Source organism: Canis lupus, chromosome 15 (genome assembly GCF_048164855.1).
Source record: "Canis lupus baileyi chromosome 15, mCanLup2.hap1, whole genome shotgun sequence".
Taxonomy (NCBI): Eukaryota; Metazoa; Chordata; class Mammalia; order Carnivora; family Canidae; genus Canis; species Canis lupus.
The window spans coordinates 30,988,357-31,060,445 of NC_132852.1; the positions used below are offsets into that span (position 1 = coordinate 30,988,357).

The 72,089-nt window shown below is 39.7% G+C and overlaps 1 long non-coding RNA gene across 2 annotated transcripts; it reads left to right on the forward strand.

The window, feature by feature from the left end:
* The first annotated feature begins 9,385 nt into the window (after positions 1-9,385).
* Positions 9,386-42,666, forward strand: LOC140605510 (uncharacterized). 2 transcript variants are annotated; one of them, XR_012008161.1, is made up of 5 exons: positions 9,386-9,722; positions 38,384-38,481; positions 38,858-39,066; positions 41,125-41,265; positions 42,377-42,666. It is a non-coding gene; the product is annotated as an uncharacterized lncRNA (long non-coding RNA). The 2 variants fall into 2 exon arrangements; XR_012008162.1 differs by having other exon boundaries at positions 38,904-39,066.
* Positions 42,667-72,089: the final 29,423 nt, after the last annotated feature.

The following is a 72,089-nucleotide window of genomic DNA, read 5'->3' on the forward strand; positions in this document are numbered from 1 at the left end:
TATCTCTTTTGGACATGGTGCACACGTCTATGAACAAGAGGCATTTGCATTTCCATCAATATTCTATAATTTAAAGTTTTAAAAGAACTCAAAGACAATAATTAAGGAGGAGATAACCTGCCAGGGGATGCTAGACAGACTCCCTGATTTTTTTTCTTTTTCTATTTCAAAGCCTTTCACTGTTTTTCCTGACAGCTCACTCCTGGCTTATCTGGACCATGCACAAATGGACTATTTTCATAGTATCTAAATTGCCCATCAATTACACAGTTTAGCTAAACAAAGATCTGTTCTTTCTTTCCAGAGCAATGTTGCTGCCTTTTTGTTTCTCTTTTTCTACTACATAAATAAAATAGGTGGTGCATTGCAAACATTCAGGAAATGCTACTTCCCCCACTGCCTTTCCTAATGTGTTCCCAGCTCAGGCACTATGTCTGTTATGTGCTTAAGTGGTCCCTGCAATGGGAGTATTTTTCTCTGAATATCTACGGATTGGTACTGTTTCTGCTCCATCACAAAGAGTGTAAGTGTCATAAGAGATAAAGGTGTCTGCAGTTACATGTGTGACTTCTTTCAGTGTCTCTAAGTGTCACTGATTGTGTCACAGAGCCATGAACTGACTGTGTGCAAAGTTGGATCTACTCAAGGAAGTGAACTAGAGAGTGAGGAGGCAAAATTGTGGCATTAGGTGTGTTTATCTTTTGAACATCCCTAAATCACCATGTAGTGCTAGAATATGGTCTTGAAAAAAATTAGGCATGATGATCATGAACAGGGGACCTGATGGAATGAGCACTGAGTGTTATATAAGACTAATGAATCACTGTTCTCTTCCTTGGAAACCAATAATATATTGTATGTTGATTAATTGAATTTAAATAAAAATTTTTTTAAAAATTGAGTTAAAAAAATTAGGCACGAGTCAGTGGCACGGAATCTGAAAGGAAGCAGATGAAATAGGAGTGGAAGTCCTTTGAAATCTTTCCAATTATAGGTTTCACTAAGATGACAAAAATTACTTTCATTCAGTTTAGAAGGTAAAGCAGGGGGAAGTGATTGAATTGTCTTTTATAAAATGAAAGAAGAATCTTATTGTCTCTTAACCCATTTGTCAGTATTATAATCAGTCATGTGTTTCTCAAAGTGGGTTCCATGATCTAACCTCATTAGAATAATCCATGGATCCATGGGCATGTTAAAAATAAATTTTAGGGGCACCTGGGTGGCTCGGTGAGTTAAACATCTGTCTTTGGCTCAGGTCATGATCTCAGGGTCCTGGGATCAAACCCTGCATTGGGCTCCCTGCTCAGCGGTGAGTCTGCTTCTCCCTCTCTCTCTGCCTCTATGATCTCTCTCACTGTCACTTTCAATCTCTCTCAAATAAATAAAAATCTTGAAAGAGAGAAAAAAATTAATAAAAAATAGATTTTAAATTAGTCTTGTTTTGGCATCACTCATATGTCAGAATTTCTGAGGGTGACGTCTATATCTGAATTTTATTAAAGATCTTCAATGATTCTTATGACCACTGAAGTATGGAAACTAGGGCTATAGAAAATATATTTTTATATATGATGGAGAACTCCCACTAATATGCCCAGCATCAGTGAAATCCAGTGGAAAGAACAATGCTGAAGCTTTCAGAAGACCTAGCGTCTGACCCTGACCATGAACTGACAGGTCACCTGCATGAGCCTCTAAACCCCACTGGCTGCCAAGTGTTTCAGAGAAAGATCAGAAATAATCTTCTTCAGAGAAAGAAGAGAAACAATCTCTTTCTCTTCCAATCCTAAAGTTTGGTTTATTCTTGTCATAAGTAAGCATTAAGTAACGTTGTTCTTCTGATAACAATACATTCAAGGAGTACTATGTATTTTCTTTGGGCCTCAGAAACATTAATCCAACTGCCTGATAACAGATTGCTACAGAGCAAGGCATCATGCAGGGTTCACTAATATCATTTCATGAACCATTAGTTATCTTGGTTCTATTCATGTGATTGATTTTTTTGGTGTGTGTTTCTTTTCTTTTGTGCAGGTTTATGTAGCACTCTTTTCTCTTGAGTTCAGAAGTGTGTCTCTTCTGAACTTCCTCCTGTGGGGGGTACAGTGCACTTGAAGCATAAGAAAGAGTCAAATAAGAATACAGGCACTCGGCGTTATGGGAATCAGAGCCCCATTGTTCTTTCAGAAATTGACTGAATGGCAGTGTTCACTACCCTTTCTACTAGAGCCCAATTAATTTGGTTAGAGTAATTTTTCTTCCCTTATTAACTGTCCTCTGAGCTTAATGGGACCAAATACAAGATGGGAAGATAAAGTGTTCAGGCATCTGTATAGGACTAATTTTAGCATCAAGGAAAGTTGTGAGGGGCTGGGAACCAGGTGCGTTTCAGTCTTAATGAGGTGGCACCTCCCTGATGCTTTTGACCTCGTCCATTGTAAGTGGGAATTTGTAGAAACCATTTAGACAGCTTAAAGTACAGTTGACAGAACTGTCTGCACTGTTCATCCTTATCCATTTGAGCGCTGCAAGAGCAGGCCAAATGTTATTTTCTGTAAATAGAAAGTAACATACATTTATCCAGTCATAGAGCAGACATAAACGTGAGTTGACACCTCCTCTTGGCTCTGTTGCCCAACCTGAAATCAGCATTAATAAATAAATCCCAAATGGTCCTTACTTTGCTTAGAAGCACACCCAAATTAACAAATTTCTTAGGGTACCACCAAACCTGTGGCCAATACAGGACAGTAAAATCTGTAGAGTAAAACTTATTTAAAGAAGCTCTATGTCCAGGGTGGTTACCTCCAGTGTACATCTCTGATGACTCCCGCCAGAACTACCTGCTAGCCCATACCCCACCCAAAATCTGAAGAATCAGAAACACAGATGGTGTCATTTCTACATGTAAACCAATTTATTGACTTTTGTGACATACAATAAGGATTATTTTAAAGTATTTTATGAGAAGAAAAATGATAGATACCTTTGATCTTTACTAATGCTTGATCAGTTTTCCTCTTAAGTGCTCTTGAGATGCATTTAACTAAGATGATTACAGTTTACCACAGTCCTATGCTATCTTATCTTTCTTTCTTTCTTTCTTTCTTTCTTTCTTTCTTTCTTTCTTTCTTTCTTTCTTTCCTTCCTTCCTTCCTTCCTTCCTTCCTTCCTTCCTTTCTTTCTTTCTTTCTTTCTTTCTTTCTTTCTTTCTTTCTTTCTTTCTTTCTTTCTCTTTTTTCTTTCTTCTTTCTTTTCTTTCTTTCTTTCTTTCTTTCTTTCTTTCTTTCTTTCTTTCTTTCTTTTTTCTTTCTTCTTTCTTTCTTTCCTTTCTTTCTTTTCTTTCTTTCTCTCTTTTTCTTTCTTTCTTCTTTCTTTCTTTCATCTATTTCTCCCTAAGCTGTATCTCTTTACCGCTCATACCTTTTCAGTGAGAGCATCATTGTAAGAATGCAAAAACTGTAAAACAAACAAATGAAACTTTTCTCCACTGCCATTCTCTTCCTCTTACTAAGAAATTGCCTTGAAAGAAAATAGTAGATAATTGGTACAGCCACTTCAACAGAAAAGCTCTTCAAGAGCTCAGGCTGTATGTGTGATAAGTTCTCTTGAGATGAACATGAGATAGGTTGAATAATGTTGTGGTTTCATGGCTGTTGGGCTTAGTAGTAAGTCACTGATACAACAGTGATGTTAAAGACTTGTTAGCTTTGCTCAAAACATTTCATTAATGTCTACGTTTCCTGAGGAAGAAAAAAAAATCTTTCCTTTCCTTTGGTTATAAATAGAAAATGTTAGAGTGGGAAGACAGGTGACTAGGGACAGAGTAAGAACTGGAGTCCAGGAATGCCATAGCCTATTTTTGGCTCATCCACATAGTCCAGCTTCATCAGTTCTCAAGATGTCAGGAAGCTACCACTTGTAAAATGCTTATACTGTTGGACTAAGTGTGTACACTATGTTTACTTGAGGTGGAATAGGAATCACATTCTTTTATTTACTTATGTATCTTTTGGAAGCTTTAAATTCACTTCCCTAATGTGACGATCTATTCCAGAGTTTTGGGACCACAATCCTTCCATTAGTTTCTCTGTTTATTGATATTTCGCTATTTGCTCTTCACAATTTCTTCACATTCACACGTACCCAACCACATTCCTAAAACCTAAGAAATGCATGTATGTGTGTGTGTGTGTGTGTGTGTGTGTGTGTGTGTGCGCGCAGAAGGGCGCAGTGATTGCTAGCACCAGTGATCGCATGCTGTTGTCAGAATGACAGTGAGGTCAGAATCAGGACTGAGTTTCTTGGTTCTATTGACTATATGACCACTTATATTTAAAATATCCTGAGTTCAGTATCCTTATCTGAAAAAGATATAGTAGCACCTATTCTAATCAGTATGGAGGATGGATATAAATATCAAATATGCTAATATACTTGAAAATGCAACTGTAGATTATTTTAGAGTTAAAATGAAAAAAAAACAAGGATTTTTTTTTTGGTCCCATGAAAGGAGCAATTTGAGCATAATACAGAATTTACATATTGATGAAAGGCTTATAAACCACATGCACAAAGAGGACTTTTTCCTCCCTGAGAAAATAGGAGCTTTCACAATGTGCCTTTCCCACAAGTCATTCCTTCCTACCCTAAATTACATCATAAACATGTTGGGGACCTGAGGATCAACCAAAGTGGAGTGATCATTGAAACCCAAGGATCTGTCTCCATAGACCAATGAGGGGGATGGACAGACTGTAGACTAACCCTTGCTCCTGGCCATTCAGTTATGGTGGCCAATAGGACTGCAATAGGACTGCAAAGAATTTTCTGCTTCTTAAGGCTACAGTGAGCACTCTGAGTGAAACACAGGTTGGGATGCCATTATAGATGTTGGAGCACTAGAAAACCGAGCCAAGCACAGAATAATGCTGCATGCCAACTGTATCAGTAAAAATTTACTGCATCAGTAAAAATTAATGTGGTGGTCTTCTACACGGACTGTTCTTTCCTGCAACAATGTAATAGAAGGCATGGAAGTGCAGTAGCAAACAGAGAGGGGTAAAAAAAGAAAAGAATTAGAGTAGCAGCAATAGCAGTAGAAAGAAAAGCAGCAAGTCTTAAATAATACCACGTGGACTTAAATTCAGTGAGAGTCCTCAATGACCTTTTGGGTAGAGTTTGAGAAATATAAGAGCTGTATAAAAAAAATAAATTAGTTGGGATAATGATGATATCTTGGTGTATCTATAGATAGATTCCACCTGGGGCCATGACCAAAGCTATGATAAAGATTGGGAATTATAGCAGAATTATATACAAATCTACATTTTATGTCATTCTAACAAGGTAATGCATGCCCTTACCTTTCACTTCTTTTTAATTAAATTGTTTGCTTTTATTGTCTTGATGTTAAAATTTTCTAGAAGAGAAATGACAATCTGAATGGCTCCAAGTAAGCTTATAGACAAGATTTTGGTGCTAATGGATATTAACCTTGGAAGAGCCCACAAAACCTATTAGGAACAATCTGTGAATGTGCCAGAAAAGGGTCACACAAAAAAATGTTGGAAAACCTAAAATGGGACAATGTGCAAGGTTTTATTGCTAAAAATAATTCCTTACCACAAACACAGCAAGTGTCTCCAGAGCTGGGTCAATAAGCTGCTAATTGCTGGGGTGCCTGGGTGGCACAGTCGGTTAAGGGTTGGATTCTTGATTTTGGCTCAGGTCCTGATCTCAGGTTTGTGAGACTGATCCCTGCCTCAGGCTTTGCACTCAGCACAGTGTCTGTGATTCTCTCTTCCTCATGTGCGCTCTCTCTAAAATAAGTAAATAAATCTTTTTCTTAAAAAAAGCTGCCAACTGCTTCTTTTGCACCCACTCACTATGCTTCTCCTCTTACTGGGAATCTCCTGAAATAAAGGAGGTTAGATTTATTCAGAAGTATACAGGAGTAAACACATGATGAGGATTATCATTATAGCTATTATCTAAAATAGTCGTTGCCTACTAATTCTTCCTTACCAATATAATCTTTTTTGTTGCTTTACTAGTTTGTTAGTTCCTCACCTGTGTTCACTCTTCTTCATCCAATAACCACCACTTTCCTAACATGTGCAAAGTGCTGTTTACAGATCCCCAATCATGAGCAAAACAGACAAATTCCCCATGCCTCATGAAACTAATAGCACAGTGAGGCAGCTGAAATTACATGCATAAAATTAGGTGGCTGTGGTGAAGACTACATGTGTTGCTATGAGCTGTGATAAGTGTGAAAATGTGCAGGGTCCATGAGAGGATGTAAGTATCTTGTTTAGATTGGGGAGATCAGAGAATGCCTCTTGGAGGAAGTGTCATTTAATCTGTGACCCAAAAGATGGGTAGAAATGGGATAATACAAGTGTGGGAACAAGGGTATTTCAAGCACAGAGAATAATATGCACAAAGACAGAGGGTGAGACAGATTTGGCACATTTGAAAAACCAAGAGAAAGCCAATGCGACCCCAAGGCCAGTTTATAAGAGAGGGTGGCATGGCTAGAGGAGAGGCTGGGTTGAGAAGCTGGGGTTGCTTATGGGGCAGCAGAATTAGCACTTGGGTTTTATCTCCTGTGGGATTCCCAAGTTCCTTGATGTTCATTTCATGAACATGTTCTCCATGTCATCCCTTAACCTGTCCCCCGTTCTCTTTGTGATCATTTCTGAATTCCTCATGCCTAGATTTTCCAAACAGTTCTATCTTCAGTTCACTGCCAGTTTCCGCTTGTTTTTTCTTAGTATTTCATCCAAAGGTATCTGTGAAAAAACAACCATGGATGAAACAGCACCATAATAATAATTTTAAAATGACACCAAAGTAGCAACTAGAGCCAACACTGCACAGAAAATGACATGTGTGTATTCAGCAAGGAGCACTAGGTGGTGGGCTAGTGAACCCATATGCATGAGCTGGAGGTGGAGTCTTAGAGCACCAGAGAGTCAGCCTTAGCACCAGGGTGCTCACTTTCCAAGTGCTCACAGGCAAGATGGGCTAGCAGGAGAGAGAAGGACACCTATTTTACTTCTAGCAGTAATACAGGTTGTCCTCAACTCATTACTCACACATTAGTCTGTCATACAAGCATATGACAGAGGATTCTGAAGCACAACTTGTCTCTGGTGGTACTTGGTGTATGCAAGGTTGTTCTTCCCTGGCCGGAATTCTTTGATTCTGTGCACCTGTGTCTGGGCCCTGCTCAGTGTCTCATGAGACTTCAGCTGAAGCCTCTATCAGCTCCATCTCCATCAACTCCATCTCTCCATCTCTATTATTTTTCCTGGTGGGATTGCTCTTAATCTTTTAAATTCTCTCCCTCCCCCATCACCTTCCCCAGTCAGCCCCTCCCATATAAAGAGATGGAGTCCTGTTGGTGAATAAGTGGGGAAGGTGGAGAGATGTCAACAGAGAAAGAGCTAGGAAGGAGGGGAAAAAAACCCCACTTTTTCTTTAAGGAAATTTTCAGGGGAGACTTCTGTATTTTAAATCTATGTCCTTAAAAATATCCATTCTGAAAAAATTAATCTGTTCCCCATTATTACCAATTTTGGAAATTTTGAAAATGTTTAAATAAGTAAGTACTCAAAATTTAGACTATAGGGATGCAAAAGCAGTCATGAGGTGTTTAAATAATTTTAATCTTAAAAGAATTTGCCTGAAAACAATAATCAACTAATTACTAATATTATTTTGTTACTATCACTTTTTTCCTTTAGGAAAATATAACTGTGGCTGTCTCAGCAATTTCTATAGTTTTTATCGTGACTGTATCTGAACTAATTTCCTTTCTTTTGCCTGTCATTCGGTTATTTATATCTAAGGTGGGAATAATAGTTGTAGATCCCATAGGGCACTGAACAGTAGAAACTATCCTCTAGATTTAAATATGTGAGTTTAAATACAGCTTCAGGTGAGACCCCTGGGGGTTTTGCAGTGAGGAGAATGTGTAGTCACCCCTCATATTCCTTTTTTGCATATTCCACATTACTGTCTTCCAGATATAACCTGGGTTTCCCTAAAGAAACTCATAGGAATAAAAGGAGAACTAATAAAAATAATGCTTAGTAATATTACTTTTTGGCAGTACTTTTCTCTAAACTCACAAGTCCACACCAAAAACTAATCGCAAGCAGCAGGAGTCAGTCCCTGTGTAAGGAGAAATCAGCTGCTAACCAGAATCCCTGGGAAGCGATCTTGCTGGGCTGCAAATGTACAGAATTGGTCTGGTTAAATGGTCATTCTATGTTTCATTTAAAAAGATTTTTTTTCTTTTCAAATCAGGGGTAATATCATTGGCTTTTGCTTTCCTAGTGAGTAGTTAACCACAGGAGCAGAACACTGATGAGAAACACAGAGTAAGTGAGCGTGTGGTTGGGTCTTGGGATTGGTTTTTAGACTTACCTTGGAAAATAAGATTGTCATGAAATGTGGATACTGTAAAAACTGAGGAGACAGGTAGCTTTCAGTTCTTGCAGCTACTTGTCTTGCTTTGCCTTTTGCCTTCCCTCTCCACCCTTACTTCTTTCTTGACAGAAGTGATCCTGGGGATGGGCAGTACTACTTCACAAAATATTGGTCTAGAAAAGAATTGCTCTCCTTCTCTGATGAAGTTTACTGTCTTTTTTTCTTTTTTAAGATTTTATTTATTCATGAGAGACACACAGAAAAAGGCAGAGACTCAGGCAAAGGGAGAAGCACGCTTTCTGCAGGAACCTGACATGGAACTCGATGCCAGGACCCCAGGATCACGCCCTGAGCCAAAGACACTCTCAACCACTGAACCACCGAGGTGTTCCAGTTTCCTGTCCTATGGATATGCTTTTAGATACTTGGATTTCTAAGATCACCATGTCTGTTCGCAAAGCTAATATTCTCAAAGATTTATTCCTTGAAATAGATGACTATGTTTCAAAGACCCCAAAATAGACATTTTGTTGGAATTTAAAAAATGAGGGTAATCACATCAGATTTTTTATTTTGAAATACTCCAGCAGACATGTGAAGGATATTTGTGAAGAGGTGTGGCTAGGTGACACAGGAACCCCATTTAGGAAGTTTTGTAAAAATGTGAGTAATTACAAATAAGAGAGTGGCAGATAGAATAGAAAGAAGGAAACTTATTTAAGGGATATTCAAGAGGAGAACAACCAGGGCTTACTGACTGTCTCAATACAAAAAATTAAAGAAAGGAAAGTGCTAGTGTTGCTTGGTTAGTTAAGTAAGTTCCATCAGCTAGAAAATGTGTACCAGTCAGAGAAGGTAGGGTCATTATGTGCTAACAAATAAGCTCCAGATCACAAAGGCCAAAAGCAACAAATGTCTATTTCTTGCTCAGGCAGTCTGGCAACAGGATTCGTCTCTCCTAATTACTCAGGGATCCAGACTGAGTGAAGTTGCTATGATGCTACTCTTTCAAGATTCCCTCCATGTACTAAGTTAGAGGAACAGAACATAGAGAATAATGCAGCAGCTCTTGAGTCCGTTTGTATGGAAGTGATAGACACACATTCATCTGCTCATATCTTTGTAGCACGGCCATCCTTTTCACTAGTAGTAGGGAAATGTGACCTTCCATGTACATGGAACAGCAAAAACACTCAATACTGATGACTCTGGGTGTTGTCCACTGCCATAGGAAGAACAGGAGAAGCAGAAAGATGGAATGATGACCACAGTGACAGGTGAGCTCTTAGAGGCTGGTGTGCAGAGTTTGGGGCAGCATGCAAAGGTGAGAAGTACCTTGCACACGGTGGATTGGGGGTTTACTTGAGTCAGAATAAGTATACATCATCCAGGTAAGAAAGAAGGTACTGTTATATAGCTCAGGAGAGGAGATCTGACAGGTTGGGGGTGGGTGGGCAGGGGTTGCAATTTCTAGACATCAGATACTGTGGTACTTAAAGTCATGAGAATATATGGAAACTCACAGGAAGAGTATATCAAGGGAGAAAGGATGAACAGAGAACATGACTTTGGAAAACTCTAATATTTAAGGTACAGCTAAAAAAGAGCCAGAAAAAGACTGATGTTTATAATTAATAGCAAAATGGAATATATGAAACATATGCCAAATTAAAAAAAAACATAGATGTATGAGTGTTTTTCATATTTACTTGGATAAAAATGAGGACCTAGACCATAATTCTCCCTCATCTGATTTCCAGTGAGCATGTTGCATATGGGTATATACGGTCCCTTAGAAGTAACCTTGAAATAACTCCATCTGCCAATCAGTCAGCTGCAGAACAGAGCTAAAAAGAATTAAATAGCTCACACAGTGAGGGAAGCAATCTTGTTAAGTTGGGTTTTTAAGTGACCCCTGACTGACATACCTCAAACTTGGGAAGTCTTTGGCTTTCATGATGTGGAGGCTGAAATCTAAAGAGCAGCTTGTCTTTTCGGTATAATGATTACAAAAACTACAAGAAAAGTGAACTTTCAAAGTTAGGCTTGAGACAACCTCCAGAAGTGATCCTTGCTGCTATCAAAAGCCAGTCACTCTGTTGGGCTGAGGGCTAGGCACTAGAAGAGGTCATATGATCCAGCAGGCAAAAACCAAAAGGTCTGTGATTTAAATGAAGATGGAAATTGTCAGAGCTGGAAAGCCTAGAAAAATTGGATAATGAGATAAACCTGTTATGTTTGTGATTCCTAGGCAGAGACTGTTATTTTGAAGAGGTTATTAATTATGCAATGGGAAAACCCGAAGGATCCTTGGAGGGCCAATCCGAGGAGACATACTCTGGAGATCCCACCCATAACTCCCTCTCTGAAGCTGGGGAGGTGATCTTCTGTTTGGTTTGTTGGGAAGGACACCGCTGTTTTTGTAGATGTAGTTCTAATATAAAAGAAGAAGCATGGAGCTGAAGTAAAACACTAGTCAGGAGGCAGGATCTAAAAGCTGCCTGTGAGTCGTGAGTTTTCACAAAGAGCCTGGGAAGTGGGTGGTAAACAGAGCTGGGTTGACACCATTGACTTTTTACTGCGATTGCTGGTAATCAGTCATCTGTGCTCCATGAAGGTCATCCCCACACCAGGAATAGGAGCAAAAAAGAGATGCTCTGAAATGAGAAGAGAGGGTGATTTTCTTCAAGTCTTTGGCCTTCTGAACATGTTGGCCTGAGGCAAACAGCAGTGGGAGGGCAAATATTGTCCTGCAACAAAACCGTGTAGGTGGTAGTGAGATTCACTTTAGATGGGAAATTGAAACTGAAGGTGGAGAAGGCAGACTTTCCAAGACAGGGCAGATCTTTTTTTTAAAGATTTTATTTATTCATAAGAGACACACTGAGAGAGGCAGAGACATAGGCCAAGGAAGAAGCAGGCTCCTTGTGGGGAGCCAGATATGGGACTGGATCCCAGGATCCCGGGATCACAACCTGAGCCAAAGGCAGATGCTCAACTAGTGAGCCACCCAGGTGTCCCAAGACAGGGCGGATCTTAAGAACAGACTGTGACTGAGTTAAGTGAAAGAGAAATGACAGCCACCACCTTGTCTTCTGAATCTGCTTTCCCCAGGTCCTCATAGATGAGTCTATGATTTGTCCATGTCTACGGGTTAAATCCTACCCTGGTTTCATACCCAAGTTCTCCAGAGACAGGGAGTGTAGCAGTGAGCTTCGGCACCTTTCTCACATATTCCTGGGTACCTTTCTCACATGTTCCTGCTCAACACATACGCAGGAGCACAGAACAAAGCCTGGGCCCTGGTGTCCAGTTATGATTGCCAACCTCTCATCTTCCTTTTGGAAATTTGTTGATGCCAAGAAAATGAGCCATCTGGTGTCCCTAGGAATAAATCCAGGGGCACAGGGCCTCCCCTAATTCACTGTGCTCCCCATTTCTGGACCAGATGGGTCTATATACTGGCTCTCTCTATCTCTCAGGATGGATTAGGTTATGTTCAAGTAACAAACCACCCCTAAATCTTAGGAGTTTCATAAATATATATTTCTCATTACTATTAAAGCCTGTTTCAGTTGCTGGGAGCTCTGCTCCCTCATCTTCCTCATTCAGAGATGAATACCAAGGAGGCTTATACCATCTGGAATGTCACCAGTCACTGTGACAAAGGAGAAGAGATATGGTGAATGAGGCACTGGCATTTGTGGGCTTCTTCCTAGAAACCAAATGTGTCTCCTCTGTTTACATTGCTTTCCTAGGCCCAAACAGTACCCAAGGCCAGGATAACTTCAAGTCTAGAGGGGCAGTAGAACCCTAGCCTGCACTCAGAAGGAGCTGAGCTAGAAGTGTTGGTATACACCATAACTATTGCCTCAGCTACTGCTTTAGATTTCAACCAAACCTTTTCCCATAGGACAGAAGCTGTGCCCTGACATCCAGAAAAGTGAACAGAACAGGGAAAGGTGGTTCAGTCAACACGGTAGACAAAGTGCTTTAAGAGAAACTCTTCAAAACAAAACAAAACAAAAACCCTTAACTAATTGATGGATGCCATTTGCATTTGTAGTAATGCCAACACTTTATGATCAAAGTTTGAGTAGCTGGTCTATTCAGCCTAGAGCAGTGGTTCTCAGAGTATGCTCTCTGGACCAACATTATCAGTGGTCTGATCTAAGGACATATTAAAATGCAAATTCCTAGACTCCTCCTCAGACCTGCTGAATCAGGAACTCTGGGGATGAGGTCCAGACATCTGCATTTTAACAACCTCTCTAGATGAGTTGACGCATGTTAAACTCTGAGAATAGGCAAAGGAAGGAAAGGAAACTGAGCCTGGAAGAAACATAAAGGAAAGATTGACCAAGTCTGCAGTTTCTTAACCACATCCTCATAAATGAAGGAAAAATTTTTCTACCCACCCAATATGTTGGGAAAGAGGTTGGAGAAACATGCCTAGAGAAACAAGATGTGAAAGGTAAGAGTGAGGAATGGCTAGGGATACTATCATTTCCTACCGGAAAATGTCCTTCCTTCCTGAACTTCTTTGCAAAACATCCTGGCTTTCCATACACTTTGAAAAGCCCAAGAGAGAAGTTGCACTGGAACTTTAAGGTTGGTGTGTTGGATATTCTTTTTCTTCTGTCTACAATTTCTTGGCCCACCTCTTTGGTCATGGCTGCAGGAAGCAGTAGCTACAAATGCAGATGGCCAGGATCTCATCTCTGAAGCAATGCCTACCGTTTGCTTTTTTACCCTGGGGATTCTTTGCCATCACCATGTCCAACACCTGTAGGGGTCCCACTGGGCCATTCTGATGCATGCACAGACCTGGAAGTGTAAGAATACCAACTCCCATTCAGACAACATTTGACAAAGAGAACCTAGGAATTTAAAGGCAGATACTCCCTTGGTTTCTGTCTCAGGTAGATACTTTTGGGAGAGCTATATGTTTCTCTGGGAGTCCTTGCTGGAATCAAGTCTCTTGACCATGATCTAATATTCTGTTTCAGGATCCTATCCAGGATATCGCATTATACCTAGTAGTCATGCTGCCTTAGGCTCTTTTTTCAGATTTCACCGCTATAAAGGTATTCTCTTCTCCACTTTCCATATTTTATTCTTTGAAAGGAAGTCATTTTGTGCAGCCCACACAGGAGGAATAGGGAATTATGCTCTTGGTAGTTGAGGGCAGAGTATCTAGATTATTATTATTTTTAAAGATTTTATTTTATTTATTCACAACACACACACACACAGACAGAGAGAGAGACAGAGAGAGAGAGAGAGAGAGAGAGAGAGAGAGAGAGAGAGAGGAGAGAGAGAGAGAGAGGCAGAGGGAGAAGCAGGCTCCATGCAGGGAGCCCGACGTGGGACTTGATCCCAGGACTCCAGGATCACGCCCTGGGCCAAAGGCAGGTGCTAAACCGCTGAGCCACCCAGGGATCCCCAGAGTATCTAGATTAAATTATTTGGAATTCTTCCTCACCGTAGATTTGTCTATTCTGCCTTATATTATTTCATTTTATTTTATCATTTATATCACCAAGACTTCATGGATATTATTATCTTTTGGGTCATAATATAATACTACTTCATTTTCTTGTATGATTTCTTCTTTGACCATTGGAAATTCTTTCAGTTGCTTCCTGTGTACTTTTGACATAACTCATCATTGGGTGTTGTATCACACGTTATCTTACAAGATGCTCCAGGGTCAATCATGTAAGCTTTCTGCTGCAGTCTTAAAATTCACTGTTTCTCCAAAGTGTCCTGGTTCTTTTTATTGGGAAGTAGAGTTAGAAAACAAGATGTGGATGTTAGGTGTTCTCTGAAAAGACTTTTATTTTTTTAAGATATATATATATATATATATATATATATATATATATATATATATATATATATTAATTTGAGAGAGCAGAGGGGAGAGAGAGAAGAAGCTGAACAGGGAGCCTGATGTGGGGCTCGATCCCAGGACCCTGAGATCATGACTTGAGCTGAAGGCAGATGCTTAATTGACTGAGCCACCCAGGTGCTCCTGAAAAGGCTTTAAAAAAAAAAAAAAAGATTTATTTATTTATTTATTCATGAGAGACACACACAAAGAGAGAGAGAGGCAGAGACATAGGCAGAGGGAGAAGTAGGCTCCTCACAGGGAGCCCAATGTGGGACTTGATCCTGGTTCCTGGATCCTGGATAACAACCCAAGCCAAAGGCAGACGCCTAACTGCTGAGCCACCCAGGCATCCCCTGAAAAGGCTTTTTAAAATCTCTTTTTTATTCTTTTATTTCAATCCTCAAACAAAAGCTCCTTTGTTATTTGCCTTTCCTGAGTCTATTACATCATTTATACTTAAGAGATATATTATCTATTCCAGCTGATTATCTAAGGATCACTCAGGCCCTCTATTATACTCAACCTAGCCACATTTAATTTTCCTAGGAGTATGCTTTTCCATCTTTTCTTCAGTTCCAGAAATGTTCATGACCATGGAAATCACTCGTCTTACTATATTCCATCTTGCACAGAATTAACTGGCCTAATGGAATGGTGAAATGACCTATTAAAAAGACAGTTAAGGTGACAGCTTGGGTACAAACCCTGTGGATTTGGAGTGCTCTCCTTCAGGAATCTATATATATGTACTGAACCAATAGCTGATACATGAGACTATGTCTCCGGTAGTTAGAAACATGGGACAAGGAGTTAGAGGTTGAAAGTTGGATTGGTCCCTCTCACTGTCATTTCCAGTGACCCATTTGTAAAATTTGTCTATTCTATCCATGCATTCTTATACATCATTGGTTTGGAGGTACTGGTTCCTACAAAGAAAATATTTACACAGGGGGATGAGTAAGGTTCCCATTGTAATTGACCCTGATTATCAAAAGAACCTAGATTCGTTACTATGTATAGTGCAGGGTTGTATTCTGTGAAACTCATTGGTTTACTGGGACTTCTTTGGTGTTTCCATGCCTAGTTTGATGATGATGAGTGGACAATTGTGGCAAATATGGCCTGTTAGATATAAGGCAACCAAGGACTGAAATTTTTCAGGAATAAAGGTTTGTGTTACCCTAATAAGGAAAACCCTTATATTAATGAAGTTCTGGCTGAGTGTAAGGAATATTTAGAATGGATGGGGAGATAGGAGATGATAAATGTAAGTTTTAGATTTGGGACTGGCTGCAGCAATGAAGACTAGCTTATTCTGATAACCAACTAATTTTGAATCTTTAGTGAAGATTGGACTTACTACCATCCTGAAGGATCTATGATGGCACAACTTTAGGGCATGAGTGGGAGCCTAGTGATTCAAGGGATGGACTGTGTTAGAATTCTTTGAAAGACTTCTTTCTTAGATGGCCTCAGTGAGCTTTAACTGCACTACAGATTTCTGGCTTTTACCCCCAGGACTTTCCTAGGACAGTTAGAATGTTAGAAGAGCCCCCTCAGCCTTTCTGGTACATGTAAAATGTGGACTTGTACTCTGAATTGAAATCTCTTGGGACATTTTTTTTTTTTAAGATTTTATTTATTCATGAGAGACACACACACAGAGAGACAGAGAGGCAGAGACACAGGCAGAGGGAAAAGCAGGCTCCATGCAGGGAGCCCGATATGGGACTTGATTCTGGAGTCTCGGGATCATGCCCTGAGCTAAAGCAAATGCTCAACCGCTGAGCCACCCAGGCATCTTGGGACAATCATTAACAAAAGGGCAGGGGAGCACCATGGTGTCTCTAGTTGATAATTCTGACAATTGCATGTTCCTCAGAAAGTCCCAGCAAAATCAAGTTCCCATTGCCCACATGAATGACCTCAGTGTATCATCCTTGTACTAGCTTTGCCTTTTTATCTGTTTCATGCTCCTCAGATTCTTGCTCCAACTCTCTTGACTTACCAGGTAAACTATTTGCTTATTCAAACATCCTTGCATCAGGCTCTATTTTTGTGGTAATACAAATCAAAACAGATGAATGGATTTGCAGTAGCCTGAGGGAGGAGGACAAAAAATTCATGAGTATAGGAGTTTGAAATTACATGAAAAAATCTCATTGTAACTCAGGCACTAGATTAAAATATTTTTTTTCTCAAATTCTGTAGCTTAGTTAGATTTTTTTTCCCTCTTTGCTTTCTTCCCTCCACAAATTTCCATGAAGTCCCAATGAGAAGTCAGGAAATATATGACAAGATCTGGGAAATACTGAGTCATGATCTTAATGACATTATGAGATCTTGGTACAATGAAGAGTGTATGGAATACTATGTGTATGCTTGTGTGTATGTGCACGCACCCATGTGCACTGATAATTTGGTGAGGGAGACAGGGAAGACAGGAATCATATTAAAAATGACTTTCAGGTCTTTTCCCATCTGATCTTGGGTTTATACTAAAGGGCCAGGTATGAGCATAGGGCAGCAATGTGACAAAAAGAATCACTTGGCTGTTGCTAAATTGCTCTCTCTAGAGAGATGGAACCACAGACACACATATGATTGGTGTGTTTGCTGTTCTCTTTGATGAGACACCTGAGACCTAACAATTCTCTCTGCCTTCCAAGTAGGCTCCCTGCAATATACTGCCCTTGCCTAGATCACTTAGGCTCATTATCCTCCAAAATGTGACCATGATGCACAATCATCAGTTGCTCTAAAATAAACTAACAAGGAAATTACTCTCAGTATTCTTCAGAGTCAGCAACTGACTTATAATCAATCAACAACATTAGTAACTAGGGTCAGAAGCACTGATGTTTACCAAGTGGGAAAAATCATATGATCAACTGAAGGCATTTCCCTGTGGCACTGTGCCCATGCCAGAGCAGGTGAATATGAAGGTCTGTGTCACATGTCTACAAACACATGTATGCACACATGTACACACATACACACACACACTCCCTCTGTTTTAATGGGAGAAAGCATAGGGACAACTAAGTGACTTCGGGGATGATATTAAATAATTCACTGGGTATTTTAAAGATTATTATGTATTTCTACAGGACGCATAATAGAAGTTGGTAAGTGATAAATGTTATTAAAATAACTGAATTAAAATGTATTTTGTATGCTAGAAAATCTTATGAAAAGACAGACGTAGAGAGAAAAATGGGATCTTGACAGAACACAACTTACAGAAGATGAAACAATCCCAAAGAAATAACAGGTCTAGGGGAGAATCTCATCCAGCACTGGGAGCCAGGAAACCTAATTTTGTTTCATTTATCCTTTTTCTACACTATTTCAATTGACAGTATCTTTTGCATAATCTCAGGGTTTCCAATTTTCCTAAGAATGGAGAACCTGTCTCTGCCTTTGCTTTGCTTTTCTCCTTTTTCTTTTTCTTCTATGATTTGTTTACTGGAATTCTATATTTCTTAGAGTGCTGGTTCAAATAACCTGTTCTCTGCAAAATCTGTCCTGACCTGTGGCCCTGAGTTCACTTCCTCTGTGAGGTCCTGTAGCATTTATGGCCTGCATCACCATCCAGGGAGCCATAATCTGCCGTGCTTAGGGCACACACATAAAGAAGGTGTTTCCAGCTGGGCTGTTGGCATCTGAAGAGCTAGATCTTATTCATCTCTGCTTCTCTTATGCTAAGTATCATCCTTCACATATAATGGGAGCCCATAAATGATATATTTTGCTATTGATGATGGTGATATCTCCCAGAGATATTATGCCATTAATAATCCCCTTTGAAATCTTCCCAATGTGCATCTCCATGGAGATGAGTAGAGGGCACATCCACATTATTGTCTGCAATTGATGTAATAAAATTTCTGACTTTGGTATGGTACTTAATATGATTTATCTCATGTCACATAGTATCTGTAACAAAAATACTAATAATAGGATCCTCAAACACCTCTGTGAGGTAGAAAAGAGTTATATTATTCCTACTGGACAGATAATAATAACTAACATTTAATGAGGGTTTGCTGTATTCCAGGCATCATTTTAAATGTTTTTCATATGAGAATTCATTCAATCTTTCTGATCATCTTATGAAGTGGGAACTATTCTTATCACTTTTATTTGGTAGATTATTTTGTACACAGTTATTCACCTCTTCCCATGTAAGAGGATCATACATCCCTGTCCATTGCTATCTGACTTGCTCATCCTTCCTATGGTAGGAATATACTTCTTTGCACATGGATATAGGGAGTTAAGTCAACAAAATATGAGTGGAAGAGACACAGTAGACCTGTTTCAATAATTTGCTTAAAGAGCCATCTCATGGCTGGCCTTTTGCTTTCTTATAATCTGCCATGAGACAAAGACACAGACTATCTCAGTGGATACCCCTCAATAAAGAAGACATGTAGAGTGGAGCCACAGAGCTCTGGGGCTTCCCTTGATCCACACCCATAACACAACATGAGTGAGGAATAAATCTTTAATGTGGCAAGCCACTGAGATTTTGGGGGCTAATGGGAGGGGGCATTTGTATAGCACAAGCAAATACTATGAGATGCATAAGACAGAAATTTTAAGTGAGTTGCCCATGGTTATCAAATGGAAAAACTCAGATTCAAAATGAAGCAACCTGGCTTACAAAGCCACCTATTTAACCACCACACAATCATGTTTCCTGAGAGTAAAGATACTGAGGTCTGGAGATGTCATCATCTCAGCTTGCCTAAATCATACATGACATATTTTACAGAGTTTGGACTAAATCTCCAAGTCCTGAGCTCTACCCATGACGTTGTCAAGATTTTGACTTGAAGAAGTATTGCTGCACTGCCTGGCAGGCAGTGCTTTGTTCCTATCACACTAGAAAAGTTTGGAATTCATTCTTATTCTTTATGGCCCAGCTGCAGGATGATCCAAAGTCAGCAGCACCACCTCGTCAGCATTCAGGCTCTGTCTCTGCAGCCGTCCTCCTTCTTGGGGATTATTTATGAGGGATGAAGGAAGAGGGGGCTGTGCAGAGTTATTTGTTTTCTGTGAAGCTAGGGGATTGGAAATGTTTTAGAAACATAACTGGTTGACACAAAGGATAAAAAGTTAAACATACAGAACCCAACATGTCCTCTCCCGGGACCCCTGTCTAGCTAACAGCAGGATTCACTCCGACAGTGTACTGCAGACTGTTCAAACAAAGGCTTGAATACAATGGTTCTGAAGGCCTCATACTGAGTTCTGCGAGAGTGTTCAAGAGAAAATGCAGCTTGAGTGCTAGTTTGGGTCTAATGCAGTGACAGTATCTGCTGGTGTGGGGTCAGAACACTTGAGAACTGAATTCAGGGATTTCTTGCTTGGTTGATGTATGTGTATGAGCAGTACTTGGAGTTAGAGAGGAATCCACATTGAGAAATAACGCACCTCTTTCTCTTTGCCCCCACCAGCATGCATTTCGGGGCAATATAACAGAAATTATCAGTGCAACCAATTATTCTAAAGCCTTATTTTCCCCTGTTTTTACCTTTTTTTGTGAGGCTGAACAAAATGGGAAGATTTTGATAATATTAGGTGATCAATTTACTTTTGCTTCATAGGTTGCTGAATCAGAAAATGGGAAGGTTCCTTTGGTATCCCACCTTTAATAGTGGAAATTTTGAACAGATGATATTTGTGGCCTGGATACATTCAGTGGACTTGCCTGGGACTGTAGTTTCAAATAAACAGTAAGTTGGGACCAGTGTGCAGGTTCCCAGGACTATGAACTTTTTATGTATATCTTCTGAGAAAGCAAAACTGGCACCCTACTGGAGAGATCATCACATCACATATCACAGGTAGAAAGAAAACTACTTTGTAGTCTAAGATAAACTCAGAAAGCAAGAGCACACTGACTTAAACTAGTCCTCCCCTTACTTCCCCGAATCCATGTAGCCCTGGGCTCTAGTTTCGATGCTATTCTGTAACGAAAACTGCTCTGTCCCTGACTTTTGCAATCCTGACTTCTGTAATTATAGGACGAGCCTTGCATTTAGGATATTCACGTGAAGGAGCTGATGTTTTCCCACTGACAACAGACCTGTGGTACCTCCATAAGTTAGTTCAAGTCTTTCAAGCAGTAGATGCAAAGACTGGATTAGAAGTACAAGAAGAGCTTTCTTCTGGGAAATCTCTGTGAAGGATTAAGGTTGAGGGAACAGAAGGAATCACAGAGAGCCGTCAGACTACAAAACAGGTGTGACACCTACAGAAACAGTGACAGGGGTAGGTGGGAAGAAGGGGTGGGAACAAAGCCTCAGACGCAGTGCAGTCCTGTGAAAATCTTGGCCCACATCTGTAGGGAGTCCTGAGCTAAAGTTGCCAGCAGAAGGATTTTCTATTGGGAAGGGATTCTCCACTTCAAATCCATCATGATGCTCGGGGGCTGGTAAGGAGCAACCCAGGGGAAGCATGGCCTGGTGTAGACACTGCAGTGGATTCAAAGATGTGGTGTCTAACCAGTGTCAACCATCTATGTTCCCTGCTGTAGGTTCTTCAGAAGGAAGGTTGGGCCTTCAGTCTTTGGTAACCTAATGATTCTTTTCCCCTTAAACTTGTTGTAACCTTTATTTGGGCATCTAGTCCTTCAAAGGCTAGAATTCTTTGTGAAGCATTGCAAGGAAGAGTTAACATCTTTTATGCTTCATTCTCTCAAATTTAAAAATAATTCATAAGAGGCTTATCAGGAGCCGACAGTTGTAGATACTGGGTAAAGCAGCGATAAAGCATAAAATGCCTGCCCTCATGCAATACATGTTCTCCACGTGGGAGAAAGCAGGCCACAAATTTGGATGTCATTTTGAAGTGGTTTGTGACTATCCTGGCATGAAATAACCCAGGTTGGTAAGGGGTGTCAATGGGGTAGATTACAATAATAAATAGAATGTTTGAGGTAGGTCTCTCTGAGATGTTGATATTTGGATAGAGATTCAAAGGAAAAGGAAAAAGGAGCCATGTCTTAGGAGAAAATTCTACATATTTCCAAACATCTTGGACTATCTTTTCAAGGACAAGAGTAAAGAAAGCCTTGGAAGCTAGAAATAGCATGTCCCACTGAGTTGGATGGATCCATTTCTCTATCCTCATGATAAAGATGGACAATATCTTCCTTCCCTGGGGAATTTCTAGAATACTAAAGTCTTCTTCCTCTCTCCAGAGATTTGCTTATATCCCAGGGTAATAATATGGTAATATCTCTTTCTGGAGGGGAGGGTGAGTGATTTTTATAGCAATCCCCTGATAAGACCAGGGGTCCTAAATGGAGTATGCCTCGACTGTGACACAGCCAGGTGTGCACTGCACCAGCCCGAGGCTGTTCTTATGGCCCTCGTGGGACTTGGATGAGCAAGGGAACTAATGCCAGCATCACATGTATACTGTCTGCTATGTGCTATGAGTAATGAACTGTCTAAACCCATTTGGGCTTGTTTTTTTACTGACCAAATTTATGGGAGTCAGCCCAGCATTTCAGCTGCTGCTTAGGGATTGCTTGACCACTTGGCACCATGTGGATATTTAAGGAAAAAGCATTCTAGGCAGAGGAAATTGCTAGTGCAAAACCCTTGAGGAGGAAGTGTGCCTGGTTTATTTGATGAATGGCAAGAAAGGATGGAGTGAAATGAGTTGGGGAAAAGTAAAAAGAGAATCCAGAGAGGAATGGAGATGGGGCAGATTATGTAGGGTCTTATAGGGCAGTGATTTTAAGGACTTTGATTTTCCAACCCTGGCAAAACAGAAGTCCATTGGAGGTGTGGAAAGGAAACATCTGACATCTTCTAGAAAGTTCTGTGATAAGGATGAAGTATAGGAGGGCAAGGTAAGAAAAAAGAAACCAGTTAGGTGGTGATGGCAATAATGACGAGGGCTTTGACCAGGTTGATATCAGTGGGTACAGTGATACAGGGACAGACTGAGGCATCTTTTGAAGACAGAGTAAACATTTGCAGATGGATTGGTATGGATTTTCTATAAGGAAAAGATAAGATAGAAAATAATTTGACCAACAATTAGAATTCCCAGACATTAAAATGGGATAACTGTGAGTGGAACATATTTGAGAAAGGACATCAGTATTTCGATTTGAACAGTTTAAATTAAGGCATCCATTAGACATCCACATGCAGATGTTGAGTAAGGAGATAGGCAAGTGACCCTGCCATTTAAGCAACAAGTATCAATCATAGTTAGAAATTTGCAAGTTATCATCATAATGATATTACTTTGAGACAAGGTAACATTTTTTATTAACAATTCTGAGGCACAATTCACATACAATAAGCCACACATACTTAAATGTACAACTTAATACATTTCTAAATATGTATATACCCTCATGAAATCATTGTCACCATCAACAGAATGGACATATGTATCCATCACCCGCAAACATTTCATTCCCTTTTATATTTCTCTCATCTGCCCCATTCCTACTCCCAGATCAGTAACCACTGACATTATGGATATATAATGGGTACATAAATGGGATTGTGCAATATGTTCTTTTTCTGTGTGGCTTCTGTAACTCAGCACAATTATTTTAGGATGCACCCATGTCATCCCCATGCAGCATGAGTTTATTCCTTTTTATTGCTGAGTAATTTCCTAATGCATAAAAATAACAGTGTGTTTATCAGTTCACCTTTTGGTGGTTATTTGGCTTGTTTCCAGTTTGAGAATATTATAAATGGGATGCTATGAAGACTTATGTATAAGTCTTAACACCTATTTTCTAATTGGATTTTTTTTAACTGTATGTTCTAGATATAAGATCCTTGACAGATACATAGTTTGTGAATATTTTTCCAAATATATAGTTTGCTTTTCATCTTCTTAACAAGATCTTTCATGGAATTAAAGTTTTTTTTTTTATTTCAATAAAGTCCAATTCATCATTTATTTTTCTTTTATGGATCATGTTTTTGGTGTCATGTCTAAAAATGCTTTGCCCAATTCTGGGTTCCAAAGGTTTTGCCCTATGCTTTCTTATTAAAGTTTAATAGTTTCACACTTTACATTTAAATCCATGATCCATTTTAAATTATCTGTTGTACACGGTGTGATGTCTAGATTAAGATTCATCTTTTTGTCTATGAATGTCAAGTGTTGCAGCAGCATTTGTTGAAAAGACTGTCTTTCCCACATTGAATTACTTTTGAGGTGTTTGTCAAAAATCAGGTGGGCATGTTTGTGCTGGTTTTGATTACATAGCTATATAATAAGTCTTAGCATTGGGTAGAATGATTCTTTCACAAAATAATTATAACTATTCTAGTTCCTTTGCCTTTCCATATAAACTTTAGAATAACTTGTCTATATCTATAAAAATCTTGTTGACATTTTGTTGAATTTTCTTCTTTCTTATTGGCTTTAAGCAATTTGTGATATACTTTTGCAGTTTTGTGCATGTTTCTTGTTTTTGGGCTTCCTGCATGGAGCATGCTTCTCTATCTGCGTCTCTGCCTCTCTCTCTCTGTGTCTCTCATGAATAAATAAATAAAATCTTTTAAAAAAAGTAAAATAAGATAAAGCTTAAAAAAAAAAAGAAAGCCTAAAAATGAGAGAATTACTTTTATGAATGATACTATCTTATTCACATTCTCTGTCCTCTAGGGTTTTCTAGGCTACCTACATGAATAGAAGAAGGTAGCTTCATAGTAAGATTATGGGACTTTTTCTTATCTCAGAGCTGAACAAATACAAAGATCACACAATTTTCTAAAGAAGTATCAGAAAGATAGGTAGTATTCTATCTTTGGGGGATTTTCTCAGTCACTGGCAGTTTATAAGAATTTTTCTTACTTTGACTGCAAAGCTTGTCCATTGGACATCCATATTTGCATGTTCAATAATAGCATAGTCAAAACTGAATTCTCATTCTCTACAGAGTGTCTTCAGAGTGTCCGCATTCATTTCATACAGTCTGCTTTCTCCAGTCTTGAAACGTCACCTGTCTTATTTTTTGCTTATACTTCAAAGTCTATTTATTCATTCACATTGTCTTGTTTTTCTTGTCTTGAAATACACACTGAATTCTCCCATTGGTGCATTCTCATTGTTTCAAAATCATTTCCTTTCCTCTAATTCTTAACAAAGACTCCTGGTTAATCTCTGTGCTTCTCAAGTCCTCAGCCATAATCCATTTGTAGGCAGAATTGATATATCAGACTTCCCTACTTTCCACTTTAATCATGCCACTGGCTTTTCTTAGCATTCAGCTCCCACCAAATATGACTCAACTTTCATTAGTTTTTGTGCCAACTCCTACCACTCTGTTTTATTAATGAAGTCCTTTATTTATTTATCAATTCAACAAATATTTATCAAGTAGCCTATCTGAGCACAGTACTGGGTTTATAGGCACAAATGATATTCCCTACACTCATGGTCTTTGTATTCTACTTGGGAGCCAAAAACAACGACATTCATTTAATGTGAATTTTTTTAAAAAGATATATAACAAGCCATTATGTGTTTAAATTCAAAGGCTAGTATAGAAAACAAATATTCAGTAATGATTCAGTAATTTGTTAGGAGGGCTCATTCTGAACTGGGGAGGAAGGGGCTGGAGACCTAATTGAGGATGTTAGTGACAAGAAAAGTGTCTTGAAGAATAAATAGCATTTGTTCTGGTGGGAAGAACTATGAGGAGAAGAGATCTCATTTATGGTAAATAGTATAAGCAGAAGGAATAAGGTAGACATGCTTAGTTTATGTATTAAAGTCATCCAAAAACTATAGATTGAAGTTATCTCTCGAGAGATTTTGAATATTCTACTCAATCTTATAAAAAGAAGAATAATCTTTATAAGAGTTGCTAGTTATAAAGCTCTTATTTTGTGCTGTGGTTTCACATATTATCTCATTTAAATCCTAACTATTTCTCGATTGGTAGTATTATTCCCAGTTTAGAGATGAGAATGGAAAAAATCTCACAGATTTTAAAGGACATATAATGATGTAGGGCTGAGATTAGAACTCAGTTCTTCATGATTTGAGGCTAAGGCAGGTGCTTTTTCTGTTCTAGCTCACTGTCTTCCTCTGAATATATCACAGGTGATGAGTTTCTGGTGAAAGTCAGACAGTCAGAGAAAGGCTCTGGTGGGAGAAAAAGGAAGTCTGGGAGAAAGGAGGGAGGCCAGTTAAAGTGTATTTCAGAGAGAATGAGGACTGTAGCCAGAACAATATGGGAGAGAGGAAATATGTGAGAAATCTAGAGGTTAAGATATAGAAATACCTGATAGAAATACCAAGGTGAGGGAAACTCTTGTAGAGACTGAGATGTTAAGGTTGATTTTACACCAGTAATTTAGAAATAGCTCTTGGAAGGCTGGATGAAAATGTCCAAAGACATTTGGGAGAATGTGATTTGTGTTTGAGAAAAAGGTTAGATTGGCAATGTGTAGGCAATGATCTGGCACAGATTCCATGGACCTGGGATCAAAATAGTTCCCTACCAGAGAGAGGGGATAAAAATGAATACAGTTCTGGAACGTAACTCTTGAGAATGCCTTCATTTTGGAGACATAAGAAGAAACAATATCTATGAAAACAAATAAGAAACAATAATAACAACAGATGCTGTGCTTTGGGATTCAGAATAGTTTACTTTCAAGGAGGAGGCTTTAGCCTAAGAATGACTCCATTGCTTTTCTATGTGTTCATGGGCTCCAATAGTGAAAACATAATTTCTTCCTCTTTGGAAGTGCTACAATATAATTATTGGTTTCAAACACATTAGTGCTTGCTTATTTTCTGCCTTGCATTGTTCTCTACTAATTTTTTTTTTCTGTATGACTCTTGTCTCTGTAGACTCAGGACCAGAGAACATGTCTTCTGCTTTTTATATTTGCTATAGTATTTGACAATGCTGAGTGCATAATATGCACTTAGTAGATATTCAGGTTTATATATAGGATGTAACTGAGTAGAAAGGTCTATATTGGTGTAGCAATCTCAAGTTTTACTTAGCTGAGTCCTGAGCGTAGACAATAAATATAAATCATATTATTCTTCATTTACAAGTGATATAAATAAAGTGAAAAATCAGTGGCAGAATCAGTGCTATTATTTGGTGTTGTTTAGTTAAATCAGATATCTATTAAACTCCTAAAATATCAAGCAGTAGGAAGAATAAAAGACATCTCTCCAAAACTACTCTAGTAGGAAGAAGATGTTAAGATTTACTTTAACATGTAAATTTAGAAATCATTCTTGGAAGATTGAATAAAAATGTCCAGAAGACTCTTGGAAAAATATGATTGGAGTTGAAGAAAGAGATTAGATTGGCAATTAAACAATCTGAAGATGGGGACTAGAAGACCCACGACATATATAATTCTTTGTATTATAGTTATTTTTTATGCACATATGATATAGTGAAGTATATAATTATTTGAAGACATTGATTTATAAGACATCAATTATTTGAAGACATTGATTTATGGTGATTTTGAGAATTTAAAAGATTTCCTTTGGAACTTGAGAATACTTTTAGAATATCTACAGTCTTCAAGAAATTTGATCCCATTTGATTTATAGGTCTAAGAACTTGAGTTAAAGTATCAGTAGTAAATGGTGTGTGTGATTATGAGGAATCATAATATTGCATATTGAATCTAATACTCAGGAGAAAATGGTCATCTGTCTGGTATATGTTACTTAACAAACATTTATTGTTTTATGTTACAAGTATTGTGTTAGGTATTAGAACTCCAAAAGAACAAACATCCTCAACCACCAAGTTGCTGATAATCTAGAAGAGAGACAAATAAGTAAATATTCACAGTACAAAGACTTCTGATATAGGAGAATTCAAGAGACACCAGGACTTTGCCTCGAGGCAGATATGAGTGTGATATCTGGTTTTGCCTCTTTCTGAGTTGTATAAATTCGATCAACATAGTTCACTTCTCTGGGCTCAAATTCTTGATCTGTAAAACCAGGAGAATTTAGGGCACTGTGCAGAGTTCTTGGGAGCATCAGAGATGTTGCATTAGCTTTTATAACATGCTGCCTACTATAGAGTGGATAGATCAAGTGAAGATTGTCATCCTGCAAGTGGCAACAATGATGATAGTAGTAGGTCTTATGATAAAGCAGCACAGAAGAGATTAGGGAGGGCTTCATGGAGGAGGTGAGGATTAGTTGCCACAGTCAGACAGGCCCAAAGAAATATATCAGCATGAATGCAAATAAATTCAAAGTGGCAGAAATGAAGTTAACTCTAGGATAAGGATTATTTTGTTATTTTAAAAGCAGGCTTCTAAAGGGGCTTCCTCATATATAAGGTCAATCTTTTTTCTTCCTCAAATAATTGAAAAATTGTGTTGGATGAAGTATCAACAAGAAATTATTTAGAACTCAGAAAGACCTTAGAAATCCTCTAGCCCCACCTCCTTATTTTTTTAACAAAAATATTAAGGTCTGGAGTGGGCAAGGGTCTTGTTGTAGGGTCATATCAGCTTGTGGTGGCACAGCAGGAATCCAGAAAGGAGAATCTTGGCTTAGCCTGGTGTTATTTCTACCATACCAGTCTGCCTGGATAATGAGAAAGCAGTGCCCATGAGCACACTTTGATTGTTATTGTAACAGCGCATCAAATCACTTTACATTTCTTTGACATTTCTGAGCTTTTTGAAAAACTTTCATATTTGCTGTCTAATTTGATTTTCACAATAGCTTGTGAAGTATTTATAAAGTAGTTTCATTTGAGAAATAAAACAAAGATAACAACCACAAATTAAGGCAAGCCCTAAAGTAAAAAGAAAAGTTCTTGGTTCTTCAGTGCTGTCTCACATAGGCCAGAGATGGGGGAAAATATGATAGCTTTGTGGATAAAGTCTTTGAACATTTTAGATTTCTTGAAAAAGTCACAATTTCTAGTGTGAAATATATCGAGAGTTACAAATTTTTACATAGTGTACATACCTTCTTTATTTGGCCTGTTCAGGTCTTATCCTGATACCACACTCCTGGTTAATGAGGACAAAAATTAATTTGATTCAATCCTATGTAATATTGGTCCATATTAATGATTTAAATCTACCCTTTGAGTATTGTCAATTCTCTCCAGAAAGTAAATATTTTCTCCCTTAGTTCCCTTACCCTGAGAATGTATCTAAGGATATGGGGGAGAAATGTGGCTTACAGAGACTTGGGGTAGAATAGAGACTTGGATCCTTAGAGACATGCCTTTAGGCTTTAGTGAAACACGGATTCATGATCTTTTCTATTTGGTGTTGTTTGCTCTGCTGGAATTCATGTTCACTGGTGTGAACTGCAGTTTGGTTGGTTACACTTGGCTTGGAGAAGGGAACTTCTGGATGCTCAGGCCTCAACTTGGCTTTCACTGGCATTACAAGTCCCTTGAAATATGGTTATAATTGTCATTCAGCTCCAGCCCAAGCAGGCTAAAAAGCATCTGGAGTAGATTGTAATGATAGCTTCTATTCCTCACCCTTCCCATTATCTAGGCCCTTTGCCATTGGCTTTGTACATGCTGACACAAAAGGGGTGGACTCTATTCCCCATGCCTCCTTACCTCTGCTCCCAATCTGATCTAATTTTATGACTTGTGTTGAATCGTTGTTTTAAATACAGGTTCTTTTCTTCATTTCAAAATGAGTCAGGATGATGTTGTGTCAGTTCTGAGCCTAGGCCCTCAAGAGGCTGGGTGTGTTTCCTCTTGCTCTGTTGGGTCTCTGCCACTACTATGATAATATGCCAGGGCTGACCTGCTGGAAGATGAGAGACACATGGAGCAGAGCCAAGGGAACTAATCAGCCCAGCCTAGCTTAGATCAGCCATAAGTCATCTTACCCCAGAAATCTTACCAAGTGCAGCCCAAATCAGCGACCGGAGCACTGTATCCATAAGTTAATAAGTACTTATTGCCTTGTGTTATTGAGGTTTTTTGTTGCTGCTATTTTTGTTATGCAGCAAAAGCTAACTGATAAACCATTTCACCCCCAATATGGCAACTCTCTCAGGGAAGCTTCCCAGTCTCTTTACCTACTATTAATGTCTATTGGCTAGATGCCAGGAGGAACACACTTGTAGATGAACTTTCTCATGGTGAGGAAACTATAGAGTGTCTCATTTAAAGAGTACTTGAAATAACCTGTTATAGAACTTATTCCATTGGTTAATTTGGTAAAGAGTTCAAGGAAGCAGAGGCTCCTTTTAGATTGGATATTGTCAAAAAGCAAAGGTAATTTCATGATGGGGTATTTCAAGAAATCTTATCTGTAGGGAAGAGACTACAGTGAGAATAAAGCTATAATTCTAGAGAAGTAGCAGTTGTTCATTTAGCGTAGGGGCATGTTAGGTGCTTTGTGTTGCACAGTCACCTTCATCTTGTTTTATCATCATCGCAGAGCTCTCTCCCTTGGAGTAGTATTCTGGGAGGTCATTTGTATCCAAAAGTAGAACCAACTGGCCTGTGAGCATCAGTCAGTTATTACAAGTCAGCTTGTAATAACATTGAGGTCTGGGTGTGAATATCTGATCAGTTCTGGAAACCAGCGCTGGTCTTTTCTCATTACCTTAGAAATCCTTATAGAGGCCACACAGGGATTTCTGAATTCTACTAACACCATATGTGGGTGAACAGAGAATCTGGGGATTTAGATTCACATCCTTTCTCTTTTCCCAGCTCTATTTTACAGTAACTTTTACCCAGTGAAGACACTCCTGGATAGATGTGTGTGGAGGCTTTGAGGTAATGGTTGACAAGAAACTGAAATGGCAGTAGGGAAAGACCCTTCCTCTGCTCTGCTATACAATCTTCTCTTAGTGTTTCCTCCTATTCTAGATCACAGCAGGAAAATCGGGGCACCTTTCTCTCAACTTTTATCTGCTTGTGTCTTGCTCTTCCTCAACTCTTGGGCTACAAAGGGTGTTTATTTTTATTTTCACTTTAGAGAGGCAAAATATTACAGTGTTTTGAACTGCTAAGAATTCCTAGCTCTGCCACATACTAATCAGATCTTGGACAGAAAAAGAAATCATTTTTTTTCCAAAATAGTATACCCATTATAAATATTAGTGATTTTTCTCTTTCTCATGGTGACTGTTTTATTCATTCTTCCTGTCAGCTATTTCCCTGAGTGTGCCAGGGGGACAGTGAGGTAGGAGGCATTAGCTCCAGTTTAGTGAATATGGTAGTAAGTGGCCACCCAAAAGTGTCTGTTTCTCTGAGCTGATGCTAGTATTTCAATTGATTCTTTAAAATCTATCATATCTCTCGACTAGGAGGATTAGGAGAAGTGGTTTCCTCCTGAAACCCTCTCTTTATGATCTATTGAAAAGTGATATTTCTCCTAGTACCATATCTTTGACTCTGTGTGGGTCAAATAGACCCAGAGTGAGGGCAGTGTGTTGTAGCCATTAGAATGTAGAGCACAAGCTCTGGAGTCGAGTGGCCTGTGCTCCACTTGTGACTTCACCAAGAACCTGAGCATGAAATATTTAGTAACCTTTCTACATCTATATAGAATGTATATGTATGAAATCAAAACCTACCTTGTATGTTCATTGTGATGATCATGTGACCAATCTGACAAAAGCATTTAGGACAAAATCTGATATCTAATTAATAAAAATAATACAGCATCTTAGAGCAGTGCTATTATATGACACAATATAGATATTTACAGTGGCTATTAGTAATATTTTTACTTGTAAACTATGACTCTGGTTCTATTACGCCAAAGTTTCCTGCTCCTTTCCTGAGCTGTATCATAAATATTCCTTGACCTAGAGCCTTCTTCCTAGGGTAGGGAGTAGAGAATGGGTGGGTCCATTTTTCTATCTCCTAGAGCTTTGTTTTCTGTGGTGACTAGCCCCTATAGGGTACTTGTATGTGATGTATGCCTAAAATTGTTTCTTGAATGAATGAGTAAGTATTCTATAGTTTTTTGACTTCCTCTCCCTTTATTCAGGGCTTAGAACTATTTAGCTTTTAAAATATTACATGAAACTGTTTTTTCAACATTGAGAATACCATCGGAGATTAATTTCCAAACTCCTGAAAGGCAGTGGCAGGAAGGTGGCTGGTAACAAGTTTATTATACAAGCTCTGTCCTTTGGAGAGCATAGGAGAAATGTCAAGTGGATTTGAATTCACTTAAACCACAAAGTTTATTTGTGCATCCTGTCCATTTCTTCCTTCTTTATCCATGCCTGAAAATATTAAGTATTTCTTCATATTTAGGTAGAGCAGAGCAACTCACTGATGGATACTTTTTCTATATCTGAGTGAGAATTAATCTAATTCTTCATCATTTCATGAAAAGTCAATACCGGAGAGCATTGGGATGCTAAGAGTATAGTAGGAAGCCAAGAACAAAGTGAAACATGAAGAGACGCCTCAACAGCCCCAGGGCTTACTATGCCTGAAGTGGGAGAGGCCAAGGGGACCTCAGTTGTCTCTCAGTCACTGCTCTGTCTCTGTTGTCATAGCACAACACACATTTTTTAGAATACTCTAATGTTCCTGGCTAGGAAGAAGATAGGATAATCCAGAGATGAAAGAAAAGAAAGAGAGAGGAAGAGAGAGAGAGAGTGAGAGAATTTCTAGTTTGCTTTAGAAGGTATAGCATCCTAAGCCACCCTCTTAATTATACCCTTCAAAGGCACATGTACATTATCCTGGGCTCAAGGGAGATGCAAAGGCACTAGTCTGTCCATAGCAGACCTGGATTTCCATTCTCCAGGGCAGAATGAACATGCATCAATGCTTTTTGGGTGGAGGCAAAGTTCAGCAGCACCGCAGGGTGAGTGAGGACATCTGGTAATGGCAAAGCTGCTCTGTAGAGCTGGTGGTTTCCAGCCCACCTGGCAGGAGTGAGAGGGATGGCTGCATGCCTCTCCCAGGTGCTGGCAGCACAGTGCCACCTGTGGAAACACAAAAGGTCTGAAGCAGACTAGAGCAGTAGTCTCTGCAGCAGTTGCTCCTGCTCATCGGCCTGCATACATGAATATATGAATATTCTCCTTATAGTTAATTTTTAATTCGATTAAAATATATAAATATGAAAATATATACATATTGGTGGTATATACTCAAAAAAAGTAGTATGTCCTGGGATTTTATACAAATAATTTTCTCTCTCTCTCTCGGTCTCTCTCTCTCTTTTTTAAAGATTTTCTTTATTTATTCATAAGAGAGAGGGGGAGAGAGAGAACAAGAGAGGCAGAGACACAGGCAGAGGGAGAAGCAGGCTCCATGCAGGGAGCCCAACGTGGGACTCGATTCCGGGTCTCCAGGATCACACCCTGGGCTGAAGGCAGCGCTAAACTACTGAGCCACCCGGGCTGCCCTCTCTCTTTCTTTTAAAGATTTATTTACTTTTTTTTAGAGAGAGAGCACAAGAGGGAAGAGCAGTGGGAGAGGTTGAGAAAATTCTCAAGCAGACTCCATGCTGAGTGTGGAGCCTGACGCTGGACTCAGTCTCACGACCCTGAGATCATGAACATAGCCAAAACCGAGAGTCAGAGGCTTAACTGTGCCACCTGGGTGCTTCCAAATCATTTTCTCTTAGGGTAGAAAAGGATTTCTAGTGTTGTTCATCTTGTGCAATGCTGTCTAGCCCAGTTCTGGTTGGGTAGTTATGGTGGTATATCAAACGCCCCCAATACTCAGTGACTTAAAACAGTAAATGTTTGCTATTGTATGTGAATCTATGGGTCCATTAGTTCTGCTGATCGAGGTAGAGCTCTGCTGATTTCAGTGAGTCTTTTTATACCCTGTGTTCAGCTGGCTGGCTGAGGATGACCTCACTGGCAAGTCTTAAGGTTGGATGACAATGAGCTGGTATGATGGGGGATGATTATCACTCATCATCCACCAGGATGATCCAAGTTTTTACTCATGATAGCTGGTGAGGGTGGTAAGAGAACAGGCTTCTTGAAGAATAGGCTCAGAACTGACACAGGTTACATCAACCATATCCTATTGGCCAAAGTAAGTCACAAAATCAGTCCAGATTCAAGGAGGTGGGAAGGGGGAAGACCACTTTTTGATGGGAATAGATGTGAAGTTGTAGGGCAAAAGGCAAGACAAGGGGGATAGTTGAGACTATCTTTGTAATTAGCATAAAATAGATGTTGCTTCTGAATACATTTTTGCCAGATGAATTGGTGACCTTAAAGGACACCTAATTGTCCCCACTGTGCATTTCAGTGCTCTTTACTATGTCTTCACCAAATGGTTACTCACCCTTGACTTAAACACCAGCTGTGATAGGAAACTCTACCTTCAATTGTAGCTCTCTTCTTCTGAAGTCAGTAAACTGAATTAAACTGCATGAAAACTCAGGGCAGTTTGGGTGGTTCAGTTGGTTAAGCATCTGCCTTCGGTTTGGGCCCTGATCCCAGGGTCCTGGGATGGAGCCCTGCATCTTGCGCCCTGCTCAACAGGGAGTCTTCTTCTCCCTCTCCCTCCGCCCCCTCCCCTGCTCATGCTCTCTCTCTTGTGTGTGTTTTCTATCTCTCTTACATAAATAAATAAAATCTTAACAAAAAATAAACTGAAAAAAATTTACCTGTTTGGAGCTCTGTTTCTCTGTGAAATATTGGGAAGATCTTCAAAATCCCTAATAGATTTAACAATGTAATTTTTTTTTTAGGACATTCTGTGTGGCTTGTGAAATAGGACCCCCTTTCCTCATCTCTCCACCTTTCCCTTCCATTTAGTATAAAGGAATCATGTATTTTTGAGGATAGGTACCCTATGAAAACATCTACTCAGTTTTTGTCAAAGACCCAGAGGTCAGAAATTGATGAGCTTCAGACAGTGTACTTTCTATATCACTTTCATGATGGTATCTGCTATAGAACACTTCTTGCTGCATAAAAAGAGGTAGTTCCAAAGAAGTCATTTGGCATTTCCAAAGGGCTTTGCAGACATTCTGAGTTTCCCCTGTGGCAATTCTGTGAGGTCAGTGAAGGGTTTTCATTCTTCTTAACTTATAGATAAAGGTTTAGATGCAGGTGGTATGGCCTAGTTCACAGGATATGTCAATGGTTGAACTTGGATAAAAGCTTGTGGCCTGGGGCTCTGTCAGGAAGCTGACCTGTATTTATATTGGTGGGTGAAAGCAGATTGAGTCCTTGGGCTTGAATTCAACCCTGCAGTTCTCACATAGCTGAGAGTCAGAGCCTTGGCCTGTATAGCAAAAAGGGATTTCAGAGGTCTTCTGCTCTAGGGCTAGGTTCTGATCTGGTTGTGAAATCAATTTAGTGGATTGTAGGTTAAAATTCTAAAAAGTGATATAAAAGATAATAAAAGAATAAAATAGAAAATAGATTGAATTCATATAGTAAATGTTAATAGAAATGTTTTTATTCTGTATAAATAAATGTGTATCTGTGCATATGCATCTATATGTATAGAAATATAGAGTGTTGCCATTTAATGTATTATTTCTTGCTATGGTTCATTTTAAAAAAATTTAAAGCCATTGGTGTAGTTTAGCCTCCCTTAGTTTAGAACCCAGGCAACTGAGCTCTCAGGAACCTGAAGTGACTTGACCCAGGTCATCCAGAAGGTTGGTGGCCAAAGATAGGTTTAAAATTTGGGTTCTTTCTTTCTTTCTTTCTTTCTTTCTTTCTTTCTTTCTTTCTTTCTTTTCTTTCTTTTTTTTTTTAAGATTTTATTTATTTATTTATTTATTTATTTGAGAGAGAGAGAGAGAAAGAGGGAGAGGAGCCGGGGTTGTGGAGGCCAAGAAAATGAAGGCCATTCCACTTTAAGGTCAGCGTTAGCACAAGTACAGCCATCCCAGCCTGAAATTTACATTACTTCAGTTACAGAAAAAATAGTTTACAGCTTAATGTCCTAGAAAGCCCCATATTAGAATAAAAACAGAGCCCAAGCCAAGAGCAGGAAGCTCCTATTAGAATGAGAACAGAGCCCAAGCCAGGGGCAGGAGGCCTCATATTAGAATAAGAACAGAGCTCAATGCCCTTGAAGGCCCCATATCCAAATGTAAACAGAACTTGAGGAATTGCTCCACCCCTTCTGGAGTTCCCCTAGACCAGCCCTTAAAACTAAGCTAAAACCCACCTCGGGGTCCAAGTCCCTGCTCCGCTGTATCGGGTATACTTGGACCCAAGCTGGAGCTTGTAAATAAACCCTCCTGTGTTTGCATCGGTGTTGGCTCCTCGGTGGTTTCTCGGATTCGCGATCTTGGGTACAACAGAGGGAGAGGGAGAGAGAGAATCCCAATGAAGATCATGGCCTGAGCTGAAACCATGAGTCTGATGCTTAACCAACTGAGCCACCCAGGCATGCCTAGAATTTATATTCCCTCATTCCCTTTGGAGGCAGCATAACATAGTGGAAAGGGCAGCGGATTTTGGTTCAAATAGAAGTTTGGTTCAAACCTTTGCCCCATTATATACTGGTTGTATAACAATAGACAAATAGCTTATCTTTATTTTACAAATGAGAAAGCTGAGACTGAGGGAGGTTAATACTTACACTTTAGGATTTAAGGTGGGGGTTAAATTCAGTAGGTGGGGGTTAAATTTGATAAGATGATATGGATGAAATAATTAAGACCTGGGTCACTTGGTAAATAATTTTTTCTTCCAGGCATCCCAAAGACCATTATTACCCCACTTCTAAATGTAATTCATAAATATATATATATATATATATATATATATATATATATATATATTCATATATATTTTAATACTTATGCTAAGGTTTAATGATTTTTATATATAATTTTATATGCAAAATATAGATGATTTTATATATATAAACACCTTGGCATAATTAGTGATATAAGCAAACACCTGAATAATTCTAAATTGAGTTTTATGCACAAATATGTGCTAGGACTTCTTTTTGTTTGTTTTTAAAGATTTATTTATTTATTCATGAGAGACACAGACTGAGAGACAGAGGCAGAGACATAGGCAGAAGGAGAAGCAAGCTCCTCGCAGGGAGCCTGATGCAGGACTTGATCCTGGATCCTGGGATCATGCCCGAGCTGAAGGCAGGCGCCCAACCGCTGAGCCACCCAGGGGTCTCTGTGCTAAGACTTCTAAAGATTATAAGGAAATGTAGAGTTCATCTAGTAGACAAAAATGAATCATATACATATGAAAAGTTACTTTGCAAAAAAAAACAGAACTTGATAATTATAATAGTATTATATGAATGGCCCCTCAAATAAATGTTGTATCTCTGATGAGGGAGAAATCATTGTGAAGTAAAGGAATCAAGGAGGGCTGCCTGGAGGGTTTTCAGGATTGGTAGAATTTAGAAAGTCATGGGCAGAAGATAACATCATGGGAAAGAGGGAAGGTACAAATAAAAGGTGCAGAAGTGGGAAATATAATGATGTAAGACAAATTCAGTCTGGGCAAATGAAGGGTACAGGTAAAGGAGCAGGAGTGAGGAAGCCTGAGATCAAATTCTAGAGGGCCTGGTTTGCCAGGCTCAGGACTTGACATCTTGTTCTGCAGGAAATGGGATCCTATGAGAGGTTTTATCTGAGTAGTGGTATGAGAATAGAGTATTTAAACACAGTTAATTCCCAGTTTATTAGGAGGGCATAGTTTCTTGGAGATGAAATGTCTTGTTCAATTTTAATCATGGGAGGTTAAAAGATCACCGGTCACTTTAACCACACAGAACTTAAAAAAAGAAAAAAAAGACAAAGGTAATTGATTCAATTTGAATAATTTAAGTTTGAAGCCAGGCTGACTAACAACATACCTCATAGATCTTGGGTAAAGCAGGTTTGGAGAAATTTTTTGAAAGCATTAACAAGAAGTGGATAAGATGCTAAGTTCTGGAGATCAGTCAAGGAAGGAGGAACAATCCAAGTCCTGACTGGGGGCAAGAAAAATGGCTGGGATGAAGGGATGCCCAGTACTCAAATTTCATGCAAATACTAAAGGAGGTTTATAGAAATGGTCCCATCAGAAATGACTGATGTTACTTAGAAACCTAAGAAAATGATGATTTGGAGCCCAGCATGGGCATTGCAGTTGACAGTCCAGGAAGTAGATGACCTGAGGTTCTCACACTGAACCCAAGAACACAGATGTCACTTCCTGTGAACTCAGCGTGAAGCCAGTAATTTCTGTTTTTTTATTCTTGAGGTGATGGTTTTTTTGCTGTTCCCATATTCCAGACCAATCCTTTCTCCTTTGATATCCAAGTTTCAGCTCTTCTGCTCAAACTAGGAGTGTTGTAAAAACAAAACAAAACAAAAATATATATACAGGATATAAATATTCTTTGTACCTCTCATACACAATCTGTGTGCAAAACAATCATATTATTTAATTATTGTTGCTGCTATTCTTATTATTCGTGTTTTTCTTTTTATTACTTTACAATTTTTATCTTCTTTCTGGAAATATCAATATATGTTGTCAGAGGTAACTGATAGAAAGCAATAGTAAAAATTTTATTAGCATCTCTGAATGAGAAACACACTTTGTTGATAGTATTTGTACTTCTTCCAGCTCTATTGAGGAATAATTGGCAAATAAAAATTGTGTAAATTTAAGGTACACAATGTGATGTTTTGATAGATATATACGTGTGTGTACATATGTGTGTATGTGTATATATATATATCTCATATATATATGATGGCCATATTCAACCATCACCTCAAAGTGGAACTCATAAAAGCAGGGAGTAGAATGGTTGGTGGCTGCCAGGGGATGAAAGTTGGGAAATGGAGAGATGCTGGTCAAAGGATACAAAGTTTCAATTTTGATCCTATTTGTACTTAATTAGCCAGTCTTCAAATTCATATTTCCAGACTTCTCAGTTGGATTTCAAAATGACCCTGCAATATAACAGTTAATAGAGAATTTAGGGATCACTAATTCCCCCTCCCTTTCCTCCTTCTTGGCACATAATCACAAGTTTCCCAGATTCTTCCTCATTATGTTTATCTTTATCTTTTTATATTCTTGTCTGATGTTACTTGTTCCCTTTATATTTAGGACAATAAGAACTGAATACAGTGCTTCATCTATGGTTTGACTTTAATGAGTCACAGAAGGATGATCATGGAATTTGTCCAGGACAAGAATTTCTACTGGTATGGATAAATATATTAGATTTGTGACATCAGGGGATTCCTGGGTGGCTCAGAGGTTTAGCGCCACCTTCAGCCCAGGGCGTGATCCTGGAGTCCCGGGATCGAGTCCTACATCGGGCTCCCATCATGGAGCCTGCTTCTCCCTCTGCCACCACCGCCCCCCGCCGTGTCTCTCATGAATAAATAAATAAAATCTTAAAAAAAAAAAAATTTTGTGACATCAAGATAGCAGTACAAGTGGCATCATACCCAAGTTACACATCTTTCCAATTTCACTTGGCCCACTTGCTCCTTGGTTCCCTCTGCCACTTGCTCTCTTGAGTCCTAATGTAACTGACTCCTCTCATGACATTTCTAGCTATCTCTGCTTCCCCAGTGTAGGCTGGTGTCCAGCATTGCCTCTGTTGTTCCCATTATGGCAGAAGTCTCAGCCCAGTACTACCAGACTCAACCCATCTGGAGCAACAGAGACTTGGATGCAGTTCAACTCACCTCTTCAGGACTCAGATGAAGTGCCATGGGCAAGAGATCTGGCTTCTCCAGTGGCTGCTCAGAGGGCCAGGAGGGACAGACAGATAAATGAAGGTATTCATGCCCCCCTAGACAAAGTTTGATCAATGATAAATGGGAGATAGAAGGGAGTCAGTAGATTTTTTTTCCCTTTCTCCTAATGGATCGTTCTTAGGTATAATCAGTCAAAAATGCATAGTGACATTTGGGGTGAATAAAAAACCAGCTAAGTTTCCTTGTGAAGTTATGGACATCATGATATGCATAAGCTTTCATTTGCTTTCTCCCTTCATGCTGGCCTAGCATTGCTGTGAAAGGAACAGCACATATACCATGTCTGTAGCTCTGTCTTCTAGAAAACTTGAACTAAGCCACATGCTGATTCTGTAATCATTTATTCTACAAACATTTACTAATGCTTTCCATGAATTCCAGATAATGTGCTGAAAGCTGTCTCCCTCGCTTGGAAGGTTGCTCATGGTGTAGTAGAGGGAGTCAATTATTTATGTGTTACTTATAAATCTTTGTCGAATCACAATTTTTCTCAATGTTATTGGTACAGTTGATGTTTGGTAGAGATTAATGTGAAATTTGGCCTAGGATTTAAATAACATTTTATCACAGCATTTTCTCATGTCATTTAACATATTTCGAAGCACTGGGTTTGTGGTCATAAAGTTCCACTAAACGAATGTCTAATAATTAATTAACCATTTTCCTAAATTTGAATGTTTGTTTTCTTCTTTCACATCATTCTCTCTCCCATCTCTCTCCCTGACCATGCTCTTCCTTTCTTCACTGTCTTTAGTCCCAGCTCCCCTCCCCTTCCACACTGACCCCTTCTGTCTCCTCCTCCTCCTCCTTCTCTTGACTTACACATTTAATACTAGGATGAACACCTTAGCATGCAAATCTTAGCCATTATGAAAGATAAAGAACCTAAACATGTTATCTCAGTCCCCCTTTTCAGAAATACTATGATGTGTATTAATGAACAAGTAAAGCATGAAAGCAGAGGGCGCCCATGCTCTTTTCCAGGAATTATCATCCCTTTACATTATCCTTAGGAATGTTGATATCTTTAGGAAAGATTTCTAGAAGTGGATAATGTGTCAAAGGATAAGAGTAGAGTGCCTCAAGGCAATGGAGGAGATAGCTAAATTTCTTTATGTTAAGTTTATCCCTAAAGTTAGACACCAAAATTCCCTTGAAATTTGTTATTTTAATTGATGGATATAGTATGTTATGGTTTTCAGATTTTGTTGGTGTGGTTGAACATATTTCTTTAAGAAGTTTAGCAACCTTGTTTTCTTTCCCTTTTTTTTTTTTTTAAAGATTTAAAAAAAACTTATTCATAAGAGACAGAGAGAAAGAGGCAGAGGAACAGGCAGAGGGAGAAGCAGGCTTCCTGTGAGGAGATTGATGTGGGACTCAATCCCAGGTCCACAGGATCACGACCTGAGCCAAAGGCAGTTGCTCAACTGCTGAGCCACCCAGGGGCCCTCTCATTTTAAATAATTTTATTTATTTGAGAGAGAGAGTATGAGCAGGGGGTGGGGCAGAGAGGGAAGGAGAAGTAGACTTCCTGGTGAGCTGGATCATGCTGGGCATGATCCCAGGACCCCAGGACCACGACCTGAGCCGAAGGCAGATACTCAATGACTGAGCCACCCGGGTCCACAACCCTGTTTTCTTTTGTGGATTGCATGTTTACATCTATTGGAGTTGTAGGGTTTTTGGTTTTTGATTTTTGGGTTTTTTTTTTTTTTTTGTGAGTAGCCTTTACAGATTAGGAATATCCTCTAGTGTCCTGTGGTATTTCTCATAAATATTTTTCTTAATAATGATTTTTTAATTCATGATTTTACTTTACAAACAGGGCAGACATTTTCCAATCTAGTTTTTCCATATTTTTTATTAGTTTGATATTCAACCTTGTCTCATCTGCAAATCAGACGAAAGAAACCATTTTCAAAGTGATTGATTTTTTAAAAAAAAATAGCATGAAACAAAAAACATTGAACCCAATAAGACAAAGGTCAGAAGCAGGCCATATGGGCTGACATTTGTCTGCTAATAATTTTAACTTAGTGATTCATCATTCAGAGATGCCTTTCTCTCTTCTCCATGAAGTCACTGTGAGAGGCTCTGTCCTCTTAACCTCAGCATGGTGTTTGTGCCCGTGTGCAGCATCTTTACCACTACTCTCCAAGAGCTCCAGTACCACCATGCAAAAGGGAAGGCCAGACGTGGATGGTTGGATTTACGAAACAGGTAATAATTCCTGGAAAATTGCAAAGCTCCCTCTGTTCTCATACTTCACTTGCTCATTAATACAAACCATAGTATTTCTGGAATTGGGTTGGTGAAATAACATCACTAGGTTCTTAATTTTTCCTGCTGAGAACTGGGGCAAAACTTACGGGAGTAATCATGCAACATGGGACTATACAAAATTCATCATCGACAGAGTCAACCCACAGCATTTCTGTGACCCCGTCTAAATCCTGGGAGCTTCCCCTGGACATACCAACTTACATCATGTTAGGAGGCATCATTCTAGCTTGGGGTATAATTCCTTCTCAGTTTTGTTTTCCTTCCACACCCTCTCTAGTTTTTAAACAGTTAACCTTGATAGAAATGGTAGAAACCAATTAAGAGTAGTTCTGTCTTTTCTCTGTTGACATGCAATAGTGTGTTGAATCCCTGGTAATTATGGTTTCTGTTGCTCTTGTTACTCTGGTTTCTTTTTCATTTTTTTTTTTTTTAAAGATTTGTTTATTTATTTGAGAGAGAGGGAGTACATGAGCAGGGGATTGGTGGTAGGTAGAGAGAGAGAGAGAGGGAGGGGGGAACAGACTCCCTGCTGAGCACAGAGCCAGAGGTGGGGAGATTGACTTGAGTCTAAACTAAGAGATGGTTGCTTAAACTACCGACCGAGTCACCCAGGAGCCCAAGTTTCTTCTTCATTCTTGTTCCCTCTTTAGACCTGTAAAAACAAAGCCAACTAGTGTGAAATCAGAATGCACTACATGTGGGGGCGACTACAGGGTGGAGCTGTCTGAGGCTTCTGACCACTGTCAGAGCTGAGCACACGCACAGAACTCTACTGGCTTGGCTCCCTCCTGACCTTGCCCAAGGTCATCCTGTCAGTCACCTAGCGTTTTGAGCTGTGGGCCAACATTCTTATTCTTCAGGGGCAATCTGTGAACTCCAAACCCATATTTGTTTATGCAGCAGCGTAGATCTAGTTGTGTCTGATGTCTCCCAACTGATAAGTATTACCTTGCTTCTCAGTTTCTTCTTACAGAAAGAGAAGGAGACAATGAAAGTTGTAAGATCATGCTTCTATCTAGGCATCCCTTTCTACTTTCTTCCTCCCCAGAGAACACCCTGGAAAGATACCTTCACCTTGCTTTGCACATGGTTTCCTTGGATGTCATCAGAAGTCTGAGTAAAGGAGACAGAAGAGTCCAGTTTGGACAAGAATGTCTCCGGTGCTATTTAACTTTCTGGACTATGAATGTTCCTGGAGCACAGCTGCAGGGATGGATAACACATACGTTCAGCTCGAACTGCAAGCTGTTGAGGACAAAGAGCGTAGGAAATTCAATTCCAAGCTCTAGTTGTTCCTGATCAGACTTGACGTGTGTGCCTGGACAATAAGATTTGTGACCTCAGCAGAATAAATGTAAACCTAATCCCAATTAGCATGTATAAATAGTCTTGTTCCAAGTACTCGGTCTCTACTTCAGACCCTCCAAATACAGGAGAGGGATGGGGTGCGGGCTGTGGAGCCTAGTAGATCTGGGTTTGAGTAGATCAGATTTTCTCCCATCTCCTGGCAGGTCCCTGTGGGCCCATTACCTCCCCTTTGCAAAACTTCAATTTCTCTCCTTGTTGTGACTATTATAAAAGCGAGGCATTCACTGAGTTGGGTACAGTTTTATTTTTGTGAGTTTTTGAAATTTTTTAGATTTTAATTCTTTAGATTTTAATGATAAAACTATAATAATTTTATGACTACAAGTAAATATAATACGGTAATACATTCTATCTCTACCCCTGGGCCTTTCATAATAAGAATATTAATAATAAATATTTTTATCATTATCATCAATATCAAGAGCCAAGAAAAGAGATGTAATGCGTCATTACCCATTTCCAAGGACCTAAAAGCAATGGACAGACATGATGAAATCCTTCTGACTCTATGTGATATTTTTCCTTTGTCTTTTCTCAGGACAAAGGCATACAGTGTGTATCCTATCTTGTTTGTATGATAACATGAAATTTATTCTCCTTTTCACCCACATATGCCCCTAAACTAGATTATAAGCCACTCCAGCCCAGAGAGTGCCTAATGTATGGTTATATATGAAGTAGATATGGGAAAGGCACAAGCTAGGTTGAGCTCATTTTCAGAAATCAGAGTGAGTGTTCTTGTTGCTATTTTGAAAAGGAGTTCAGAGATTTCCTAGGGGAGGCAACTCTCTGAAAAATGACTCAAATTGTTTTTAGACTCAGAAATAAAACCTTAGGATTCCATTTAAAATCTTTATTCTTAGTCCTCTCATTCAACACACACACACACACACACACACACACACACACACACACACAATTAAAAACAAAACAAAAAACAAAAAACCAGAAAATCATTTATTCTAATGGGAGGAAGGAGCTATGGATTTTCCCATAGGTAGGGACCTGCATGTGTTAGGGGTTAATCAGAGATCACAGAGCTTTCAGGTTAGTTCTAATTTGATATCAAACCTATAGCCACTTGTAAATAATCAATAACAGAAGTAGTAATTAGTGACAGTAGTAATACTAGTAAGGGAAACCTAACTAGTGATAATATATAATTTCTTAAGGATTTGACATGCTAAATACTATACAAAACACTCATTCTTTATCATACTTAGGCTTTATAAGGAACTTATTATGTAAACAATTTTCATATTATTATTCTCATTTTACGTATGTAAAAAACAAAATTCAGAGATTAAGTAAATACTCAAGGTCATTTTAATTCTCAGAAGAATACTCGTGGAGTACTAGGTACTGCCCTGGGAATTGGGAATATCGCAGTGAACATAGTAGTCAGAAATTTCTGTTTCTTAGAGCTTCTGTTCCAGTAGGAGAGGCTACAGATTAACAAAATAAATAAAATGCATAGCCTGATAGAGGTAATAAGTGTTGAGGAGAGAAATGATGCAGAGACAAGCATTAAGAAGTGTCGGAGGGGGCAGCCTTGGTGGCTCAGCAGTTTAGCGCTGCCTTCAGCCCAGGGCCTGATCCTGGAGACCTGGGATTGAGTCCCACATCAGGCTCCCTGCATGGAGCCTGCTTCTCCCTCTGCCTGTGTCTTTGGCCCTCTCTCTCTCTCTCTGTCTTTCATGAATAAATAAATAAAATCTTTATAAAAAAAAGGAAGTGTCGGAGGGAGATATAAATTTTGGAGGGAGATGGTCAGGGGAAGCCCTAACAAAATGATATTGGAAAAGGGACCTAAAGAAATGGTGGGAACCAACCACACATCTGGAGAAAGGGCACCTCAGGAAGTGGAAAAAATAAATGCACAGACCTTAGATGAGGAACATGTCATGTTGGAGGAATAATTAGGGGAGAGTGTGATGAGAATGAACTCCTGAGGTCGGAGAGGTGATCATGGGCCAGGTCATGCAGTCAGGAAGGTAAGAAGCCTTTCAGGAGTTTTGAGTAGAGGAATGAAATGATCTGACTGACTTCTCTCTCTCTTTTTTTTTTTTTTTTTTTTTTTGCTGGTTAATATATTTTTAAAATTTTGGAATTATTTTAAACTTAGAGAAAGATGGCAAAGATAGTGCACAGTGTTGCCATGTATCATTTACCTCATTTCCACTAATTGTAACATCTCAGCTAATGATGGTACATGTGTCTTAATTAATACATTAACATTGGTACATCACTGCTCCCTGAATTAGAGGCTTTAGCCAGATTTCACCAGTTTGCCCACTAATGTTCTTTTTTTCTGTTCCAGGATCCCAGGTTGCATTTAGTCATCCTGTTTCAGTCTTTCCCCAACTCTCACAATTTCTTAGTCTTGTCTTGTACCTCCTGACTTTGAGACTTTGAAGAGTCCTGGGCATGTATTTTGTAGAATGTCGCTCTACTTGGGGTTGTCCAGTGTTTTCTCAGTTTGACTAGGCTTATGGTTTTGATGAAGAATGCCACAGAGATAAAGTCTCTTTCTCATCACAGTATATCAGAGAATGGGTGACATCCACCAGACTTATCATGATGATGGGAGCATGGATACTTGGTTAAGGTGGCATCTACCTGGTTTCTCCACTTTGAAGTGATGGTTTGTCCCTTTCTCTTCCTTAATCTTTGGAAGTGAGTCATTCAGGCCAGCTCACACTCAGAAGGGGGTGAATGAATTTACAGCTCCCCAATCTTGATTTTAATGGTTTACTAGGTCTCTCTGGGAGAGAGATCAATTTGGAAACCACTGCACAAATCTAGCAAGAGATGCTGGTGGCTTGGCCTAGGGTAACAGCTGTGGAGGTGGTGGGAGATAGTTGGGTTGGGTTCCGGGTATATTTTGTAGGTCAAATTCAATAAGATATAATAGATCATGGGATGTAAAGAGAGGAGTCAAGGAGGGAAGAATAAGGTGCCGTTTGCTGAGATGAGGAAGAAGGCCAGTCCAGAAGGTCATAATGCTAGCAAGTGTAGGGCAGGGAGGGTGTAAACTATTTCTATAGTTTGGGCTCCAAAGCCCAAACTCTTAAATATTGAGCTACTCAGATTCTATATATCACCTGCATCATCTAGGAAACATCTACTGGCAGGAATTATAATAAAAGTTCAAAGTATTCTTATTACGAGTTTACTCCTATCCCTTTATAGCTGATCCTTTCTCTAGGTGTCCAGCGGAGGTGTGTTTCTTCTTGCTGAGCAGTTCCATGGCAGCCTGCCGACAGCAATACTCAGAATTGGAAGCACTTGGGGACAGCCATCTCCTGTTACGGTCATCAAGGACTTTTATTGGATTCCTTTATTATCTCCCTGCAAATGTTGGCTTCTTCCCTGCTAATTAAACAGCAACTTTTTAAAAATTATCATTGACAAAATTATCCAATAACATACCCCAAAGCCATCCAAATTGGTCTAGGTTAGGGGAATGCTCTATGATACTCAACACTGGAAAATGATGTTGTTTTAGGAACCTTTGGCCATGTTGGATGAGCCGATTGAATAGGGTAATTGGAAAATGATGCAGAAAGAGATGTTCATTCATACCTCTCACCACCTCCCCCTTTTTTAAGCTTCTTGTTGATTTCAGCAGGAGTTCTGTGGCAGAGAAGAAGTCAGAACTATATGATGGGGGTCCCCTGAGCCTGGCTATGCACACACGTATCTGAGTGTGTGCACACACATATCTTTTTTTTTTTTTCTATTCCAGGATCCCAGGTTGCATTTAGTGTGCAACTAATGGTGGGTGTGTGCTGGTGATTATGTACCTGCTAAAATAGTTTCTCATTATTTTTAGAATATCATTCAAACTCCTTAGAATGGCAAACAAGCTCCTGCCTCCCTCTCCATTGTCATGTTGTCCTCGTGAGAGAATCCTTCCTGCTGGACACCCTAAGTCTTTTTAGTTCAGTCCATTTGTCCTTTGCATTTGTACCATTTACCTAAAGTCTTCTTCCCCGGACCTTTGCATGGCTTATTAGTTATATTTTCTATATCTTAGTTAAAAAGTTACCTTTCCAAGAGGTGCCTTCTTTTACTGCCAGATCTAAAATGGAAGCACTCTGTTATTCTCTCTTAAAGCAAATACTTCTTGTCAGTTGCTTTCTAGCATAGGACCCTGCTTACTTCAGTTCCGGCACTTCGAATAATTTGAAATTATTACTCCTGTCCTTGAGTATTTTCTAAGTCCCTCTGCTAGAACATAAGCTCTTCACTAGCAAGGGTATTACTTGCTTTTTTTTCAAGGAACAACTGGACTAATGCCTCAATTATTAGTGATCTGCAAATATTTTTTAAGTGAAAGAGTTAAGTATCCTGAGGGTTTCCTGAAGACAGATTGCAAACAGTTCACTCCATCACTTTAAATGGGAACATGTGGGAAAAATGCAGCCTGGGAGAAATAAACTTTAGGAAAACCTTTTGATTTGAGGATTCAAAATGCATATTTTGAACTGTGCTAGAATAAGCAGCTAGAATGGAGTACAGGAGAACATGGATGAGGGGAATCCAGCAGAAGAAGGTCAGAAGCGGGCTTTCGAGCAGAGCTAGTTAAATTCCTACCACCCTGAAGCAGCCCAGTAGCGGGACACCTCAATTCCTAAGAGATTCGTTTCCATGGACTGGCGCTCTGCCACACATCATCCACCCAAAGAATCCCAAGTTGTTTCACCATGCAATTCCCACAGGGGTTGTCAAAATATAGAGAAGGAGGAACAGGAGGGCATTTTGGAAGCCAATTATCTTTAAAAGTTCATTTATTCATTTCCATCCCAGTCTCTTGGGGACAATGGTAGAACTCTCTAATGGGTACTTGTTGCTTAAAGATGGAAACTGGATGGAAATCCGGGCATCTCGAATTAGGTTTCAGAAGAATCTGTTGCATGATGACTGTGTTCATCTTACAAAACAAGAAACTAAAACCGATATAATCTCTCCCACCTGCAGGCTGTGCCGTTTGCTATTAGAGGCTCTGGACAGTGCACTTTTCTAAGTGGCCCTCAGCCTGCCTTCGGTATATCAGATATATATGGGTGCCTGGGTCCCACTCAGGTTTTCTCAAATGCAAAGTGGTTTTAAGATTTGAGCATAAGCCAAAATACAGCATGATTTTTAGCAAGAAAACTTCAAGGAGCAGAAGCAATTAAAAGGGGATCCTATACTAGATCATTTATCAGAAACCATTGCAGCTTTATTTTATCTACATTGGTTTGGCTTTTTTGTTTGTTTCATTCTCTTTAATCTTTCTTTCTTTCTTTCTTTCTTTCTTTCTTTCTTTCTTTCTTTCTTTCTTTCTTTCTTTCTTTCTTTCTTTCTTTCTTTCTTTCTTTCTTTCTTTCTTTCTTTCTTTCTTAATTCTGTTTGCCATTCAATCTTTTCTTAAGGAGATGTCTTATTTTCTTTATTTAAAATTTATTTCATAGGGGGCACCTGGGGGGCACAGTTGGCTAAGTGTCCAACTCTTGGTTTGGGCTCAGGTAGTGATCTCAACGTCCTGAGATCGAGCCCCGTGTCAAGCTCTGTACACAGTGAAATATCTGCTTAAGAATCTTTCTCCTCTGCCTCTCTTCCCCAAAATAAATAAATGTCTTAAAAATATTATATGTGACCGACTTCCCCACCCCTTCCCCACGGCAGAGCCTGACACAAGGTGAATGGCCACAAAACTGGTCCTCTCTCTTCCTCTCCACTTTCCTTGGTACAAAGTGTCCCCTCCATTCCACATTCTGTTTTCCTTGCAATACCAAAAAGATTTTTATGGCATCTCATACTAAGGTGTTAAGGACTACCAAAATATAATTATTCTTGCAGAATAAGGTAATAGGAATGGAGAGTGTGGAGGGACTTTTGGGATGCTCCTATGGAGTAAGTATATTTACTTGCAAAACCCTTAAGCCAGTGGAATCTATGATGGTGGAATCAGGAGTCAGAGAAAACCAATGTAACATTCAGTTGAAGTCCTAATGTGCCCGGTCTAGCACATTCTGCCTCCCAAAGATACCCCACTGCCTTCCTCCTTGTGTTTGTTCCCTTCAAGGACATACAGGACTTATTGCGAACGATATGGAAAGAGCTGACAAGCTCGCAGAGAGGGTCTGACGTGACTGAGAAATTGACCTCCCCAGTCTGGGAGCCAATGCAATTCCCCCGTTCTGCTGAAGGCAGGAGGTTAGCTGTGGCCTGCTGCAGACTGTGTCAAGGGTTGGAACACATGGAGAAAATGAAATCTAATCTTCAGCTACAGTTCTTTCTTCAATCTACCATATCTACCAGGGAAATCAGAAATGGCAGCTCAAGTGCCTGACACTGGTGCAACACCTTCTTTTGGCCTCTTTGTAAATTAGACTCTCAGAGAGTTGCAGAGGAATAAGGGGGCCGGGGGGGGGCGGCGGGGAGAAGTTAAAAATAGAAGAGGAGAAAAGTCAAGGGGTGGTCTGGGACAAGGCACCAGATCGAATCTGAGCTTCCATCCCCTGCCCCAACCTTGACTTCCTGTATAGTTCGGATATATGAACAATATTGTATCAACTGCTGAACTGGACTTGGAGTCTCCTTCAGAGGAGACCTGAATTTTTACAGCCTCCCTCCTCCCTTCTGAAATGAGGGAATTAACACAATTAGAGATGTGACTGTGCATGTATTATCAGATCCCCTTCTCTTAGCAGGGGGTTAGGGGCAGGAGGGGTTGTTGAGTTTGTTAACATGTGCAGGTTTTGAAATAAGCTGTGCTTTCAAGTGATACTTTCAGTTCTCAATTTGCTGTCTCTGTGTGGGTAGAAGAGAAGGGCAGCACTGGGGCACGTTAATTTCTGTCACAGAAAGTGGACAGAGAATTGGACCACCACCCTTAGCTGAGGCTGGGACAAGGAACCAGCAGGAGGGAGCCCTGTGTTTGGCTGCACGTGGTCTGGGTTTAAACCCCCGTGGTCCCCAAGAGAGAGACCCATTGCTCTCAAAGGAAGACCTCCCATTCCAACTTGGAGGGATATCCCTGTTACCCTTGAGTCTGGAAGGTGATTATATTAATCAGGATTCTGCAGAGAAACGGAAGCAATTGGACATAAATAAATAAGTAAATAAATGAATAAATAACTGTATATTTGAATAAATACACATATAATTTATATATAAAATCATATATAAGATAATATAAATTACACACACATATACACACACACATATATATGGTGATTTATTATGAGGAATGGGCTCACACAATTACGGAAGCTGAGAAGTCCCACGGTCTGCTGTCTACAAGCAGGATACCCAGGAGAACGGATGGTGTAAATCCAATCCAGTCCATGTCCTAAAGCCTGAGAACCAGGGAATCCAATGCTGTAAATCCCAGTGTAAGGGCAGGAGAGACCTGATGTCCCAGCTCCAGCAGGCAGGTAAGATTTTTGTTCTATTCAGGCCCTCAACTGGGTGATGCCCATCCCCCTCAACCCTCCTCCGCCCAGTACCCTCAAACTTCCCCAGGAGGACAGCCTGCTTCACTGAGTATGCCTATTCAAATACTAATCTCACCCAGAAACACCCTCACAGGCAAACCCTGAAATAGTGTTTAACCTGGGAACCCTGTAGTGCTGTCAAGTTGACACACGAAATTAACCATCACAGTGACTGTGATGCCTGGGCAGGCAGGTACATGTGCCTGTCTTTGGTTACCCGTTTTCTCCTCTGAGGATGGGGATCCTAAGTCCGGACTGTGATGGAGTGGGGCAAGTGAGGCATTCATAGGGGCTGCCAAAAAAATCCAGTCACTGAGACAAATACCGTTTTAATGCAATGGTTTTAAAAAACAAAGTTAATGCAAAAAAGAAATCCACAGTGAACCAATTATCAAAATCTTCAATAACGACAGGCTCCGTGTTACTGTTTTTTCTTTTGCCTCCAGCCTCACTGTTGCACAGCTCAGCAATGACCTTGACAGCAACAGTTCTGAGGACAGAGTCCCTTCTCCCCCAGTGTCTCTTCCTCACTAAGGAAGGAGAGGACTTAATAAAGTAGCAGCTGGGTCAAGGCTGGAGGCAAGAGCTTATGCCCCAAAAGATCGATTGCACTAGCAAAGCCTGTTGTTGACGCAATCTCTTAATTAATTGAGCATTCCCTACTCTAACTCACACCTGTGCGTGGTTCCTTGCTGGATGTAAAAGGACTGGCCGATCCACAAGGTTCTGATTCTACCAGGTGTAGGGTCATCATTTGAGGAGCTGTGTTGGGTGGCAATGCCACCTTCTCCATCAGGCTTCAAGAGAGGCCTTGAATAAGATCCTCTGTGTACTGTGGGTCTTTCCTATTCAGATAATCCTCTGGGACAGGAGTTTTGGGGTCTGATGAAGTCCTTTCATGGTGTCTGATAGAAACTTCCTTCTCATTGACACCTTAGGTGGGGCTCTGGTCCTTAATACCCAATAGCACTTGTGTTAGTAGCCCTTCCTTCTGGTACAGTATCTGAAACCCTCTCAAGTGAAAGGATAAATGATTAATAATCTGTAAGCACCCCTGAGCAACAGCATTAGCTTAAAGCTCTGACCTTTGCTAATAGGAATAGTGAAACTTCAGGTATCAGGCAAAGAGGAAGGAAGGCAAATAATTATACTTTCCACTGGTATGAAAATAGCCATTCTGTTTAGTTGATTTTTCTTTTCTTTTCTTTCTTTCTTTTTTTTTTTTAAAGCAGGTTATGGTGTCATTTGGGAGTTTGTTGACTTTCCTCAATGCTCTAAATCAAGAAATATCTTTGGCAGGGACTATATAGTAGATTTTCTGAAATGTTGTTAAGAACAATAAAGGAGTAGAAAGCACTTTGCAAATTATGAATTATTTCCCAAGTTCATCTCAGTCTTTGAAATAACTCTGTGAGGTTGGAAATGTCATTTCTATTCCATGGACAAGAAAGCTGATGTTCAGAAAGGATAAGTTATTTGCCCAAGGTCATACAGTTAACATCCAAGTGGTAGTAGAATCGAGACCCAAACTGAGGTCAGCCAACTTCACATTTCTGGTTCTTGTAAAAACTCTGGCTTCTTTAAAATCACTCTGATATATTCTGAGTTCGCTTATCCCACAATGCCCCAGCTCAATCCAGAAAGCTATTAGACATGACTCCTTCTCTAAATTGTGGTCCATTGAGACGGGAATGGTGAAAGAATACCTTGCATCAAATGAAGTTTGCTCCTGGGAGCCTTCAGCTTTCTTGAGCATATTGGAAATATTTGCATAGATTTCTTTTTTCTCGCAGTCCTGGAGAGTAGTATTTCTGCAGGGAAGATGGCATGTCAGACTCCGGAGAATGAGTCTGACAAGAATCTGCCCCTGGAGGTACTTTTCTGTATTCAACTTCCAAGTGTGGTGAGGCTGACCCTTGGGACCCTTATAAATTCCCACAAAGCTGGAATCATACTACTTTCCTGCCTGGACAGCAGCAGATGCATTGTATGTACTCAGCAAAAGACAGAGCTAAAAGAAACAGTCTTAGGGACTCTGGTTAGTGTATAAATTAGCAATCATATTTTGGGAGATGTGACTTGCCCTGCAGCATTTGTCTGACTATATGCCTTGAGAAGTTGGGTCATCCTGGGACTACACTACAGTAGTTAGTGAGTCCAGCTCATGGTTGACCAAATATACTTTCTCCAAGACCTTATTTGCCAGGCTTGGTTTTCTTGTGATCTAAAGGGAACACATCTTTTATTATCTCCCCTTTGAGGAAATTATATGCTAAACCCAGGATCAGGCACCAGATCAAGGATTCTTCGTCCTCACCAGATTCTGATATTTGCCAGAGTCGTAGAACTGGGATCAAATTATGAGTTTCTGAAAAGTAAAATCAGAATTCAAAGAGAAGACCATTGAAATAAACAGAGTGCCTAGAAATGAACAGGCTGGTGGTGGTGCGTGGGGGGGGGGGGGCAGGGAAACTAATCTCATCCTGGCTTCATTGATGATGTCTGTCCACAAATGAAAGAAAAGCCTGTGGCTTCCTGGCACCTTAAACAAGCATATTTTCCTCTGAAGCATGAGCTTGGAGAGCAGGAAAATTAAGATCAGAGAAAAAAAAAACGCAAAAAAACGCAAACAACGAGGCATGGAGGGTTTGAATCCTTCTGCTCTACAGTAGGTGGAGACACTGTACCTCTAACATACTTGATAATTTCTTCATTTTTTTGTTATTATCTTTTGCATTTCTCCCTCGTAACATAGTCCGTTTCTGTAGTTATGGATTTTGCCATCATTCTCAGCATGTATATGGGGTTAGTTATTGATGAATTATTTTTTTATACGTTTCAAAAGAAAAAGCCTATTTGAAAAGGCACAGGGACATTCTTAGATCTACATTTCAGAATAATTAATAATAATAGACGACTGTGCTTCTGCTACCTTTCCCCCATATTTAGTAGTTGTGCTAAGTTCTACTTAAATCCTAACAACACAGGAACAACTTGGGATGTTTTCTCTATTCATCATTTAAGGAAATGGAGAGTCTTCTCTTTCTATTATCCACAAGAAAAGAATATGAGGGCAGCCCGGGTGGCTCAGCGGTTTAGCGCCACCTTCAGCCCAGGGCCTGATCCTGGAGACTCGGGATCGAGTCCCACGTGGGGCTCCCTGCATGGAGTCTACTTCTACCTCTGCCTGTGTCTCTGCCTCTCTCTCTCTGTGTCTCTCATGAATAAATAAGTAAAATATTAAAAAAATATATGAATTGTCCACTCTCAGCTGCTGACTTGAATTACATTTTGAGTGTCTGTGTCCAGGTGTGCATGTGGGTGTAGGGTCCCAGGACAGGTCACCCAGAATATGCCGCAATGACAGAGCGATTATTATTATTATTATTTTAGAGCGATTATTTTAAATTGAAACTACTTGGAAAACAGCTGGGGCAAGGACACTCAGACCCTCCTGTGTCCCCCTGGGAGCAGAAAACAAATCCCCCTTATGAAAAATATCTGCCTCTGCACTGGGAAGTAAAAAGCAAAAAGTAAAAAGATATTCTTATCACTTGGACTTTAAAGCCAAGAAAGCTGTCGAAACAAACCTTATTTTTTTTCTCATCTACCTCAGCCTAAATTCTTTTTTTTTTTCTTTAAAGATTTTATTTACTTATTCATGAGAGACACAAGGAGAGAGGCAGAGACATAGGCAGAGGGAGAAGCAAGCTCTCTGCGGGGAGCCTGGTGCAGAACTCGATCCCAGGACCCTGGGATCATGACCTGAGCCAAAGGCAGATGCTCACCCTGAGCCACCCAGGTGAGTCTATTTCAGCCTAAATTCTATTTATAATTCTTTCCTAATTAAAGTTCCCAAACAAGTGTATTCTTTCTCCTGTCAATTCCTCACAAATTTATTGTCTCTTTGTCTAAAATGTATAAAAAACTGCCCACCAAGTCGTTTCTCTGGTTATCCATTTTAATATTGGACCTCTGTGTGCATAAAATAAAACTTCGGGTTTTGTTTTTTTTTTTTTTTTTTTCTGCTGTTAACCTGACTCATGCCAGTGATATTCCTAAATCAGCTACAAGAACCCTTCACCGAGGAGTGGGGGAAAGGGGAATGTCTCCTACTCCTAACTTGGCATGTACACACACTACATTATGAGCAGTCATCTTGACCTAGTTCTAGAACACAATTTGCTTCCCATATCTTGCTCTTTCCTGTTCTTACCTATGTTTCAGATGTGTCTAGACCTTCAAACTTGACTCTACACATTTTCTGCTAAGAATAAAAGGGAGTGCTCTGACTGAGCTTTAGAATCTTCTCCATCTTCCTTCCAGCTGCCTTGATGAGCAACCCTGCCAGGTTAATTTACTTTGAGATTTTTCTGTCCCCATCAACTAATGGGTGACATTTTTTCAAGACTTGAGAAAGTGGAAGGTAAGAAAAATAAGTAAATTGACATTAACACTCAACACATACTCTTTGTCAAACACTTGCTTACAACATTTGTCATAGCTTTTGTCTTTTGTCTTAAATGCATATTCTATTACTTAAAAAAAATAAAATAAAATGTTATCTTTGCCTGCCCAAGGAAAGACTTTCTCTGTTGGTATTAAGAGTAAAAGAATGAAAGGAATCTCTTAGGTTGACTGAAGATCTATATCCCGTCTTTGGATCTTTGTTAATGCTTATTTCCTCCAGACAGAAAGGTGTTGCTTGGTTAAGATACAATTTTACTCTGAAGAATTTTCCTGGAAACCTGATTCCAAAAATAGATTCCTTCCATTTAATAAACTTGATCAGATTTTAGTCTCAGGAACAAAACTAGATGAATCTCTCTCTCTCAGTCTCTCTTTCTGTCTCCAATCTTTTTTCCTCCTTTCTCCACTTCTTAGGTATTCTTTCTCATCACCAATTGTTTCTCTGATCTATTGTCTTCCTCCTTTTAATCTGCTAACCAGTGTCTTCAATCCACCTGCCTGACAGAGGGAACTCCTGAAACCATTCTAGACATAACTGACACACATCAGTCACATGGATTTTAGGACACTCTTTGACCAGCCAGATGACCAGCTCATTTCCCTCCTCATGGGGAGTCCAAAGGCATGGAATACATCAGTGAAAGGAATGTGGGCCACCATGATTGATTCTCCCCCCTAGACTCTTTTGTTGTAATTAATGCCATCACTATCACACTCTCTAGTCATGTCTGGAGCTCTTAGACTTCCTGCCATTACCTCTGACAAGATGGCAGGCATCAAGACTGAGCCACAGGGACAATGCAATTAACACCCAAATAATATCAGTTTCTGCAACATCCAGAGTTACTGATAAGGTTATTTGGGACTGCTAAATTGGAAAGATAGAAATAATAGCTTTAAATATGGTTTCCTTAAGATTTAAATAAAAATGTAGCATGAAAATTCTCAAAAGAGTCTTCTCTTTTAGCAGATGCAACCAGTGATTTGCTAGAGTTGGTCCATATAAGCTAGGAAGAGCTGGTTGTTACATTTCCAGGAGTTTTGAGAACAGGTTGCAAAATGTAGACATTGTTAAAAATTAAATTACTATAGAAAGTTAACTCAAAATGGGTTCCATGGAAACAGTGGTAATGAAAACTCAAGCTCATTACTTCCTAATTATTTTACTATATTTTACTATTATCTATGCTTTTCAGGCTATTTAAATCTATTATGTATGGTAGAAATACTATAAACTGTAGTTCTATGGTGCATCTCTTCCCAACTTTGTGTTTAATAGAGTTCTGTTGGTAGCTTGAAATTGGTCTTTTTGTGGTCTATTTACCACAAAAATGGCCAAATGTTACAAATCAGGGCTTCCCCCGCCTCCCCCCGAGAGTTGATTGTTAGACATTTAGGAGCACACCACTATATATATTATTCCGATTTTACAGAGGAGGAAGTGGAGGCTCACAAGGTGCAATATCTTGCAGAGGGTTCGAGGTTCTGCCAAACGGGTCACAGAACACTAAAGCAGGGTGAACATTTGGTTTAGTTTGTTAACTGTTAAGCATTACTCAGGAATAAGAATCCCTTTAGTTACTTCCTAAACTCTCCTTTCTCCTCATCTATACCTCTTAAAATGCCGTCTCTATTTTCTCCTACCTTCCTTCCAGTTCATTCTGCAGCCAATGCGGTGTGTTTTGGGATCTTCAGCTTACAAATTCCACACTCTGCCAGAAACACCACAATATCTCAAGTTACATCACACCTAGAAATTCACAAATTAACTTCCACTCAAGTGTGTGATCCCAGATGGAAAAGCCTCAGAACATGATGAAAAACCTGGGTATATTGGAGCTTATATGGGTATAGAATGGGGGGGGGGGGAAAGGTGAAAAAGGGAAATAGAGCAGAACAGGAAGTGTGTTTGTTAAACCTGGGAACCTGCAAGTGCATGTGTGTTGAGGTGGTGTTTATAATGACAAATTTTACCCCTTTATTCCTGTTCAGAGTGGGTCCTGGCTTTGATATTTTTATGTAGTAACAATAACATCTACATATATTTTTCCAAAAGACATTTAGGGAGCTTGCTGAGATTCCTACAGAAGATTCACCAATAATTCCCAAATTATATCATTATTGTCATCAATTTTCAAAACTATGGTCATAATCACCATTATCCTCTCTTCCATTTGTAGTGTACCTTATATTTTTTTAAAAAAGCTTTCACAGGGATTAAAGAGGGGAGAAAATGAGTGGGAAATATCAGAGAGAGTGAGAGAACATGAGAGACTCCTAACTCTGGGAAACGAACAAGGGGTAGTGGAAGGGGAGTTAGGCAGGGGGACGGGGTGACTGGGTGACGGGCACTGAGGGTGGTACTTGATGGGATGAGCACTGGGTGTTATGCTATATGTTGGCAAATTGAACTGCAATAAAATATATACAAAAAAGCCCCAAAACAAAACAAACAAACAAACAAAAAAAACAGTGTTTCTGGACTCCAGTGGTGGCACATTCAAGCACAAAGCTTACTGTAAATAAAGCATAGGGCAGTCATTAAAAAAAAAAAAAAGCTTTCACATAACTTTACAGGAATTATATAATGGCTTTTAAAATCTTGTTTTGTTATTGGATACACTAGGGCATTGGATAATTTATCCAGGTAGCTAGATTGATGTGAAACTTGGTTGGTTTTAAATGTAAGCTCCAATGAGAAGTGAACAGTTGTTCTATGTGAGGTGATACTAGATGCTTTTACATACTCCATCTTCTCTGGGTCCCTCAAGATAAGTATTATTGCTCATATTTTATAAATGAGGAAATGGGGCATCAATAATTAGACAATTTGTCCAAAATCTTATAGTCTGTGAACGTTAGAGCCAGTGGTAGAACTCAGTGCTGTGGGATCTCAGAACAGGTGCTCTGTACCGTCTTCTTCAAACTACTAGGTGCAAATCTAGATGACACATCCTCTTCTAAAGTTACATCCATTAGTGGGAAAATGCACAAAAACATAGCCTGCCTTGAAGGGTGTTTAATATGTATCTGTCATTCTGGTGAAGTGCTTTCAGAAATTTGTTCCCGGGGATCCCTGGGTGGCGCAGTGGTTTAGTGCCTGCCTTTGGCCCAGGGCGCGATCCTGGAGACCCAGGATCGAATCCCACGTCGGGCTCCCGGTGCATGGAGCCTGCTTCTCCCTCTGCCTATGTCTCTGTCTCTGTCTCTGTCTCTCTCTCTCTCTCTCTGTGTGACTATCATAAATAAATAAAAATTAAAAAAAAAAAAAGAAATTTGTTCCCTAGTGAAGGATTTGGGAATTTAGCACCATAAAAGAAGGCAGCAGTGAGAATATTGAATGACCTCTGTTCTTTGTCCTCAAGCTCTGACATTTACTCACCAATAGGAAATGGTAAAGCAATCTAAAAATATAAAGTCTCAAAACTTCCTTCAATTGGGTGAAGTTTAAAAAACATCAGTGTGTTTCTGCATGACATTTTGTTTCCTTTTCTACTCCATAGATCCTTGTATCCTGAGAGAACTCTTTAGGGATGTTTCTTTGGAAATATAAGCCAATACTTGGAGGGTGTGAATTATAAAATTCTTTGCTGTGCTTCCACATGCATCTGTGGGCAACTGTGCTGACTTTGGTGTCTCCAGGACCTCAGTTTGGGCAGACCTGGCTCTGGTATCTGTGGATCACAGTGTTCCACAGGCTACCCTCAGCCTGTCTCTTCAGTGGAACAGAGGGCTGAGGGTATGGAAGCACAGACTCTTGAGTGATGTGCAAAATTGGTACATTATCACTTCTACTAGCCAAAGCAAGTGGTAAGGCCGGGTCAGATTCCAAGGATGGGGAAATAGAGTCCATCCATTCATGGAAGTTTTTGTACTGTCACTCTAGAAGGAGCATCGGGATAGGAAGAGAGATCATTTCAGGCATTTAAAAAAATAATCTGTTATAATCACTGATCTCTTCAAGTGGCATTTACTTTGCATCAGAAAGTGTTCTACGTATTTTAGACGTATGGTTCATTCAATATTCAAGACAACCCAAATGTAGTTACTATCATCATCCATATTTTGTAAATGAGAAAAGTAAAACAGAGAACATCAGTGACGTGCCCAAAGTCACACAGCTAGGATATGATTAAAATAACATTCACACCCGGGCAGTCTGGTTCCAGAGGTATTAATGTAACTCTTACACTATTCTGTTAAGAACATTTCTTTTTATGGGGATGACATTGTGACAGCTAATCATGGAGGGCATATTTTCATATAGGAACAGAAGCATCAAATACTTATCAACGTATTACTTTTTGGCTAATACTGGCTGTCTGGACCACAGAGCATGACCTTTTAAATGATTTTGTCACAGAAATGACATTCAAGTGAATTCAGCTTGTATCATTAAAGTGACAAGGAGATTTTATTACATGCTTGAAGAGGGTAACATAGAAGAGTGGTATAATCTAGGAGTTTGAAAATAGAGTTGAGTCTTGCTTTCTTAGTTTTCCTTCCTCGTTTTTCAGGAAAAGGAGTTGAACTGAATAATCCCTGGATCCTCAACAATCCTGAACATAAGTCCCATTAGCATCATAGTTGCATGTTGATCTGGATCTATTTAAGAGTTATCTACAGTGAGGATTACAAATGTCCTACTAATTGATGGCATTTCTAGGTTTTGACTTTTTGTATGTTCTTGACATATGTCTTCAGCCACTGCCTTTTTTTAGTACCTTGGTAAGACATGTCCTGCTACTAACTAGAAATTTACCATTTTCTTACAAAATGCAGTGTTTGGGAAACAATGCATTCACAGGGCTTGTTAATGAATATTTAGATAGGCATTTCGATGATTGCTTTAGTAAAATAATAAGGATGATGATGATGATAATGATGATGGTGGTGGTGGTGGTGGTGGTGGTGGTGGTGGAATCTGTGAAATGAAGAAGGTGCAAAGGAAAAGAAGAGAAAGAGGAAAGGGTAAGGTAGAAAATGAGAAAAAATAGAAATGGTTCAAAATTACATCTGTCTGGCTATATAAAAGCTTGGTGAAGCTGACTTCTAGAAACTTTCATTGGCACGGGGGCTGTTAGACAAGTGTTAGTGTCCTCTGGGGAAATGCAGAAAGATATTCGTCTTTTAGAAGCGATTTCTCGGGGGTGCCTGGGTGGCTCAGTTGGTTAGGCAGCTGGCTTTTGATTTTGGCTCAGGTCATGATGTCAGGGTCCTGGGAATGAGCACTGTGTTGGGCTCTGCGCTCAGTGGGGGGGGTCTAAGGATTCTCTCCCACTGCCCCTCCCCTTACTTTCACACTCTCTTCCTCTCTCTCTCTCTAAAACAAATAAATCTTAAAAAAATAATTTACAGAAGTGGCTTCTCTGATTGCTCCAACCGAGGTATCTCAAGGGAGCTACCAGGGCCTAGACAGCTCTTAATGATGCTTCCATTACCCTGCCACTTGGAAGAAAGAGACTTAGCATCTTCATCCTTTTATTGGGACTTGTTTTAGAAGAAAAGTGGAGAAATAATCTTTTACATAAACAAGTACAGGCAGGACCACAGGATGAAATATTAGAAAGAGCAGTGGAGAAATAGAGAGTAAAGGGAAATCCCTTGTACAGACTCTTGCCATTTGATCTCTGAGCCTTCTTTTTCTCATCTTTGTAAGGGAGAGGGAGAGGGTGGAAGGATATTGCCCTGGATGAAAAGTAAAATAATTTTCGAAGTAGTTTCTGACTTCGTTAAATCAATGACAAAATCCTTTTTTCTTTTTAAAGATTTTATTATTTATTAGAGAAAGAGCACACGAATGAGGGGAGAGACAGAGAAGCAGACTTTCACCTGAGCAGGGAGCCCTACATGGGGCTCTGTCCCAGGACACTGAGATCATGACCTGAGCTGAAGGCAAAAGCTTAACTGACTGAACCACCCAGGTGCTTTAATCAATGACAAAATTCTGATCTTGGCATCATGGCTTTCTGAATTAACAGAAAACATCTAACATAAATATTTAGAAATGCGTATTTTAACCAGCATGTTTATAATGATCAGTTTACAAATTGCTGAAAATGTAACCATTAACCCTTGCCAGCCTGCAGGAGCTAGCATCAGCACACATTAACACAATCCCAGGGTGTGAGAAATAATTTATAGCTAGACAAATAAGAGATGTCAAACCGAACCAAAGATATACAAACAGATAGAAGACATAGTGGCTAGGTGCTAGGGTTTTAATGTCCATACAGGATAAGAGATGTGACCAAAGGCCCATGTGAGGTGAGAGCAGACACCAACACAAAGCTGAGAACCCTTTCGAGCTGCCCAGTTTGTCAGATAAGTGAGAAAACATCATAAGTCCCAGGAAATGACATAGAAGCCTATCTCCTCTATGTTTGGAGTAGGGGAAAAAATGCCTAAATTAAGAACTGATATTCAGATACCACACTATGCCTAAGTATGGAATACTAATTCATTCTCCATGTATAGAAATGAATTTTAAACTGACATATTAAAAATGTAAATACTCATCCTGGACAAGTGAATTCTCAGAGGTGCCCAATAGCAGTGAAACAACATTGCTTTTTTTTTGTTTTTTTTTTAAATATTTTATTTATTCATTTGACACAGAGAAAGAGCACAAGCAGGGAAGGCACAGAGGGAGAGGGAGCAGACTTCTCACAAAGCAGGGAGCCTGATGTGGGGCTTAATCCCAGGACTCTGGGATCATGACCCAAGCTGAAGGCAGCTGCTTAACCGACTGAGCCACCCATGTACCCCACAAAATTGCTCTCTAGGGATTCTATAATATAAGAGGAAAAGGATTCACTCAGGAAAGAAAATAGTCAGGCTGAAGATAAACACTCATTCAAAACTTACAGACCACAGGAGGAAATGAACCAGAATGAAGGGAATTTGTAGATACAATGAATTGCAGGATTAGTATTCTAAGCACTTGAGTGAGGAAAATAATCTGAAAGGTAAAAATGTAAAAGTAATCAAAAAGTTAAAATAGATAAAAATTCAAGTATGGTCATTAACAATGAAGGAAAGTCAGTAAGATGTTAAAAGTGAAAATGGTAACCGAAATTGAAATCTCAAGGGAGGCTTCCACTTCTGGGAACATGGAGTAGATATACTTTCCCTATTCTTCTCAATATAGCTACGAACCATAGAATGAAAATAAATACATGTCATATAAAATATAATACTGTATTATATCTCATTATAATATATGCCATAAAAATATATTAAGGTAACTCAGAAAGATGGAAAGTAGGCAGATGGGTTAGAATCCTTGGGCCCGGGATCCCTGGGTGGCGCAGCGGTTTGGTGCCTGCCTTTGGCCCAGGGCCCGATCCTGGAGACCCGGGATCGAATCCCACGTCGGGCCCCGGTGCATGGAGCCTGCTTCTCCCTCTGCCTATGTCTCTGCCTCTCTCTCTCTCTCTCTGTGACTATCATAAATAAATAAAAATTTAAAAAAAAAAAAAAAAAAAAGAATCCTTGGGCCCAAGAAATGACATGTTGATGAATTTCCTAGAGTCTCCTCACTTTTTGCCTTCTGTATCTTAGACTTGGGGCCGAAGGAATTAGAAACCTTGAAATGTCAATGACTGTAGACAAAAAAAGTTTCAACAAAAGCCTCCTGTCTGTAGTCAAAGGACCAAGAAAAGGGCCGGCTACAAGATAGAAAACTTTTAGACAGTAAAACTCTACCTCAGTCAAACACCACAAACCCCCACCCACCTGCAAACCACCACCAGGAACCCTAATCATTCATCAGGGTGGTGTCAGAGAAGATTGAGTTGAGACTTTCATCCTCACTGGGTGATAATGAGTCCTCCATTTCCCTATGATATCAGGAGAGACCATAAGAGGAATCTGGATTTGCCCTACTTCCAGCAATAATGAGATGTCCCTCCCCATCCCAGCTAGTAGTCTGTCACAGGATACCTAGTGGAGAATCAAGCCTCTTATCACTATCTAGTGGAAGCAGGGCCACCTTTCTCCTCCTCACAGATGGAAGCCATCTGGAGATCCAGAACTCTTATCAAACAGTAATGAGTCCCCAGCTCAGACATCATTGAGAACTGAGTGGGGAACCAAGACTTCTACAAGTAGTTTGCCACTTTCCTTGTTTGAATTATGTCAAAGGAAGCCAGATAAAATCGATGGTTTAAATGAGATCCAGAGTGTTATAACAATACTCTAAGTTTCCAGGTTTCAATTAAAAAAAAAACCAAACTTGTCATGGCAAGAACTAGAAAAATTTCAAGTTACATGAAAACATCACCACCACTATCATCACAACCAAATGATGCCAAGATAATGTTCAAATTCTCTGACAAAACTTTTAAAGTTCACTAGCATAAAAAATGCATCAGTGGTCAGTTATGGATGGATATATTTGAAATAAGTGAAAAATAGTATCAGCAAAGAAATAGAACACATGCATACATACATACGTACACACACACAACACATGGAATATTTAGAATGGAAAAATATAATAATTGAAAAAAAACAAAAAGCAAAACCTTCAACGGATGTGCTCAACAGCAGACTGCAGGTGACAGTGTAAAAAACCAAGGAACTATAAAATGCAAAAATCAAAATCATCTCATCTAAACAACAAACAGAAAACAGACTGAAAAAAATAAACCAGCTTCAGATAGTTAGGAGAGTATAACAAGAGATATAACATTTATTTCATCAGAATGTTGGAGTTGAAAAAAGTGCTCAGAGAAATAATGCCTAAAGATGCAAATTTGGCAAAATGCATAAACCTGCAGATTGAAAAAACTGGGCAAATCTTGAAAAAGGCATTGCCTAATTTCTTCTCTAAAGAAATCCCCAGCAAGACACAGGATAGACAAACTTCAGGAAAACAAAGTAATAAAATGAAGTATTTAGGAAGGTCAGGACACAGAAAGAACAATGGGAGGAATAAATATACATACCTTTCCCTTGTCCTCTATGATTTTCTCAATTATGATTGGTAGTTGAAGTGAATGCCCCCTGATATGGGTTGAAAACGTATGTGGAGGAAATATTTAAGACAAGTATTATTATAAATGGGGAGAATTAAGGGCCATAATTAGAATAAGCTCTCTGCATTTCATTCAAAATGGTAAAATGATGGCACTAGTGAGCTGTATTAGGTGATGCGTATATAACGTGACACCTAGAGCAACCAGTAGAAAGCTACTACAGAAAGAGATTCTCTCAAACGCTATTTTGGACTACAATATATACTTTCACCATCATGCTATTTCAGGAACTATTTAAAGGACATTTGTGTTAAGAGCTGTCTTTTTTTTCCTTTGAAGTGTTCCTTTTTTTAATACCCTCTGCTTTGTAAATGAAGTATTTGATTTTTGAGAAGATTAATAACTGTTTTCGTGTGCTTTTTTTTAAGATCTACTTTCTTAGAAACTTGCAAATATACAACACAGTCTTTCTTTTTAAAGATTTATTTATTTATTTATTTATTTATTTATTTATTTATTTATATTTTTATTTATGATAGACACACATACACACACACACACACACACACACACACAGAGAGAGAGAGAGGCAGAGACACAGGAGGAGGGAGAAGCAGGCTCCATACCAGGAGCCCAACGTAGGACTCGATCCTGGGATCCTGGGATCACAACCTGAGCCAAAGTCTTAAAATTTTTTTTCTAATATTGGCATTCTATTTTCCTCAAGTTTTTAAAATTTGTGTTAATTTTTTTAATGTGTTAGAATTAGTATCTGATGATCCTTGATTGTCTATTAGTATTTAGGAATGAGGCCCTAAAAATTATATTTGAAGTAGTATGTTCGCTGGCAGAGTTTATCAAAACTGTTAATAAGGAAGAATAAAAAGGTACAAATACAAGTTTCAGAAATGAAAAGGAACATAAGAAAAGGTAGATTATGATTTTTTTTTAAGCATTATTTGAGGGGAGGTGGGTGGGGAAACTGGGTAATGGGCATTAAGGAAGGCACTTGATGTTATATGCAACTGATGAATCACTAAATTCTACCACAAAAACTAATAATATACTCTGTGTTAACTAAATTGAGTTTAAATAAAAATTTTAAAAAAGCATTATTGTTTCCAATGATTCTTCTCTTCCAATGATTATGTATCTTCCCAATTACATTTAACTTGCCTGTTTACTTGTGTTCATCTGCCTCTGCCTTAGTGGCTTTGAGCATGATCATTTGACACATTTTGGCAAATGGGATGTGACATTTGTCACATCTGAGCTGAAGATTTAATTGTATTTGTGTGAGTTTACTATGTCTCTTTTACTGGTACTCTCTACCAAGAGAAAAGCCTTTTCGGGTTATAGGTTCTCCTTCATTCTGAGTCCTGGGGTGAAAAGATTGATGGGGCCCAGTCAAACCCAGCCTAGCTCAGTAATGACCAGCAGAGCTGAGGTCAACCAAGCCCTAATTATAAGGTGAATGAGCAAGAAATAAGTGCCTTTTTATGTAAGTTACTGATATTAGGGTTATTTGTTATAATAAGAAAAGCTGACTGGTAAACCAATAATTTAATCTTAGGGTGTTTTTCTTCTCATTTTACACACTGACCTTGAACAATATTATCCGTACTCTTACCACTAAAACATTAAGGACACTAAATGTCTATCTCAACCTTTTGTGTTTCTTCTGATTTTCAGATCCACGCTCTCATCTGCCAACTTTGGCTCAAAGGTCATTCTATCTAAGGGAACTTTCCTAAATCCTTCCTCTCTGCACTTATTCAGCCAAAGTTATGTGTTCCCATTCTGCTTCAGCATCGCTTTTTCCATGCCCTTATTTAAAATATTTACCTCATTGCTATGCAATCGTTAATTTCTGTATCCTTTTTACCACTAGACCAGATCTCCTTGAGAGTAAGGACTTATCGTTTCTAGCCTGTGATACAACATGGGCTACATAGCCATGTTCTTTAAATATTTGCTGAAATGATGTGATGGTAAAACTAATATTGGATTTAAACATAAATATTATCATAGTTTTAGAAAAATCTACATTTCCACACACTGGAAATCTCTATAAAACAACACGTATGGCTAAAAATAAGGGAAATAGTTATAATTTTAAGGTATAATGGTTTTCTACTCAGACAAGCAGATTATTTTCAATTATAGGAGGTACGGCCCCAAATACTCAACACAAATCTATGAAATTCTATTGATTTTATATTTATTGTTTTAAAATCTACTTATTGTTTTAAAATCACCAATTTTATATTAACTCTACAGAGTCTGTCCTGTGGGTTTTTTTTTTTTTTTTTAAGATTTTATTTATTTATTTGAGAGAGAGAGACGTGAGGGGCGGGGCATAAGACAGAAGGAGAAGCAGACTCCCGCCTTGCAGGGAGCCCCATGCAGGCTCCATCCTGGGACCTTGGGTGATGACCTGAGCTGAAGGCAGCTGCTCTACTGATGGAGCCCCCCAGGTACCTCTACAGAATCTGTTTTGAGGAAGGGATGGAAAGAGGAAGGAAACCTTTTATTGATAATCTATATACTAGACTGTATGTTGGAATTTTTTTAATCATCTTATTACATTCCCTTTGAAATCCTTCTTGATATGTATCTGTAGACAGACCAGTTTTTAGAGAAGTTAAATAACTTGCCCCAGGCCACTCATCTATAGCAAGTAGAGCCAGGATTTGACCCTTTATCTCCTGATTTCATATTTAGCAGCCTTTTGGTGATTTACTCTGACATCTCTTTTAAAGTTCTTGCTCCTGTGTATACCAAGAGGTCATCATCCTCGCTTACACATTCATCTGAGAGGAAGGAAGACAGAATGTTGTGCTATATAAAGCTAACCATCAGCATTCCAGAGAGGTCAACCCAGACCCACTGAAGATAACATGGATCCTTCTTCCTCAATGAATTTTTTCTTGATATGTTGTTTCTTCATGTTTTCAGTGATTAGTCTGTGATTTATTATCCTGACATGAATATGGGTTTAAGTGTTTAAGCAGGAGGAGAGTTGCCCCATATAGACCAAGTGAACTAATTTTCAGCCATTAATAACCTGTCATTTTCTATTTCCTTTCTGGCATATAAAGGACAATATGATAGGATCACAGTCCTGCTACATTTAATTTGAAAAAACAACAACAATGGTTCTACTTTTGAAATTGTGAAGACCAAAAAGCATTGTTAGAAACAATAGAACTCTTATTTCCACCCTTGGAATGAAAAATAGTGGCTATGATTTGAAATGCTTTACAAAAAGAACACATTATTTGTGTAGAATTATTATTAGAAGAGAACTATTTTTGGGTTTTTGAAAGTATGCGTTGTTTGTATATATACTTTTTTGGAGCAATGTCCTGAAGTGCTTGACTATTTTAAAAACACATTTTATAATCTAATTACTGAATCCTGTTTCTCACTAACTTCTTTTGGTTATGAGCTGTCCAAAAGGAAGAGCTGAAGAAAGTGACAAAGGAAGTGAGCCGCTTGGCAAAGTGATGCAGTGGCCACTTCAGCTCTAAGCACAAGGCTCTGTGCTATTTAAAGGAGCCTTCCCCCTCCTTTTCAAAGACATTAGTGCCCTGTGCCTACCCATTTCATATCTTGGAAATATCTGCTTGTCTAAACAAAATATTAAAACTATTTGTTACTGATGCATTGATTTCATGTTAATGAGTACCCACCGTGCACCTGATAATGGGGTCTGTGTGTGTATGTGTGCATGTGTGCACTTGTGTGCCCGGGCACATCAAGTGCTATTAGGGACATGACACATGGAAATTGAAATAGAGATTGGAGACCTGAAGAAGAGGGCTGTTTTGGACAGGGTAATAAAAGAAAGCTCAAATCAAATTTGAGTTGAGTCCTGAATTGTGAGAGAAAGTTATGGGAAGTCCAAGCACCAAGTGCTTGGGGCCAGTAAGTGCTCTTCAAATATTTAAGCAAAAGAAAGAAAACCAGTGTGCCAGAGTATGGAAAATAAGGGAAGAGTTCAAGATGATGCAGACCATTTGTTCTATATGGATGATGAGGATTTTGCATTTTATTCTAACTGCGATCGTTGAGTTTTAACGAGAGGAGTTATATAATCTGATAAAAATAAAAAGTTAGAGTCTACCAAATGAAGATTTAAACTTTGCATATATTGTTGTTTTTAAAGGACCAGCAGTAATTAAGAAGGTGGCCCAAAAATTGGTGTGTCTTTTCTCACACTTCCCTTTTTCCCTCCAGAAATTGCGTGATTTGGCTTCTGCTGCTGTTATGGCAAGAATCAAGCCTGTGTTAACCCCTCTGGATGGGTGGTTTCCTTGCATATGTCAATTGAGTCTGATGCCAGGTGGCGATTGAAATAAATACAGTGTGTAAGTTTGATCATTGCAGCCTTTTCTGACTGGGAGTGGTAGATATCAAGTGAATTTGATGAGTTGTAGAGTTATGCACTTACTGGCAGCTGTGACTAGAATGGAAACCCAGGCATAGACTGAAAGGTGACAGCCCTTCGAGCAAGAGTCCCTGGAATAACAGCTCATGAGCTTCCCCTGCAGCCTCTATTCCTTGGCAGTAACATGTGTTCTCAGCCGTGCTGGCAGGGACCATGTGGCCATCTGTCCTAGAGCATCGGGTTTCGGTGGTGTCCTGTCATTCCGTTAAAACTGCTCACAGATCAGGCAAAAGGATGACACGGTGCAGTATGTCCCAGCTCTTCATCTACAGAAAGAATGAGATCTGGGTGACCTGAGGACAGAATAGAAAGTACCATCCTTCTGAGATTGCCTGGAAGCAGCAGTCTAGAAAATTAATGCAGATTTCAAGCTCTGGACATCTGATTTGTAGTTGCTACATTTCCACGGTTATTCTGTAACCCATTAGGCTACTGATAACGTCTATTTGAGGATATTTGCATATTCATCTTATCTGAAATGTGATTCTTTTAGTCACTAGGAGACTGAGAAATATTACTACTCCTTCTATATGTGTGAGATATTAAAAGTCTGCATCTAAAGGACCAGGCTTTCTTTTTTAACCTCTATGTATTATTATGGAATTTCTTACAGTTGCCTTCATATTGCAAGGCTATAAATAAATATTTTAGCCAGTATTCTTCCTTATAAGATAGGTAGGAGGCAGATACAATTACCCAATCCTTTTCTGCAAGTATAGGACCTGATGCTTAAGAAGTTCGCTAAAAGAGTTGCATAGAAAGGCATTAGATGAATAGATAAGAGAACTAACTTTAGTTCAAAAATCTATTTTCTAATACCTATCATACATTCAAATGTGGTAGATGAGATTTTTGGCCCTTCCCCTCACAGAGCATGTATTCTTCTTGGAGAGATATGGTATATAATTACATTTGCTAAAATTTAAACTGAAAATGCAATATCAGAGAAGTAATCTAACAAGTAGCCAGAACATTTGTTCAAGAAGAATATTATATTAAAAATTGAGACTTAGGGGGAGGAGCAAGATGGCGGAAGAGCAGGGTCTCCAAATCACCTGTCTCCACCAAACTACCTAGAAAACCTTCAAATTATCCTGAAAATCTATGAATTCGGCCTGAGATTTAAAGAGAGACCAGCTGGAATGCTACAGTGAGAAGAGTTCGCGCATCTATCAAGGTAGGAAGACGGGGGGAAAGAAATAAAGGAACAAAGGCCTCCAAGGGGGAGGGGCCCCGCGAGGAGCCGGGCTGAGGCCGGGGCGAGTGTCCCCAGGACAGGAGAGCCCCGTCCCGGAGACGCAGGAGCTGCACCGACCTTCCCGGGCGGAAAGGGGCTCGCAGGGGGTTGGAGCAGGACCCAGGAGGGCGAGGATGCCCTCGGGCTCCCGGGGACAGTAACAGCAACTGCGCACCCAGGAGAGTGCGCCGAGCTCCCTAAGGGCTGCAGCGCGCACGGCGGGACCCGGCGGGACCGGCGGGACCCGGAGCAGCTCGGGGGGCTCGGGCGGCGGCTCCGCGGAGGGGGCTGCGCGGCCCCGGGAGCACCTCGGAGGGGCTCGGGCAGAGGAAGAGGCTCCGTGCGGAGGGGGCTGCGCGGTTCCAGGAGCAGCTCGGAGGGGCTTGGGCGGCAGCTCCGCGGAGGGGGTTGCGCGGCCCTGGAGCGCGAATCCAACAGCGCAGGCCCCGGAGCACAGGGCGCCGGGACACAGCCCAGGATCCGGCCTCCCCCGGGACAGGCAGAGGCCGGGAGGGCCCAGGACAGCAAGGACGCTCCTGCCCCAGCTGAGCACATCAGCGGCCCCGCCCCGGAGCCTCCAGGCCCTGCAGACGGAGTTCCTGCCGGAGCCGAATCCAGGTTTCCAGAGCTGCCCCGCCACTGGGGCTGTTCCTCCTGCGGCCTCACGGAGTAAACAACCCCCACTGAGCCCTGCACCAGGCAGGGGCACAGCAGCTCCCCCAACTGCTAACACCTGAGAATCAGCACAACAGGCCCCTCCCCCAGAACACCAGCTAGACGGACAACTTCTAGGAGAAGCCAAGGGACTTAAAGTACACAGAATCAGAAGATACTCCCCGGTGGTTCTTTTTTTGTTTGTTTGTTTTTGTTTTTGTTTTTGTTTTGTTTTGCTTTTTGATTTGTTTCCTTCCCCCACCCCCTTTTTTCTCCTTTCTTTTTCTTTCTCTTTTTCTTCTTTTTTTTTTTCGTTTTTTTTTCTTTTTCTTCCCTTTTTTTTCTCTTTCTCTTTTCTTTCCTTCTTTCTCTCCTCTCTTTTTCTCTTTTTCCCAATACAACTTGCTTTTGGCCACTCTGCACTGAGCAAAATGACTAGAAGGAAAACCTCACCTCAAAAGAAAGAATCAGAAACAGTCCTCTCTCCCACAGAGTTACAAAATCTGGATTACAATTCAATGTCAGAAAGCCAATTCAGAAGCACTATTATACAGCTACTGGTGGCTCTAGAAAAAAGTATAAAGGACTCAAGAGACTTCATGACTGCAGAATTTAGAGCTAATCAGGCAGAAATTAAAAATCAATTGAATGAGATGCAATCCAAACTAGAAGTCCTAACGACGAGGGTTAACGAGGTGGAAGAACGAGTGAGTGACCTAGAAGACAAGTTGATAGCAAAGAGGGAAACTGAGGAAAAAAGAGACAAACAATTAAAAGACCATGAAGATAGATTAAGGGAAATAAACGACAGCCTGAGGAAGAAAAACCTACGCTTAATTGGGGTTCCCGAGGGCGCCGAAAGGGACAGAGGGCCAGAATATGTATTTGAACAAATTCTAGCTGAAAACTTTCCTAATCTGGGAAGGGAAACAGGCATTCAGATCCAGGAAATAGAGAGATCCCCCCCTAAAATCAATAAAAACCGTTCAACACCTCGACATTTAATTGTGAAGCTTGCAAATTCCAAAGATAAAGAGAAGATCCTTAAAGCAGCAAGAGACAAGAAATCCCTGACTTTTATGGGGAGGAGTATTAGGGTAACAGCAGACCTCTCCACAGAGACCTGGCAGGCCAGAAAGGGCTGGCAGGATATATTCAGGGTCCTAAATGAGAAGAACATGCAACCAAGAATACTTTATCCAGCAAGGCTCTCATTCAAAATGGAAGGAGAGATAAAGAGCTTCCAAGACAGGCAGCAACTGAAAGAATATGTGACCTCCAAACCAGCTCTGCAAGAAATTTTAAGGGGGCCTCTTAAAATTCCCCTTTAAGAAGAAGTTCAGTGGAACAGTCCACAAAAACAAAGACTGAATAGATATCATGATGACACTAAACTCATATCTCTCAATAGTAACTCTGAATGTGAACGGGCTTAATGACCCCATCAAAAGGCGCAGGGTTTCAGACTGGATAAAAAAGCAGGACCCATCTCTTTGCTGTCTACAAGAGACTCATTTTAGACAGAAGGACACCTACAGCCTGAAAATAAAAGGTTGGAGAACCATTTACCATTCGAATGGTCCTCAAAAGAAAGCAGGGGTAGCCATCCTTATATCAGATACACTAAAATTTACCCCAAAGACTGTAGTGAGAGATGAAGAGGGACACTATATCATACTTAAAGGATCTATTCAACAAGAGGACTTAACAATCCTCAATATATATGCTCCGAATGTGGGAGCTGCCAAATATATAAATCAATTATTAACCAAAGTGAAGAAATACTTAGATAATAATACACTTATACTTGGTGACTTCAATCTAGCTCTTTCTATACTCGATAGGTCTTCTAAGCAAAACATCTCCAAAGAAACGAGAGCTTTAAATGATACACTGGACCAGATGGATTTCACAGATATCTACAGAACTTTACATCCAAACTCAACTGAATACACATTCTTCTCAAGCGCACATGGAACTTTCTCCAGAATAGACCACATATTGGGTCACAAATCGGGTCTGAACCGATACCAAAAGATTGGGATTGTCCCCTGCATATTCTCGGACCATAATGCCTTGAAATTAGAACTAAATCACAACAAGAAGTTTGG